The sequence below is a fragment of the Cryptomeria japonica genome, chromosome 2, assembly GCF_030272615.1.
Source record: "Cryptomeria japonica chromosome 2, Sugi_1.0, whole genome shotgun sequence".
Classification (NCBI taxonomy): domain Eukaryota; kingdom Viridiplantae; phylum Streptophyta; class Pinopsida; order Cupressales; family Cupressaceae; genus Cryptomeria; species Cryptomeria japonica.
Window position 1 is genome coordinate 405,340,964 of NC_081406.1, and position 72,089 is coordinate 405,413,052.

Here is a 72,089-nt window from a genome sequence, read left to right on the forward strand (position 1 = left end):
TAAAGATGTGCAACCCTAAAGAAACCCTAAAAGGATAATGTGTAATTATTAAATACCTACAATATTTATTAAATGCCTAAGTTTAGCCTACGCGTAGAGTTTAATAGAGTAATAATTAAATAAATAACTATTAGCTAATACAAGATAACTCTAACACCCCCCCCTTAAGATGAACTTAGGGAGTAGCCAAAAACTAAATGCATGAAGCAAAAAATGCAACTACATGATGAAGGCAAATTTGGGTCCCGGCAACAAGGCCTGATGAGGTACCCAATCACAACCAACTCTCTATGAACCAGAGAAATAAAGAAAACCACGTGGGAAAAAAACTCTACTCCAAAAAGAGATGGAAAAGCAAGAAGAACACCACTGAAGTAGGAAATAGCTGCAAACATTGTCGAAGAGTAACTGCTGATATGAAGAACCTCCACTGAAATAGAACATGACCATGTAGAGAAGATTGTAATTTGCATGAGTGCCCTCAAATGACACTACACGAATCACATGGCAAACAAAGGCAAACAACTGAACTCAAAGATGCAGATGATATGAGAAACCAAAGCCTGAAGAGTTGATCAATCGAACCAAAGCATTAGAACCAACAGGACAAACCTCCCCATAATGCTAAAAAGGGAGAGGGACAGGTACACTGAAAAAGACGACCAACAAGAACTGCATGACAAAGAACCAGGAACATCGAAAGTGCAGAGAAAGTACATAGCGTCGTGGAAGGAACACTCACTTGACACACATCATGAGGTGAATGTCATGGAAGGAACACTCGCTGGACAAAGGCAAACATCAACCCCCTCATGGCACTTTATAAGTAGTGCATGTACAATAAGGCACAAGATGTGCAAGATCCCAAGTAAACAATGCATGATGGCACTTTATCTCAATGCATTTGTATAAATGAAATGCTACGATGATAAGAAGACTGGAAATAGAAAGAAGAATCAAAACCGAGACATCCTACTCAGAGAAGAGATCCCAGGACCTGAAACAACCAAGATATTCACCAGATTGCTGAAAAGTAAAAAAATGAATAAAATATTCCTGGAGCAGAATCTGGAAAGTACATAGGATAAGATTTCCAACGATATAAATTTTTCGAAAAATAGAGTTCGGATGCTATGGCTCCTCGAGTGAAAAAATGAACCTCTGGCTTTGATAGAAAAAAATACTATCAAAAAAGAAAAATCAAAATTTCAAACCTCTAGACAAGCTCTGAAATGAGCTTCTAAGAGAATGATGTGTGTGAAAATGTAATTTTGACGCTACAGGCTCCGGAATAGGGACTTGCTTCTTGAAACCCTGTTGTGCCTCAAAACATTGATTTTCATGTTCTAAAATCAGGGCTTTCAAGGCACAATCTCCGAAATGAGGTTCTAAGAGCACGATGTACATCAAAAACGCATTTTGACGCTACCGACTCTGGAATTGGGACTTGTGTCTTGAAACCTTGTTGTGACTCCAAACACTAATTTTTATGCTCCAAAAATGAGGTTCTAAGAACACCATGTTTCTCACAGTTGTGTTTTGACGCAATCAGCTTGAGAATTGGGACTTGTCTCTTGAAACCTTGTTATGCCTTTAAACATTGATTTTGATGTTTTGAAACTGGAGCTTTCGAACCACACGCTTCGAAACGAGGTTCTAAGAGCATGATGTGCATCAAAATCATGTTTTGACACTATAGGATCCGGAATACATACTTGCGTCTTGAAAGCTTGTTGTGCCTCCAAACACCGATTTTGATGCTTCAAAACCAAAGATTTTGAGGCATAAGCTCCAAAACAAGGTTCTAAGAGCACGATGTGCGTCAAAATCAAATTTTAACTCTACCGGCTCCAGAATCAGGACTTGCATCTTGAAACCTTGTTGTGCCTCCAAACATCATTTTTGATGCTCCAAAACTGGGGTTGTTGAGGCACAATTTCTAAAACAGGGTTCTAAGAGAACAATGTGCATTAAAATTGAATTTTGATGCTACTGGCTCTAGAATCGGGGCTTGCATCTTGAAACCTTGTTGTGCCTCAAAACACTGATTTTGATGTTCGAAAACTGGGGCTTTCGAGGCACAATCTTTGAAATGAGGTTCTAAGAGCATGATGTGCACCAGAAGCAGATTTTGACGCTATTGACTCTAGAATCGGGACTTGCTTTTTGAAACCTTGTTGTGCCTCCAAACATTGATTTTGATGCTCCAAAACTGGGTCTTTCGAGGCACAAGCTCCTAAATGAGCTTCTAAGAGAATGATGTGCGTCAAAATGGAATATTAACGCTACAGGCTCCGGAATACGGACTTGCTTCTTGAAACCTTGTTGTGCCTCAAAACATTTATTTTGATGTTCCAAAATAAGGGCTTTCAAGGCACAAGCTCTGAAATGAGGTTCTAAAAGCACAATGTACATCAAAATTGTGTTTTGATGCTACCGACTCTAGAATTGGGATTTGTGTCTTGAAACATTGTTATGCCTTTAAACACTAAATTTTATGCTCCAAAAATGAGGCTTTTCGGGCAGAATCTCCGAAATTGGGTTCTAAGAACACCATGTTTTTCAAAAATCATGTTTTGACGCTATCAGCTTGATAATAGGGACTTGTGTCTTGAAACCTTGTTGTGCCTTTAAACATTGATTTTGATGTTCTGAAACTGGAGCTTTTCAGCCACACGGCTCCGAAATGAGGTTCTAAGAGCACGATGTGCATCAAAATTACATTTTGACACTACAAGCTCCGGAATAGGGACTTGCATCTTGAAATCTTGTTGTGCGTCCAAACGTTGATTTTGATAATCCAAAACTTTGTCTTTTCAAGGCACAATCTCTGAAATGAGGTTCTAAGAGCATGATGTACATCAAAATTGTGTTTTGACGTTACAGACTTTGGAATAGGGACTCGCATCTTTAAAGCTTGTTGTGCCTCCAACCACCAATTTCGATGCTTCAAAACCGAAGATTTTGAGGCATTTGCTCCAAAACAAGGTTCTAAGAGCACGATGTCCGTCAAAATCAAACTTTGACGCTACCGACTCCAGAATCGGGACTTGCATCTTGAAACCTTCTTGTGCCTTTAAACATTGATTTTGATGTTTTGAAACTAGAGCTTTCGAGCCACATGCTTCGAAACGGGGTTCTAAGAGCACAATGTGCATCAAAATCATGTTTTGACAGTACAGGCTACGGAATAGGGACTTGCGTCTTGAAAGCTTGTTGTGCCTCCAAACACCAATTTCCATGCTTTGAAACCAAAGATTTTGAGGCATAAGCTCCAAAACAAGGTTCTAAGAGCACGATGTGCGTCAGAATCAAGTTCTGATACTACCAACTCCAGAATCAGGACTTGCATCTCAAAACCTTGTTGTGCCCCCAAACATAGATTTTGATGCTCCAAAACTGGGGCTTTTGAGGCACAATTTCTAAAATAGGGTTCTAAGAGCATAATGTGCATCAAAATTAATTTTTGATGCTACTAGCTCTAGAATCGAGGCTTGCATCTTGAAACTTTGTTGTGCCTCAAAACACTGATTTTGATGCTCCGAAATCGGGGCTTTCGAGACACAAGCTTCGAAATGAGCTTCTAAGAGAATTATGTGCATCAAAATAGAATTTTGACGCTACAGGCTCCGGAATAGGGACTTGCTTCTTGAAACCTTGTTGTGCCTCAAAACATTGATTTTGATGTTCCAAACTAAGGGCTTTGAAGGCACAAGCTCTGAAATGAAGTTCTAAGAGCTTGTTCTACATAAAAATTGTGTTGTGACGCTACCGACTCTGGAATTGGGACTTGTGTTTGGTAACCTTGTTGTACCTCCAAACACTAATTTTTATGGTCCAAAAATGAGGCTTTTGAAGCACAACCTCCAAAATGAGGTTCTAAGAACACCATGTTTGTGAAAATCATGTTTTGACGCTATCAACTTGAGAATCAAGACTCGTATCTTGAAACGTTGTTGTGCCTTTAAACATTGTTTTCGATGTTTTGAAACTGGAGCTTTCGAGCCACACGCTCCGAAATGAGGTTCTAAGAGCACGAAGTGCATCAAAATCACATTCTGACACTACAGGCTCCGGAATAGAGATTTGCATCTTGGAAGCTTATTGTGCCTCCAAACACCAAAATCACGGCTTTGAAGGCACAAGCTCCGAAATGAGGTTCTAAGAGCACGATGTACATAAAAATAATGTAATGATGCTACCGACTCTAGAATTCGGATTTGTGTCTTGAAACATTGGTGTGCCTCCAAACACTAATTTTTATACTCCATAACGAGGCTTTTGAGGCACAACCTCTGAAATGAGCTTCTAAGAACATCATGTTTGTCAAAATTGTGTTTTGACGCTATCAACTTGAGAATCAGGACTTGTGACTTGAAACCTTGTTGTGCCTTTAAACATTGATTTTGATGTTTCACAACTGGAGCTTTCGAGCCACACGCTCCGAAATGAGGTTCTAAGAGCACGAAGTGCATCAAAATCACATTCTGACACTACAGCCTTTGGAATAGAGACTTGCGTCTTGGAAGCTTGTTGTGCCTCCAAACACCAATTTGGTTGCTTCGAAACTGAAAATTTTTAGGCATAAGCTCCAAAACAAGGTTCTAAGAGCACGATGTGCGTCAAAATCAAATTCTAACACTACCAGCTCGAGAATGAGGACTCGCATCTTGAAACCTTGTTGTTCCTCCAAACATCGATTTTGATTCTCCAAAACTGGGGCTTTTGAGGCATAAGCTTCAAAACAAGTTTCTAAGAGCAGGATGTCAAAATCAAATTCTAACGCTATCGGCTCCATAATCAAGGCTTGCATCTTGAAACCTTGTTGTTCCTCAAAACACTAATTTTGATTCTCTGAAAGTGGGGCTTTCGAGGCACAAGCTTCGAAATGAGGTTCTAAGAGCATGATGTGCGCCAAAATTAGATTTTGACACTATTCACTCTAGAGTTGGGACTTGCATCTTTAAACCTTCTTGTGCCTGCAAACATTGATTTTGATGCTCCAAAACTAGGTCTTTCAAGGCACAAGCTCTAAAATGAGGTTCTAAGAGCATGATGTACATCAAAATTGTGTTTTGAGATTACCAACTCTGGAATTGGGACTTGTGTTTTGAAACATTGTTGTGCCTCCAAACACTAATTTTTATGCTCCAGAAACGAGGCTTTTGAGGCACAACCTCCGAAATGAGGTTATAAGAACACCATGTTTGTCAAAATCGTGTTTTGATGCTATCAGCTTGAGAATCGGGACTTGTGTCTTGAAACCTTGTTGTGCCTTTAAACATTGATTTTGATGTTTTGAATCTAGACCTTTCGAGCTCCGAAATGAGATTTTAAGAGCACGATGTGCATCAAAATCAGGTTTTGACACTACACGCTCTTGAATAGGGACTTGCATCTCGAAAGTTTGTTGTGCCTCCAAACACCAATTTTGATGATTCAAAACCAAAGATTTTGAGGCATAAGCTCTAAAACAAGTATCTAAAAGCATGATGTGTGTGAAAATCAAATTTTAACTCTATCCGCTCCAGAATCAGGACTTGCATCTTCAAACCTTTTTGTGCCTCCAAACATCGATTTTGATGCTCCAAAACAAGGACTTTTGAGGTACAATTTCTATAACAGGGTTCTAAGAGCACAATGTGAAAGAGAATTGAATTTTGATGCTATTGGCTCTAGAATTGGGGCCTGCATCTTGAAACCTTGTTGTGCCTCAAAACACTGATTTTGATGCTCGAAAGTCGGGGCTTTCGAGGCTTAAGCTTCGAAATGAGGTTCTAACAGCATGATGTGCGCCAAAATCAAATTTTGATGCTATTGACTCTAGAATCGGGACTTGCATCTTGAAACCTTGTTGTTCCTCAAAACATTGATTTTGATGCTCCAAAATTAGGTCTTTCAAGGCACACGCTCTTAAATGAGCTTCTGAGAGAATGATGTGCGTGAAAATGTAATTTTGACACTACAGGCTCTGGAATAGGGACTTGCTTCTTGAAACCTTGTTGTGCCTCAAAACATTGATTTTGATGTTCTAAAATCAGGGCTTTCAAGGCACAATATCCAAAACGAGGTTCTAAGAGCATGATGTACATCAAAAATGCGTTTTGATGCTACCGACTCTGGAATTGGGACTTGTGGCTTGAAACCTTGTTGTGTCTCCAAACACTAATTTTTATGCTCCAAAAATGAGGCTTTTGAGGCACAACCTCCCAAATGAGGTTCTAAGAACACCATGTTTCTCAAAATTGTGTTTTGACGCAATCAGCTTGAGAATCGGGACTTGTCTCTTGAAACCTTGTTGTGCCTTTAAACATTGATTTTGATGTTTTGAAATTGGAGCTTTCGAGCCACATGCTTCGAAACGAGGTTCTAAGAGCATGATGTACATCAAAATCATGTTTTGACACTACAGGCTCCGGAATACGGACTTGCGTCTTGAATGCTTGTTGTGCATCCAAACACAGATTTTGATGCTTCAAAACCAAAGATTTTGAGGCATAAGCTCCAAAACAAGTTTCTAAGAGCACGATGTGCATCAAAATCAAATTTTGACTCTACTGGCTCCAGAATCAGGACTTGCATCTTGAAACCTTGTTGTGCCTCCAAACATCATTTTTGATGCTCCGAAACTGGGGCTGTTGAGGCACAATTTCTAAAACAGGGTTCTAAGAGAACAATGTGCATTAAAATTGAATTTTGATGCTACTGGATCTAGAATCGGGGCTTGCATCTTGAATCCTTGTTGTCCCTCAAAACACTGATTTTGATGCTCAGAAACCGAGGCTTTCGAGGGACAAGCTTTGAAATGAGGTTCTAAGAGCACAATGTGCACCAAAAGCAGATTTTGATGCTATTGAGTCTAGAATCGGGACTTGCTTTTTGAAACCTTGTTGTGCCTCCAAACATTGATTTTGATGATGCTCCAAAACTGGGTCTTTCGAGGCACAAGCTCCTAAATGAGCTTCTAAGAGAATGATGTGCGTCAAAATGGAATATTAACGCTACAGGCTCCGGAATAAGGACTTGCTTCTTGAAACCTTGTTGTCCCTCAAAACATATATTTTGATGTTCCAAAATAAGGGCTTTCAAGGCACAAGCTCCGAAATGAGGTTCTAAAAGCACAATGTACATCAAAATTGCGTTTTGATGCTACCGACTCTAGAATTGGGATTTGTGTCTTGAAACATATGCCTCCAAACACTAAATTTTGGGGCAGAATCTCCGAAATTGGGTTCTAAGAACACCATGTTTTTCAAAAATCATGTTTTGACGCTATCAGCTTGATAATAGGGACTTGTGTCTTGAAACGTTGTTGTGCCTTTAAACATTGATTTTGATGTTCTGAAACTGGAGCTTTTCAGCCACACGGCTCCGAAACGAGGTTCTAAGAACACGATGTGCATCAAAATTACATTTTGACAGTACAAGCTCCGGAATAGGGACTTGCGTCTTGAAAGCTTGTTGTGCTTCGAAACCAAATATTTTGAGGCGTAAGCTCCAAAACAATGTTCTAAGAGCACGATCTGCATCAAAATTGAATTTTGATTCTACCAACTGCAGAATCAGGACTTGCATCTTGAAACCTTGTTGTGCCTCCAAACATCGATTTTGATGCTCCAAAACTGAGGCTTTTGAGGCACAATTTCTATAACAGGTTTCTAAGAGCACAATGTGCATTAAAATTGAATTTTTATGCTACTGGCTCTAGAATCAGGGCCTGTATCTTGAAACCTTGTTGTGCCTCAAAACACTAATTTTTATGCTCCAAAATCGGGGCTTTTGAGGCTTAAGCTTCGAAATGAGGTTATAAGAGCATGATGTGCGCCAAAATCAAATTTTGACGCTATTCACTCTAGAATCGGGACTTGCATATTGAAACCTTGTTGTGCCTCCAAACATTGATTTTGATGCTCCAAAACTGGGTCTTTCGAGGCACAAGCTCGGAAATGAGCTTCTAAGAGAATAATATGCGTCAAAATAGGGACTTGCTTCTTGAAACCTTGTTCTGCCTCCAAACACTAATTTTGACGCTATCAGCTTGAGAATCCGGACTTGTGTCTTGAAACCTTGTTGTGTCTTTAAACATTGATTTTGATGTTTCGAAACTAGAGCTTTTCAGGAACACGCTCTGAAACGAGGTTCTAAGAGCACGATGTGCATCAAAATCACGTTTTGACACTAGAGGCTCCGGAATAGGGACTTGGAAGAGCACGATGTGTGTGAAAATCAAATTTTGATTCTAGCGGCTCTAGAATCAGGACTTGCATCTTGAAACCTTGTTGTGCCTCCAAAGGTCATTTTTAATGCTCCAAAACTGGGGCTGTTGAGGCACAATTTCTAAAACAAGGTTCTAAGAGAACAATGTGCATCAAAATTGAATTTTGATGCTATTGGCTCTAGAATCGGGGCTTGCATCTTGAAAGCTTGTTGTGCCTCAAAACACTGATTTTGGTGCTCGGAAACTGGGGCTTTCGAGGCACAAGCTTTGAAATGAGGTTCTAAGAGCCCGACATGCACCAAAAGCAGAGTTTGACGCTATTGACTCTAGAGTCGGGACTTGCTTTTTGAAACCTTGTTGTGCCTCCAAACATTGATTTTGATGCTCCAAAACTGGGTCTTTCGAGGCACAAGCTCCTAAATGAGCTTCTAAGAGAATGATGTGCGTCAAAATGGAATATTAATGCTACAGGCTCCGGAATACGGACTTGCTTCTTGAAACCTTGTTGTGCCTCAAAACATTTATTTTGATGTTCTAAAATAAGGGCTTTCAAGGCACAAGCTCCGAAATGAGGTTCTAAAAGCACGATGTACATCAAAATTGCGTTTTGATTCTAGTGACTCTGGAAATGGGATTTGTGTCTTGAAACATTGTTGTGCCTCCAAACACTAAATTTTATGCTCCAAAAATGAGGCTTTTGTGGTAGAACCTCCGAAATTGGGTTCTAAGAACACCATGTTTTTCAAAAATCATGTTTTGAGGCTATCAACTTGATAATAGGGACTTGTGTCTTGAAATCTTGTTGTGCCTTTAAACATTGATTTTGATGTTCTGAAACTGGATCTTTTCAGCCACACGGCTCCAAAACGAGGTTCTAAGAGCACGATGTGCATCAAAATTAGATTTTGACACTAGAAGCTCTGGAATAGGGACTTGCGTCTTGAAAGCTTGTTGTGCCTCCAACCACCAATTTCAATGCTTCAAAACCGAAGATTTTGAGGCATAAGCTCCAAAACAATGTTCTAAGAGCATGGTGTCCGTCAAAATCAAATTTTGACGCTACCAACTCCAGAATCAGGACTTGCATCTTGAAACCTTGTTGTGCCTCCAAACATCGATTTTGATGCTCCAAAACTGTGGCTTTTGAGGCACAATTTCTATAACAGGTTTCTAAGAGCACAATGTGCACTAAAATTGAATTTTGATGCTATTGGCTCTAGAATCAGGGCCTGTATCTTGAAACCTTGTTGTGCCTCAAAACACTGATTTTTATGCTCCGAAATTGGGATTTTGAGGCACAAGCTCCGAAATGAGCTTCTAAGAATGATGTGCGTCAAAATATGAAGTTGCTTTTTGAAACCTTATTCACTCTAGAATCAGGACTTGCATATTGAAACCTTGTTGTGCCTCCAAACATTGATTTTGATGCTCCAAAACTGGGTCTTTCGAGGCACAAGCTCCGAAATGAGCTTCTAAGAGAATGATGTGCGTCAAAATATGAACTTGCTTCTTGAAACCTTGTTCTGCCTCCAAACACTAATTTTGACGCTATTAGCTTGAGAATCCGGACTTGTGTCTTGAAACCTTGTTGTGCCTTTAAACATTGATTTTGATGTTTCGAAACTGGAGCTTTTGAGCAACACGTTCTGAAACGAGGTTCTAAGAGCACAATGTGCATCAAAATCAAGTTTTGACACTAGAGGCTCCGGAATAGGGACTCGCATCTTGAAAGCTTGTTATGCTTTCAAACTTCGATTTTGATGCTAAAAAACTAGGGCTTTTGAGGCACAAATTCTAAAACTTCTAAGAGCACAATGTGCATTGATGGTACTGGCTTAAAAATCAATGATGCATCTTGAAACATTGTTGTGCCTCAAAACACTGATTTTGATGCTCCGAAATCGGGGCTTTCAAGTTTCAAGCTTCAAAATGAGTTTCTAAGAGCACTATGTGCCCCAAAATCATATTTTGGCGCTATTGACTCTAGAATCGGGACTTACATCTTGAAACCTTATTGTGCCTCCAAAGATTGATTTTGATGCTCCAAAACTGGGTCTTTGGAGGCACAAGCTCTGAAATAAACTTCTAAGAGAATGATGTGCGTCAAAATGGAATTTTCACACTACATGCTCCAGAAAAGGTACTTGCTTCTTGAAACATTCTTGTGCCTCAAAACATTGATTTTGATGTTGCAAAATCAGGGCTTTCAAGGCACAAGCTCCAAAATGAGGTTCTAAGAGCATTATGTACATAAAAATTGTGTTTTGATGCTACCAACTCTAGAATTGGGATTTGTGTCTTGAAACCTTGTTGTTCCTTCAAACACTAAATTTAATGCTCCAAAAAGGAGGCTTTTGAGGCATAATCTCCGAAATGGGGTTCTAAGAACACCATGTTTGTCAAAATCATTTTTTGACGCTATCAACTTGAGAATCGGGACTTGTGCGTGAAACATTGTTGTGCCTTTAAACATTGATTTCGATGTTTTGAAACTAGAGCTTTTGAGCCACACATTCCAAAATGAGGTTTTAAGAGCACGATGTGCATCAAAATCACGTTTTGACACTACAGGCTCTGGAATAGGAACTTGCGTCTTGAAAGCTTATTGTGCCTCCAAACACCAATTTTGATGTTTCGAAACCGAAGATTTTGAGGCCTTAGCTACAAAACAAGGTTCTAAGAGCACAGTGTGCGTCAAAATCAAATTTTGATGCTACCGGCTCCAGAATCAGGACTTGCATCTTGAAACCTTTTTGTGCCTCCAAACATCGATTTTGATGATCCAAAACTCGTGCTTTTGAGGTACAATTTATAAAAAAGTGTTCTAAGAGTACAATGTACATCAAAATTGAATTTTGATGCTACTGGCTCTGGAATAGGGACTTGCTTATTGAAACCTTGTTATGCCTCCAACCACCAATTTTGATGCTCCGAAATCGGGGCTTTCGAAGGCACAAGCATCCAAAACAAGGTTCTAAGAGCGCGATGTGCATCAAAATCAAATTTTTACTCTACTGGCTCTAGAATCAGGACTTGCATCTTGAAAGTTTGTTTTGCCTCCAAACATTGATTTTGATGCTCCAAATCTGGGGCTTTTGAGGCACAATTTCTAAAACAGGGTTCTAAGAGCGAAATGTGCATCAAAATTGAATTTTGCTGCTATTGGCTCTAGAATCGGGGCTTGCATCTTGAAATCTTGTTGTGCCTCCAAAAATTGATTTTGATACTCCAAAGATAGGTCTTTCGAGGGACAAGCTCCGAAATGAGGTTCTAAGACAACGATGTGCGTCAAAATGAAATTTTGACGCTACAGGCTCTAGAATAGGGACTTGTTTCTTGAAACCTTGTTGTGCCTCAAAACATTGATTTTGATGTTTTGAACCTGGAACTTTCAAACCACACGCTCTGAAACAAGGTTCTAAGAGCACGATGTGCATCAAAATCACGTTTTGACACTACAAGCTCCGAAATAGGGACTTGCATGTTGAAAGCTTGTTGTGCTCCAAATCTGGGGCTTTTGAGGCACAATTTCTAAAATAGGGTTCTAAGAGCGAAATGTGCATCAAAATTGAATTTTGCTGCTATTGGCTCTAGAATCGGGGCTTGCATCTTGAAATCTTGTTGTGCCTCAAAACACTGATTTTGATGCTTCGAAACTGGGGCTTTCGAGGCACAAGCTTCGAAATGAGGTTCTAAGAGCACGATATGCGTCAAAATCAGATTTTGATGCTATTGACTCTAGAATCGAGACTTGCATCTTGAAACTTTATTGTGCCTCCAAAAATTGATTTTGATACTCCAAAGATAGGTCTTTCCAGGGACAACCTCTGAAATGAGCTTCTAAGACAATGATGTGCGTCAAAATGAAATTTTGACGCTACAGGCTCTAGAATAGGGACTTGTTTCCTGAAACCTTGTTGTGCCTCAAAACATTGATTTTGATGTTTTGAAACTGGAACTTTCAAGCCACACGCTCTGAAACAAGGTTCTAAGAGCACAATGTGCATCAAAATCACGTTTTGACAATACAAGCTCCGAAATAGGGACTTGCATGTTGAAAGCTTGTTGTGCCTCCAAACACCAATTTTGATTATTCAAAACTGAAGATTTTGAGGCATAGAGACATTTGAGGCACAACCTCCCAAATGAGGTTCTAAGAACACCATGTTTGTCAAAATTGTGTTTTGACGCAATCAGCTTGAGAATCACGTTTTGACACTAGAGGCTCCGAAATAGGGACTCGCGTCTTGAAAGCTTGTTATGCTTTCAAACTTTGATTTTGATGCTAAAAAACTAGGGCTTTGAGGCACAAATTCTAAAACTTCTAAGAGCACAATGTGCATTGATGGTACTGGCTTAAAAATCAATGATGCATCTTGAAACATTGTTGTGCCTCAAAACACTGATTTTGATGCTCAGAAACCGGGGCTTTCAAGTTTCAAGCTTCAAAATGAGGTTCACTATGTGCCCCAAAATCATATTTTGGCGCTATTGACTCTAGAATCGGGACTTACATCTTGAAACCTTATTGTGCCTCCAAAGATTGATTTTGATGCTCCAAAACTGGGTCTTTGGAGGCACAAGCTCTGAAATAAACTTCTAAGAGAATGATGTGCATCAAAATGGAATTTTCACGCTACATGCTCCGGAATAGTTACTTGGTTCTTGAAACATTCTTGTGCCTCAAAACATTGATTTTGATGTTGCAAAATCAGGGCTTTCAAGGCACAAGCTCCAAAATGAGGTTCTAAGAGCATTATGTGCATCAAAATCATGTTTTGACACTACAGGATCCAGAATACATACTTGCGTCTTGAAAGCTTGTTGTGCCTCCAAACACCGATTTTGATGCTTCAAAACCAAAGATTTTGAGGCATAAGCTCCAAAACAAGGTTCTAAGAGCACGATGTGCGTCAAAATCAAATTTTAACTCTACCGGCTCCAGAATCAGGACTTGCATCTTGAAACCTTTTTGTGCCTCCAAACATCGATTTTGATGATCCAAAACTCATGCTTTTGAGGTACAATTTATAAAAAAGGGTTCTAAGAGTACAATGTACATCAAAATTGAATTTTGATGCTACTGGCTCTGGAATAGGGACTTGCTTCTTGAAACCTTGTTGTGCCTCCAACCACCAATTTTGATGCTCCGAAATCGGGGCTTTCGAAGGCACAAGCGTCCAAAACAAGGTTCTAAGAGCACGATGTGCATCAAAATCAAATTTTTACTCTACCGGCTCTAGAATCAGGACTTGCATCTTGAAAGCTTGTTTTGCCTCCAAACATTGATTTTGATGCTCCAAATCTGGGGCTTTTGAGGCACAATTTCTAAAACAGGGTTCTAAGAGCGAAATGTGCATCAAAATTGAATTTTGATGCTATTGGCTCTAGAATCGGGGCTTGCATCTTGAAATCTTGTTGTGCCTCAAAACACTGATTTTGATGCTCCGAAACTGGGGCTTTCGAGGCACAAGCTTCGAAATGAGGTTCTAAGAGCACGATATGCGCCAAAATCAGATTTTGATGCTATTGACTCTAGAATCGAGACTTGCATCTTGAAACTTTATTGTGCCTCCAAAAATTGATTTTGATACTCCAAAGATAGGTCTTTCGAGGGACAAGCTCCGAAATGAGCTTCTAAGACAATGATGTGCGTCAAAATGAAATTTTGACGCTACAGGCTCTAGAATAGGGACTTGCTTCCTGAAACCTTGTTGTGCCTCAAAACATTGATTTTGATGTTTTGAAACTGGAACTTTCAAGCCACACGCTCTGAAACGAGGTTTTAAGAGCACGATGTGCATAAAAATTATGTTTTGACACTACAGGCTCCAAAATAGGGACTTGCATGTTGAAAGCTTGTTGTGCCTCCAAACACCAATTTTGATGCTTCGAAACCGAGGATTTTGAGGCATAAGTTCCAAAACAAGGTTCTAAGAGCACGATGTTCGTCAAAATCAAATTTGACGCTACCGGCTCCCGAATTAGGACTTGCATGTTGAAACCTTTTTATGCCTCCAAACAACGATTTTGATGCTCCAAAACTGGGGCTTTTGAGGCACAATTTCTAAAAAAGGCTTCTAAGAGCACAATGTACATCCAAATTAAATTTTGATGCTATTGGCTCTAGAATAGAGGCTTGCAACATGAAACCTTGTTGTCCTTCAAAACAATGATTATGATGTTCCAAAATAAGGGCTTTCAAGGCACAAGCTCCGAAATGAGGTTCTAAGAGCACGATGTACATAAAAATTGCGTTTTGATGCTACCGACTCTGGAATTGGGACTTGTGTCTTGAAACCTTGTTGTACCTCCGAACACTAATTTTTATGCTCCACAAATGAGGCTTTTCAAGCACGACCTCCGAAATGAGGTTCTAAGAATACCATGTTTGTCAAAATCATGTTTTGATGCTATTAGCTTGAGAATCGGGACTTGTGTCTTGAAACCTTGTTGTGCAATCAGGGCTTTCAAGGCACAACCTCCGAAATGAGGTTCTAAGAGCACGATATACATCAAAATTTTGTTTTAGCCCTACCGACTCTGAAATTGGAACTTGTGTCTACAAATCTTGTTGTGCCTCCAAACACTAATTTTTATGCTTAAGAGTCGGCACTTGTGTCTTGAAACCTTGTTGTGCCTTTAAACATTGATCTTGATGTTTCGAAACTGGAGCTTTCGAGCCACACGCTCTGAAATGAGGTTCTATGAGTACGCTCTCTCTGCATCAAAATCACATTTTGACACTACAGGCTCCGGAATAGGGACTTGCATCTTGAAAGCTTGTTGTGCCTCGAAATGTGCACCAAAATCAGATTTTGACGCTATTGACTCTAGAATTTGGACTCGCATCTTGAAACCATGTTGTGCCTCCAAACATTAATTTTTATGTTTTGAAACTGGAGCTTTCGAGCCACATGCTCCAAAACGAGGTTCTAAGAGCACGATGTGCATCAAAATCACGTTTTGACACTATAGGCTCCTTGCATCCTGAAAGCTTGTTGTGCCTCCAAACACCAATTTTGATGCTTCGAAACCAAAGATTTTGAGGCATAAGCTCCAAAACAAGGTTCTAAGAGCACAATGGGCGTCAAAATCAAATTTTGACGCTACCGGCTCCAAAATCAGGACTTGCATCTTGAAACCTTGTTGTGCCTCCAAACATCGAATTTGATGCTTCAAAACTGGGGCTTTTCAGGCACAATTTCTAAAACAAGATTCTAAGAGCACAATGTGCATCAAAATACAATTTTGATACTACTGGCTCTAGAATCGGGCCTTGCATCTTGGAACCTTGTTGTGCCTCAAAACACTGATTTTGTTGCTCCAAAACCGAGGTTTCCGAGGCACAAGCATCAAAATGATGTTCTAAGACCACGATGTGCGCCAAAATCATATTTTGACGCTATTGACTTGAGAATCGGGACTTGTATCTTGAAACCTTGTTGTGCCTCGAAACACTAATTTTTATGCTCCAAATACGAGGCTTTTGAGGCACAACCTCCAAAATGAGGTTCTAAGAACACCATTTTTGTAAAAATCATTTTTTCACGCTATCAGCTTGAAAATCGGGACTCGTGTCTTGAAACCTTGTTGTGCCTTTAAACATTGATTTTGATGTTTTGAATCTAGAGCTGTCGAGCCACACGCTTCGAAACAAGGTTCTAAGTGCATGATGTGCATCAAAATCACATTTTGACACTACAGGCTCCAGAATAGGGACTTGCTTCTTGAAAGCTTGTTGTGCCTCCACACACCAATTTTGATGCTTCGAAACCGAAGATTTTGAGGCATAAGCTCCAAAAAAAATTGATGCTACCGGCTCTAGAATTAGGACTTGCATCTTGAAACCTTGTTGTGTATCCTAACGTCGATTTTGATACTCCAAAACTGGGGCTTTTGAGGCAGAATATCTAAAACAGGGTTCTAAGAGCACAATGTGCATCAAATTTGAATTTTGATGCTACTAGCTCCTGAATCGGGGCTTGAAACTAAAAACCTTGTTGTGCCTCAAAAAACTAATTTTGATTGACTCTAGAATCGAGACTTGCGTCTTGAAACCTTGTTGTGCCTCCAAATATTGATTTTGATGCTCTGAAATGAGCTTCTAAGAGAATGATGTGCGTCAAAAGGCTCCGCATTGGGGACTTGCTTCTTGAAATGTTTTTGTGTCCCAAAACATTAATTTTGATGTTCCAAAATCTAGGCTTTCAAGGCACAAGCACTGAAACGAGGTTCTAGGAGCACAATGTACATTAAAATTGCATTTTGATGCTACCGACTCTGGAATTTGGACTTGTGTCTTGAAACCTTGTTGTGCCTCTAAACACTAATTTTTATGTTCCAAAAATGAGGCTTTTGAGGCACGACCTCCGAAATGAGGTTCTAAGAACACCATGTTTGTCAAAATCATCTTTCGACGCTATCAGCTTAAGAATCCGGACTTGTGTCTTGAAACCTTGTTGTGCCTTTAAACATTGATTTTGATGTTTTGAAATTGGACCTTTTGAGCTACACGCTCCTAAACGAGGTTCTAAGAGCACGATGTGCATCAAAATAATGTATTGACACTACAGGCTCCGGAATAGGGACCTTCGTCTTGAAAGCTTGTTATGCCTCCAAACACCAATTTTGATGCTTTGAAACCGAAGATTCTAAGGCATAAGCTCCAGAACAAGGCTCTAAGAGCACGATGTGTGTCAAAATCAAATTTTGACGCTAGGACTTTTATCTTGAAACATTGTTGTGCCTCCAAATATCGATTTTGATGCTCCAAAACTGGGGCCTTTGAGGTACAATTTCTAAAATAGGGTTCTAAGAGCACAATGTGCATCAAAATTGAATTTTGATGCTACTGGCTCTAGAAATGGGGCTTGCATCTTGAAATCTTGTTGTGCCTCAAAACACTAATTTTGATGCTTTGAAACCGGGGCTTTCAAGGCACAAGCTTCAAAATGAGGTTCTAAGAGCACGATGTGCACCAAAATCATATTTTGACGCTATTGACTCTAGAATCAGGACTTGTATCTTGAAACCTTGTTGTGCCTCCAAACATTGATTTTGATGCTCCAAAACTGGGTCTTTCAAGGCACAAGCTTTAAAATGAGGTTCTAAGAGCACGATGTACATGAAAATTGGGTTTTGACGCTACCGACTCTGGAATTGGGACTTGTGTCTTGAAACCTTTTTGACCCTCCAAACACTAATTTTTATGCTCCAAAAATGAGGCTTTTGACGCACGACCTCCGTAATGAGGTTCTAAGAACACCATGTTTGTCAAAATCGTGTTTTGACGCTATCAGCTTGAGAATCCGAACTTCTTTCTTGAAACCTTGTTGTGCCTTTAAACATTGATTTTGATGTTTTGAAACTGGAGCTTTCGAGCCACGAGCTCTAAAACAAGGTTCTAATAGCGCGATGTGCATCAAAATCAAATTTTGATGCTACCGGCTCCAGAATCAGGACTTGCATCTTGAAACCTTGTTGTGCCTCCAAACATTTATTTTGATCCTCCAAAATTGGGGCTTTTGAGGCACAATTTCTAAAAAAAGGTTCTAAGAGCAGAATGTACATCAAAATTGAATTTTGATGCTACTGGCTCTTGAAGTGGGGCTTGCATCTTGAAACCTTGTTATGCCTCAAAACATTGATTTTGATGCTCCCAAATCAGGGCTTTCGAAGCACAAGCTTCGAAATGATGTTCTAAGAGCACGATGTGCGCCAAAATTAGATTTTGACGCTATTGACTCTAGAATCATGACTTGCATCTTGAAACCTTGTTGTGCCTCCAAACATTGATTTTGATGCTCCAAAACTAGGTCTTTCGAGGCACAAGCTCCGAAATGAGCTTCTAAGAGAATGATGTGCGTCAAAATGGAATTGTGATGCTACAGGCTCTGGAATAGGGACTTACTTGTTGAAACCTTGTTGCGCCTCAAAACATTGATTTTGATGTTCGAAAATCAGGGCTTTCAAGGCAGAAGCTCCGAAATGAGGTTGTATATAAAAATCACGATTTGACACTACAGGCTCCGAAATAGGGACTTGCGTCTTGAAAGCTTGTTGTGCCTCCAAACACCAATTTCGATGCTCCAAAACATTGATTTTTATTTTCCAAAATCAGGGCTTTGAAGGCACAAGCTCCGAAATGAGGTTCAAAGAACACGATGTACATCAAAATTGCATTTTAATGCTACCGATTCTGGAATTGGGAGTTGTGTCTTGAAACCTTGTTGTGCCTCCAAACACTATTTTTTATGCTCGAAAAATGAGGTTTTTGAGGAAGGACCTCCGAAATGAGGTTCTAAGAACACCATGTTTGTCAAAATCATGTTCTCACCCTATCAACTTCAGAATCGTGACTTGTGTCTTGAAACCTTTTTGTGCCTTTAAACATTGATTTTGATGTTTTGAAACTGGAGGTTTTGAGCCACACACTCTGAAATGAGGTTCTAAGAGCACAATGTGCATAAAAATCACGTTTTGACATTATAGGCTCCGGAACAGGGACTTTCATCTTGAAAGCTTGTTGTACCTTCAAACATGAATTTCGATGCTTTGAAACCAAAGATTTTGAGGCATAAACTCCAAAACAAGGCTCTAAGAGTACGATGTGTGTCAAAATCAAATTTTGACTCTACCAACTCTAAAATTGGGACTTGCATCTTGAAACCTTGTTGTGCTTCGAAATGAGGTTCTAAGAGCATGATGTGCGCCAAAATACTAATTTTTATGCTACAAAAATGAGCCTTTTGAGGCACGACCTCCGAAATGAGGTTCTAAGAACACCATGTTTGTCAAAATCGTGTTTTGATGCTATAAACTTGAGAATCGGGACTTGTGTCTTGAAACCTTGTTGTGCCTTTAAACATTGATTTTTTATGTTTCGAAACTGGAGCTTTCGAGCCACATGCTCCAAAACGAGGTTCTAAGAGCACGATGTGCATCAAAATCACGTTTTGACACTATAGGCTCCAAAACACCAATTTTGATGCTTCGAAACTGAAGATTTTGAGGCATAAGCTCCAAAACAAGGTTCTAAGAGCATGATCGGCGTCAAAATGAAATTTTGATGCTACCCACTCCAGAATCAGGACTTGAATCTTGAAACCTTGTTGTGCCTCCAAACATCGATTTTGATGCTCCAAAACTGGGGATTTTGAGGTACAATTTCTAAAACAGGGTTCTAAGAGCACAATGTGCATCAAAATTGAATTTTGATGTTACTTTGTCTAAAATCATGGCTTGCATCTTGAAACCTTGTTGTGCCTCAAAACACTGATTTTGATGCTCTGAAAACTTGAGGCACAAGCTTCAAAATAAGCTTCTAAGAGCACGATGTGCGCGAAAATCAGATTTTGATGCTATTGACTCTAGAATCGGGACTTGCATCTTGAAACCTTGTTGTGCCTCCAAACATTTATTTTGATTCTCAAAAACTTTGAGGCACAAGCTTTGAAATGAGCTTCTAAGAGAATGATGTGCGTCAAAATGGAATTTTGATGCTACTGGCTCTGAAATAGGGACTTGCTTCTTGAAACCTTTTTGTGTCTCAAAACATTGATTTTGATGTTCCCAAATCAGGGCTTTCGAGGCACAAGCTCCGAAATGAGGTTCTAAAAGCACGATGTACATCAAAATTGTGTTTAGACGTGACTAACTCTGGAATTGGGACTTGTGTCTTGAAGCCTTGTTGTGCCTGCAAACACTAATATTTATGCTCCAAAAAGGAGGCTTTTGAGGCACAACCTCCAAAATGAGGTTCTAAGAACACCATGTTTGTCAAAATCATGTTTCATCGCCATCAGCTTGAGAATCAAGACTTTTGTCTTGAAACCTTGTTGTGCCTTTAAACATTGATTTTGATGTTTTGAAACTGGAGCTTTTGAGCCACACGCTCTAAAACGAGGTTCTAAGAGCACGATGTACATCAAAATCACGTTTTGACACGACGCAGAATAGGGACTTGCGTCTTGAAAGCTTGTTGTGCCTCGAAACACCAATTTTGATGCTTCAAAACCGAAGATTTTGAGGCATAAGCTCCAAAACAAGGTTCGAAGAGAACGATGTGCGTCAAAATCAAAATTTGACGCTACCGGCTCAAGAATTAGGACTTGCATCTTGAAACCTTATTGTGCCTCAAAAAACTGATTTTGATGCTCCGAAACCGGTGCCTGCAAATCGAGATGCAGAACCCAACCTTAGAGATACCTGTTTTTGGATTGATATTGAGATAGAGATCCAGATCTCGTTGGAGATTCCATAGTTGCCTATAGATATAGGGCCTGCTTGTTGAAGTACCAGAAGCATCTGTGCCCACTCTTCTAAGGGCGGTAGGGGGTGGATCCAATTCCAGAAGCAGATCGAGGAGCAGAACCAAGTCAATTGTGGGGCTTTCAAGGCAAAAGCTTCGCAATGACGTTCTAAGAGCACGATGTGCGCCAAAATCAGATTATGACACTATTGACTATAGAATCGGGACTTGCACAAGCTCCAAAATGAGCTTCTAAGAGAATGATATGCGTCAAAATGGAATTTTGACGCTATAGGTTCCGGAATAGGGACTTGCTTCTTGAAACCTTGTTGTGCCTCAAAACATTGATTTGGATGTTCCAAAATCAGGGCTTTCAAGACACAAGCTCCAAAATGAGGTTCAAAGAGCACGATGTACATCAAAATTGCATTTTGACATTACGACTCTGGAATTGGGACTTGTATCTTGAAACCTTGTTGTGCCTCCAAACACAAATTTTTATGCTCCAAAAAATTAGGCTTTTGAGGCACAACCTCCAAAATGGGGTTCTGAGAACATCATGTTTGTCAAAATCGTGTTTTGACGCTATCAACTTGATAATCGAGATTTGAATATTAAAACCTTGTTGTGCCTTTAAACATTCATTTTGATATTTTAAAACTGGAGCTTTCGAGCCACACGGTCTGAAACAAGGTTCTAAGAGCACGATGTACATCAAAATCACGTTTTGACACTACGGGCTTTGGAATAGGGACTTGCGTCTTGAAAGCTTGTTGTGCCTCCAAACACCAATTTTGATGATTCAAAACCGAAGATTTTGAGGCATAGAGGCTTTTGAGGCACAACCTCCCAAATGAGGTTCTAAGAACACCATGTTTGTCAAAATTGTGTTTGGACGCAATCAGCTTGAGAAATGGGACTTGTCTTTTGAAACCTTGTTGTGCCTTTAAACATTGATTTTGATGTTTTGAAACTAGAGCTTTTGAGACACTACAGGCTCTGGAATAGGGCAAGTCTTGAAAGGTTGTTGTGCCTCCAAACACCAATTTCAATGCTTCGAAACCGAATATTTTGAGGCATAAGCTCCAAAACAAGGTTCTATGAGCACGATGTGCGTCAAAATTGAATTTTGACGCTACCGGCTCTAGAATCAGGACTTGCATCTTGAAACCTTATTGTGCCTCAAAACACTGATTTTGATGCTCCGAAAACGGGGCTTTCGAGCCACAAACTTCGAAATGAGGTTCTAAGAGCATGATGTGCGACAAAATCATATTTTGATGGTATTGACTTTAGAATTGGGACTTGCATCTTGAAACCTTGTTGTGTATCCAAACATTGATTTTGATGCTCCAAAACTGGGTCTTTCGAGGCACAAGCTTCGAAATGAGCTTCTAAGAGAATGATGTGCGTCAAAATGGAATTTTGATGCTACAGCCTCCAGAATAGAGACTTGCTTCTTGAAACTTGTTGTCCCTCAAAACAATGATTTTGATGTTCCAAAATAAGGGCTTTCAAGGCACAAGCTCCGAAATGAGGTTCTAAGAGCACGATGTACATCAAAATTATGTTTTGACGCAATCGACTCTGGAATTGGGACTTGTGTCTTGAAACCTTGTTGTAACTCCAAACACTAATTTTTATGCTCCAAAAATGAGGCTTTTCAAGCACGACCTCCGAAATGAGGTTCTAAGAATACCATGTTTGTCAAAATCGTGTTTTGACGCTATCAGCTTGAGAATTGAGACTTGTGTCTTGAAACTTTGTTGTGCCTTTAAACATTGATTTTGATGTTTTGAAACTGGAGCTTTCGAGCCACATGCTCCAAAACGAGGTTCTAAGAGCACGATGCATCAAAATCACGTTTTGACAATATTGGCTCCAGAATAGGGACTTTTATCTTCAAAGCTTGTTGTGCCTCCAAACACTGATTTTGAAATTTTGTTGTGCTTCCAAACATTGATTTTGATCCTCCAAATCTTGGGCTTTTGAGGCACAATTTCTAAAACAGGGTTCGAAGAGCACAATGTGCATCAAAATTGAATTTTGATGCTATTGACTCTAGAATTGGGAATTGCATCTTGAAACCTTGTTGTGCCTCCAACCATTGATTTTGATTCTCCAAAACTGGGTCTTTCGAGGCACAAGCTCCGAAATAAGGTTCTAAGAGAATAATGTGCGTCAAAATGGAATTTTGACGCTACAGGCTCCGGAATAGGGACTTGATTCTTCAAACCTTGTTGTGCCTCAAAACATTGATTTTGATGTTCCAAAATCAGGGCTTTCAAGGCACAAGCTCCAAAATGAGTTTCTAAGAGCACGATGTACATCAAAATTGCGTTTTGACGCTACTCACTCTGGAATTGGGACTTGTGTCTTGAAAGATTGTTGTGCCTCCAAACACTAATTTTTATGTTCCAAAAATGAGGCTTTTGAGGCACAACCTCTAAAATAAAGTTCTAAGAACACCATGTTTTTCAAAATCGTGTGTTGACACTATCAGCTTGAGAATCGGGACTTGTGTCTTGAAACCTTGATTTTGACACTCTAAAATTGGATCTTTCGAGGCACAAGCCCGAAATAAGCTTCTAAGAGAATGATGTGTGTCAAAATAGAATTTTGATGCTACAAGCTTTGGAATAGGGACCTGCTTCTTGAAACCTTGTTGTGCGTCAAAACATTGATTTTGATGTTCCAAAAATAGAGCTTTGAAGGCACAAGCTTCGAAACGAGGTTCTAAGAGCATGATGTACATCAAAATTGTGTTTTGATGCTACCTACTTGAGGCACAATTTTGAAAACAGGGTTCTAAGAGCACAATGTGCATCAAAATTGAATTTTGATGCTGCTGGCTCTAGAATCGGGGCTCCCATCTTGAAACCTTGTTGTACCTTTAAACATTGATTTTGATGTTTTGATACTGGAGCTTTCAAGCCACACGGTCCAAAACAAGGTTCTAAGAGCACGATGTACATCAAAACTGTGTTTTGATACTACCGACTTGAGGCACAATTTAAAAAATAGGGTTCTAAGAGCATGATGTGCATCAAAATCACGTTTTGACACTACAGCCTCCGGAATAGGGTCTTGCATCTTGAAAGCTTGTTGTGCCTCCAAACACCAATTTTGATGATTCGAAACCCAAGATTTTGAGGCATAAGTTCCAAAAGAAGGTTCTAAGAGCGCGATGTGCGTCAAAGTCAAATTTTGACACTACCGCCTCCAGAATCAGGACTTGCATCTTGAAAACTTGTTGTGCCTCCAAACATCAATTTCGATGCTCCAAAAATGGGGCTTTTGAGGCACAATTTCTAAAACAGGGCTCTAAGAGAACAATGTGCATCAAAATTCTACTAGCTCTAGAATCAGGGCTTGCATCTTGAAACCTTGTTGTGCCACAAAACATTGGTTTTGATGATCCGAAACTGGGACTTTCGAGGCACAAGCTTCAAAATGAGGTTCTAAGAGGACGATGTGCGCCAAAATTATATTTTGATGCTATTGACTCTAGAATCGGCACTTGTATAAATGGAATTGTGATGCTATAGGCTCCGGAATAGGGACTTGATTCTTGAAAATTTGTTGTGCCTCAAAACATTGATTTTTATGTTCCAAAATTAGGGCTTTGAAGGCACAAGCTCCGAAATGAGGTTATAAGAGCACGATGTACATCAAAATTGCATTTTAACGCTACCGACTCTGAAATTGGGAGTTGTGTCTTGAAACCTTGTTGTGCCTCCAAACACTATTTTTTATGCTCCAAAAATGAGGCTTTTGAGGAAGGACCTCCGAAATGAGGTTCTAAGAACACCATGTTTGTCAAAATCGTGACTTGTGTCTTGAAACCTTTTTATGCCTTTAAACATTGATTTTGATGTTTTGAAACTGGAAGTTTCGAGCCACACACTCCGAAATGAGGTTCTAAGAGCACAATGTGCATCAAAATCACGTTTTGACATTATAGGCTCCTTGAGGCACAATTTCTAAAACAGGGTTCTAAGAGCACAATGTGCATCAAAATTGAATTTTGATGCTACTGGCTCTAGAATCGAGGCTTGCATCTTAAAACCTTGTTGTGCCTCAAAACAGGAAGTTTGATGCTCCTAAACCGGGGCTTTCGAGGCACAAGCTTCGAAATGAGGTTCTAAGAGCACGATGTACGCCAAAATCAGATTTTGACGCTATTAAAACCTTGTTGTGCCTCCAAACATTGATTTTGATGCTCCAAAACTCAGTCTTTCGAGGTAAAAGCTTCGAAATGAGCTTCTAAGAGAATGATGTGCGTCAAAATTGAATTTTGATGCTACAGGCTCCTTGAAACCTTGTTGTGCCTCAAAACCTTGATTTTGATCTTCCAAAATGAGGGCTTTCAAGGCACAAGCTCTGAAATGAGGTTCTAAGAGCACGATGTACATACAAATTGCGTTTTGACATTACCAACTCTGGAATTAAGAATTGTGTCTTGAAACCTTGTTGTGCCTCCAAACACTAATTTTTATGCTCCAAAAACGAGGCTTTTGAGGCATGACCTCCGTAATGAGGTTCTAAGAACATCATGTTTGTCAAAATTGTGTTTTGACACCATCGGCTTGAGAATCAGGACTTGTGTTGTGAAACCTTGTTGTTCCTTTAAACATTGATTTTGATGTTTTCAAACAGGAGCTTTCGAGCCACATGCTCTGAAACGAGGTTCTAAGAGCACAATGAGCTTCAAAATCAAATTTTGACGCTACCAGCTCTAGAATCAAGAATTGCATCTTGAAACCTTGTTGTGCCTCCAAACATTGATTTTGATGCTCCAAAACTAGGGCTTTTGAGGCACAATTTCTAAAACAGAGTTCTAAGAGCACAATGTGCATCAAAATTGAATTTTGCTGCTACTGGCTCTAGAATAGGGGCTTTCATCTTGAAACCTTGTTGTGCCTCAATACACTGATTTTGATGCTTCGATATGAGATTCTAAGAGCACGATGTGTGCCAAAATCAGATTTTGATGCTATTGACTATAGAATCGGGACTTGCATCTTGAAACCTTGTTGTGCCTCCAAACATTTATTCTGATGCTCGAAAACTGGGTCTTTCGAGGCACAAGCTCTCAAATGAGCTTCTAAGAGAATGATGTGCGTCAAAATGGAATTTTGTCGCTACAAGCTCCGGAATAGGGACTTGCTTCTTAAAACCTTGTTGTGCCTCAAAATATTGATTTTGATGTTCCAAAATCAGAGCTTTCAAGGCACAATCTCCGAAACGAGGTTCTAAGAGCATGATGTACATCAAAAATGCGTTTTGACGCTACCGACTCTGGAATTGGGACTTGTGTCTTGAAACCTTGTTGCGCCTCCAAACACTAATTTTAATGCTCCAAAAATGACGCTTTTGAGGCACGACCTCCCAAAGGAGATTCTAAGAACACTATGTTTTTTAAAATTGTGTTTTGACGCAATCAGCTTGAGAATCGGGACTTGTCTCTTGAAACCTTGTTGTGCCTTTAAACATTGATTTTGATGTTTTCAAATTGGAGCTTTCGAGCCACATGCTCTGAAACGAGGTTCTAAGAGCACGATGTGCATCAAAATCATGTTTTGACACTACAGGCTTGTTGTGCCTCCCACACACCAATTTCAATGCTTTGAAACCGAAGATTTTGAGGCATAAGCTCCAAAACAAGGTTCTAAGAGCATGATGTGCGTCAAAATCAAATTTTCACGCTCCTGGCTTCAGAATCAGGATTTGCATCTTGAAACCTTGTTGTGCCTCCAAACATTGATTTTGATGCTCCAAAACAGGGGCTTTTGAAGCACAATTTCTAAAACAGAGTTCTAAGAGCACAATGTGCATCAAAATTGAATTTTGATGCTACTGGCTCTAGAATCGGGGCTTGCATCTTGAAACCTTATTGTGCCTTTAAACATACATTTTGATGTTTTGAAATTGGAGCTTTCGAGCCACACGCTCCAAAGTGAGGTTCTAAGAGCACGGTGTGCATCAAAAACACATTTTGACACTATAGGCTCTGGAATAGGGACTTGCTTCTTGGAAGCTTGCTGTGCCTTGACACACCAATTTTGAGGCATAAGCTCTAAAAAAAGGTTCCAAGAGCACGATGTTTATGAAATTTTCACGCTACCAGCTCCACAAGCAGCAAATACATCTTGAAACCTTGTTGTGCCTCCAAACATCGATTTTGATGCTCCAAAACTGGGGCTTTTGGGGCACAATTTCTAAAATAGGGTTCTAAGAGCACAATGTGCATCAAAATTGACTTTTGATGCTACTAGCTCAAGAATTGGTGCTTGTATCTTGAAACCTTGTTGTGCCTCAAAACACTGATTTTGTTGCTCCGAAACTAGGGCTTTCGAGGCCACAAGCTTCGAAATGAGGTTCTAAGAGCACGATGTGTGCCAAAATCAGATTTTCACGCTATTGACTCTTTCGAGGCACAAGCTCCGAAATGAGCTTTTAAGAGAATGATGTGTGTCAAAATCAAATTTTGACACTACAGGCTTCAGAATAGGGACTTGCTTTTTGAAACATTGTTGTGCCTCAAAACATTGATTTTGATATTCCAAAGTCAGGGCTTTCAAGGCACAAGCTCCGAAAGTAGGTTCTAAGAGCACGATGTACCTCAAATTTGCGTTTTGACACTACCGACTCTGGAATTGGGACTTGTGTCTTCAAACCTTGTTGTACCTCCAAACACTAATTTTTATGCTCCAAAAACGAGGCTTTTGAGTCGCAACCTACGAAATGGGGTTCTAATAACACCATGTTTGTCAAAATCATGTTTTGACGCTATTAGTTTGAGAATAGGGATTTGTGTCTTGAAACATTGTTGTGCCTTTAAACATTAATTTTGATGTTTTGAAACTGGAGCTTTCGAGCCACATGCTCTGAAATGATATTCTAATAGAATGATGTGCATCAAAATCATGTTTTGATAGTACAGGCTCCGTAATAGGGACTTGCGTCTTGAAAGCTTGTTGTGCCTCCAAACACCAATTTTGATGCTTCGAAACAAGGTTCTAAGAGCACGATGTGCGTCAAAATTAAATTTTGACACTACTGGCTCCAGAATCAGGACTTGCATCTTGAAAGCTTGTTGTGCCTCCAAACATCGATTTTGATGCTCCAAAACTGGGGCTGTTGAGGCACAATTTCTAAAGCAGGGTTCCAAGAGCACAATGTGCATCAAAATTGAATTTTGATGCTAATGGCTCTAGAATCAGGGCTTGCATCTTGGAACCTTGTTGTGCCTCAAAACGCTGATTTTGATGCTTCGAAATAAGGTTCTAAGAGCACAATGTGCCCCAAAATCAGATTTTGACGCTATTGACTCTAGAATCAACACTTGCATCTTGAAACCTTGTTGTGCCTCCAAACATTGAATTTGATGCTCCAAAACTGGGTCTTTCGAGGCACAAGCTCCAAAATGAGCTTCTAAGAGATGATGTGCGTCAAAATAGAATTTTGATGCTACAAGCTCTGGAATAGGGACTTGCTTCTTAAAACCTTATTGTGCCCCAAAACATTGATTTTGATGTTCCAAAATCAGGGCTTTCAAGGCACAAGCTCCGAAAAGAGGTTCTAGGAGCACAATGTACATCAAAATTGCGTTTTGACACTACCAACATTGGAATCCGGACTTGTGTCTTGAAACCTTGTTGTGCCTTTAAACATTGATTTTGATGTTATGAAACTGGAGCTTTTGAGCCACACACTCCGAAATGAGGTTGTAAGAGCACAATATGCATCAAAATCATGTTTTGACACTACAGGCTCAAAAATAGTGACTTGCGTCTTGAAAGCTTGTTGTGCCTCCTAACACCAATTTTGATGCTTCGAAACCGAAAATTTTTGGGCATAAGCTCCGAAACAAGGTTCTAGGAGCACGATGTGCGTCAAAATCAAATTTTGACACTACCGTCTCTAGATCAGGACTTGCATCTTGAAACCTTGTTGTGCCTCCAAACATCGATTTTGATTCTCCAAATCTGGGGCTTTTGAGGCACAATTTCTAAAATAGGGTTCTAAGAGCACAATGTGCATCAAAATTTAATTTTGATGGTACTAGCTCTAGAATCAGGGTTTGCATCTTGAAACCTTGTTGTGCATGAAAAAATTGATTTTTTACGTTCCAAAATCAGGGTTTTCAAGGCACAAGCTCCAAAATGAGGCTGGAAGAGCATGATGTACATCAAAATTACGTTTTGAGGTTACCAACTCTAGAATAAGGACTTGTGTCTTGAAACCTTTTTGTACCTCCAAACACTAATTTTTATGCTCCAAAAACAAGGCTTTTGAGGCACGACCTCCAAAATGAGGTTCTAAGAACACCATGTTTTTCAAAATCGTGTTTTGACGCTATCAGCTTGAGAATCGGGACTTGTGTCTTGAAACCTTGTTGTGCCTTTAAACATTGATTTTTATGTTTCGAAACTAGAGCTTCGAGCCAGACGCTTCGAAACGTGGTTCTAAGAGCACGATGTGCATCAAAATCATGTTTTGACACTACAGGCTAGGGAATAGGGACTTGCGTCTTGAAAGCTTGTTGTGCCTCCAAACACCATTTTCCATGCTTTGAAACCGAAGATTTTGAGGCATAAGCTCCAAAACAAGGTTCTAAGAGTACGATGTGCATCAGAATCAAATTCTGATACTACCGGCTCCAGAATCAGGACTTGCATCTCGAAACCTTGTTGTGCCTCCAAACATCGATTTTGATGCTCCAAAACTGGGGCTTTTTAGGCACAATTTCTAAAATAGGGTTCTAAGAGCACAATGTGCATCAAAATTAATTTTTGATGCTACTGGCTCTAGAATCGGGGCTTGCATCTTGAAACTTTGTTGTGCCTCAAAACACTGATTTTGATGCTCCGAAATCTGGGCTTTGAAGGGACAAGCTCTGAAATGAAGTTCTAAGAGGGACTTGCTTTATGGTCCAAAAATGAGGCTTTTGAAGCACAACCTCCAAAATGAGGTTCTAAGAACACCATGTTTGTGAAAATCGTGTTTTGACGCTATCAGCTTGAGAATCAAGACTCGTGTCTTGAAACGTTGTTATGCCTTTAAACATTGATTTTGATGTTTCGAAACTGGAGCTTTCGAGCCACATGCTCCGAAACAAGGTTCTAAGAGCACAAAGTGCATCAAAATCACGTTTTGACACTACAGGCTCTGGAATAGAGACTTGCATCTTGGAAGCTTGTTCTACCTCCAAACACCAATTTGGATGCCTTCGAAACAGAAATTTTTGACTCAAACTCCAAAACAAAGTTCTAAGAGCACGATGTGCGTCAAAATCAAATTCTGACGCTATCAGCTCCAAAATCAGGATTTGCATCTTGAAATCTTGTTTTGCCTCCAAACATCGATTTTGATGCTCCAAAACAGGGACTTTTGATGCTACTGGCTCTAGAATCGGGGCTTGCATCTTGAAACCTTGGGAGTCAAAACACTAATTTTGATGCTCCAAAACTGGGGTTTTCGAGGCACAAGCTATGAAATGAGGTTCTAAGAGCACGATGAGTGCCAAAATAAAATTTTGACACTATTGACTCTAGCAATGGGACTTGCATCTTGAGACCTTGTTGTGCCTCCAAACATTGATTTTGATGCTTCAAAACTGGGGCTTTCGAGGCACAAGCTTCGAAATGAGGTTTTAATAGTACAATGTGCACCAAAATCAGATTTTGACGCTATTGACTCTTGAATCGGGACTTGCATCCTGAAACCTTGTTGTGCCTCCAAACATTGATTTTGATGCTCCAAAATTGGGTATTTCAAAGCACAAGCTCTGAAATGAAGTTCTAAGAGAACGATGTACATCAAAATTGCATTTTGACGCTACCAACTCTGGAATTGAGAATTGTGTGTTGAAACCTTCTTGTGCCTCCAAACACTAATTTTTATTCTCCAAAAATGAGGGTTTAAACATTGATTTTGATGTTTTGAAACTGGAGCTTTCGAGCCACATGCTCCGAAACGAGGATCTAAGAGCACGATGTGCATCAAAATCACGTTTTGACACTACAGGCTCCAAAATGGGGACTTACATCTTGAAAGCTTGTTGTGCCTCCAAACACAAATTTTGACGCTTCGAAACCAAAGATTTTGTGGCATAAGCTCCAAAACAAGGTTCTAAGAGCACGACGTGCGTTACAATCAAATTTTGATGCTACCTGCTCCAAAATCCGGACTTGCATCTTGAAACCTTGTTGTGTCTCCAAACATCAATTTCGATGCTCCAAAACTGGGGATTTTGAGTTCACAATTTCTAAAACAAGGTTCTAAGAGCACAATGTGCATAAAAATTGAATTTTGATGCTACTGGCTCTAGAATCGGGGCTTGCATCTTGAAACTTTATTGTGCCTCAAAACATTGATTTTGATGCTCTGAAACTGGGGCTTTTGAGGCACAAGCTTTGAAATGAGGTTCTAAGAGCACGATGTGCGCCAAAATCAGATTTTGATGCTATTGACTCTAGAATTGGGACTTGCATCTTAAAACCTTGTCGTGCTTCCAAACACTGATTTTGATGCTCCAAAACTGGGTCTTTCGAGGCACAAGCTCCGAAATGAGGTTCTAAGAGCACGATGTGCGTCAAAATGCGAAATACGGACTTGCTTCTTGAAAAGTTGTTGTGCCCCAAAACATTGATTTTGATGTTCCAAAATCAGCGCTTTTAAGGCACAAGCTCCGAAATGAGGTTCTAAGAGCACGATGTACATCAAAATTGCGTTTTGATGGTACCGATTCTAGAATTGGGACTTGTGTCTACAAACCATGTTGTGCCTCCAAACACTAATTTTTATGCTCCAAAAATGAGGCTTTTGAGGCACATCCTCCGGAATGAGGTTCTAAAAGAATGATGTGCGTCAAAATGAAATTTTGAGGCTACAAGCTACGGAATAGGGACTTGCTTCTTGAAAACATTTGTGCCTCCAAACATTGAATTTGATGTTCCAAAATCAGGGCTTTCACGTCACAAGCTCCGAAATGAGGTTCTAAGAGCACAATGTACATCAAAATTACGTTTTAATGCTACCCACTCTAGAATTGGGACTTGTGTCTTGAAACCTTGTTGTGCCTCCAAACACTAATTTTTATGCTCCAAAAATGAAGCTTTTGAGGCACAACCTCCGAAATGAGGTTCTAAGAACACCATGTTTGTAAAAATTGTGTTTTGACGCTATTATATTGACAATCAGGACTTGTGTCTTGAAACATTGTTGTGCCTTTAAGCATTGATTTTGATGTTTGGAAACTGGAGCTTTCGAGCCACACGCTCCAAAATGGGATTCTAAGAGCACGATGTGCATCAAAATCACATTTTGACACTACAGGCCTCGGAATAGGAACTTGCATCTTGAAAGCTTGTTGTGCCTCCAAACACCAATTTTGATGATTTGAAACTGAAGATTTTGAGGCATAAGCTCGAAAACAAGGTTCTAAGAGCACGATGTGCATCAAAATCAAATTTTGACACTACCAGCTCCAGAATCAAGACTTGCATCTTGAAACCTTATTGTGCCTCCAAACATCGATTTTGATGCTCCAAACCTAGGGCTTTTGAGGCACAATTTCTAAAACAGGATTCTAAGAGAACAATGTGCATCAAAATTGAATTTTGATGCTACTGGTTCTAGAATCGGGGCTTGCATCTTTAATTAAACCTTGTTGTGCCTCAAAACACTGATTTTGATGTTCTGAAACCGGGGCTTTCAAGGCACAAGCTTCGAAATTAGGTTCTAAGAGCACGATGTGTGCCAAATTCAGATTTTGATGCTATTGACTCTAGAATTGGGACTTGCATCTTCAAACATTGTTGTGCCTCCAAACATTGATTTTGATGCTCCAAAACTGTGTCTTTTGAGGCACAAGCTCCGAAATGAGATTCTAAGAGCACGATGTACATCAAAATTTTGTTTTGACGCGACTGATTTTGGAATTGGGACTTGTGTCTAGAAACCTTGTTGTGCCTCCACACACTAATTTTAATGCTCCCTAAATGAGGCTTTTGAGGCACAACCTCCGAAATGAGTTTCTAAGAACAACATGTTTGTAAAAATCATTTTTTGACGCTATCACCTTGAGAATCGGGACTCGTGTTTTGAAACCTTGTTCTACCTTTAAACATTGATTTTGATGTTTTGAAACTGGAGCTTTGAAGCCACACGCTCCGAAATGAGGTTCTAAAAGCACGATGTGCATCAAAATCATGTTGTGTCTAGAAATCTTGTTGTGTCTCCAGACACCAATTTTGATGCTTCGAAACCAAATATTTTGAGGCATAAGCTCCAAAACAAGGTTCTAAGAGCACGCTGTGCGTCAAAATCAAATTTTGACGCTACTTGCATCTTGAAACCTTGTTGTGCCTCCAAATGTCAATTTTGATGCTCCAAAATTGGGGCTTTTGAGGCACAATTTTTAAAACAGACCCTACGAGCACAATGTTGAATTTTGATGCTACTAGCTCTAGAAGGGACTTGTGTCTTGAAACCTTGTTGTGCCTTTAAACATTGATTTTGATGTTTTGAAACTGCAACTTTTGAGCCACACGCTCCTTGAGGCACAATTTCTAAGACAGGGTTCTAAGAGTACAATGTGCATCAAAATTGAATTTTGATGCTACTGGTTCTAGAATCGGGGCTTGCATCTTGAAACCTTGTTGTGCCTCAAAACGCAAATTTTGATGCTCTGAAACCGGGGCTTTTGAGGCACAAGTTTCGAAATGAGGTTCTAAGAGCACGATGTACACCTAAATCAGATTTTGACGCTATTGACTCTAGAATCGGGACTTGCATCTTGAAACCTTGTTGTGCCTCCAAACATTGATTTTGATGCTCCAAAACTTTGTCTTTCGAGGCAAAAGCTCTGAAATGAGCTTCTAAAATAATGATGTGTGTCAAAATTGAATTTTGATGCTACAGGCTCCTTGAAACCTTGTTGTGCCTCAAAACCTTGATTTTGATGTTCCAAAATCACGGATTTCAAGGCACAAGCTCCGAAATGAGGTTCTAAAAGCATGATGTACATCAAAATTGGGATTTAATGTTACCGACTATAGAATTAAGAATTGTGTCTTGAAACCTTGTTGTGCCTCCAAACACTAAGAGCACGATGTGCGCCAAAATCAGATTTTGATGCTATTGACTCTAGAATCGAGACTTGCAGCGTGAAACCTTGTTGTGCCTCCAAACATTGATTTTAATGCTCCAAAACTGTGTCTTTCGAGGCACAAGTTCCAAAATGAGCTTCTAAGAGAATGATGTTCCAAAATCAAGGCTTTCAAGGCACAAGCTTCGAAATGAGGTTCAAAGAGCACGATGTATATCAAAATTGTGTTTTATTGCAATCGACTCTGCAATTGGGACTTGTGTCTTGAAACATTGTTGTGCCTCCAAACACTAATTTTTATGCTCAAGAAACGAGGCTTTTAAGGCACAACCTCCGAAATGAGGTTTTAAGAACACCATGTTTTTCAAAATCATCTTTTGATGCTATTAGCTTGAGAATAGAAACTTGTGTTTTGAAACCTTGTTGTGCCTTTAAACATTGATTTTGATGTTTTGAAACTAGAGCTTTCAAACCACACGCTCTGAAATGAGGTTCTAAGAGCACGATGTGCATGAAAATCACGTTTTGACACTAAAGGCTCCAAAATAGGGACTTGCATCTTGAAAGCTTGTTGTGCCTCCAAAAACCAATTTTGATGCTTCGAAACCGAAGATTTTGAGGCATAAGCTCTGAAACAAGTTCTAAGAGCATGATGTGCGTCAAAATCAAATTTTGAGACTACCGGCTCTACAATCAGGACTTGCATCTAGAATCAGGACTTGCATCTTGAAACCTTGTTGTGCCTCCAAACATCGATTTTGATGCTCCAAAACTGGGGCTTTTGAGGCACAATTTCTAAAACAGGAATTCTAGAGCACAATGTGCATCAAAATTGAATTTTGATGCTACTAGCTCTAGAATAGGGGCTTGCATCTTGGAACCTTGTTGTGCCTCAAAACACTGATTTTGGTGCACCAAAACCGGGGCTTCCGAGGCACAAGCTTCAAAATGAGGTTCTAAGACCACGATGTGCGCCAAAATCATATTTTGACGCTATTGATTCTAGAATCGGGACTTGTATCTTGAAACCTTGTTGTGCCTTCAAACACTAATTTTTATGCTCCAAAAATGAGGCTTTTGAGGCACAACCTCCAAAATGAGGTTCTAAGAACACCATGTTTGTAAAAATCATTTTTTGATGCTATTAGCTTGGGAATTGGGACTCGTGTCTTGAAACCTTGTTTTGCCTTTAAACATTGATTTTGATGTTTTGAAACTAGTGCTTTCAAGCCACACGCTTCGAAATGAGGTTCTAAGAGTAGGATATGTGCATCAAAATCACATTTTGACACTACAGGCTTCAAAATAGGGACTTTCTTCTTGAAAGCTTGCTTTGAAACTAAAGATTTTGAGGCATAAGCTCGAAAAATCAAAATCAAAATTTGACGCTACCGGCTCTAGAATCTTGTTGTGTCTCCAAACGTCGATTTTGATACTCCAAAACTAGGGCTTTTGAGGCAGAATATCTAAAATAGGGTTCTAAGAGCACAATGTACATCAAACTTGAATTTTGATGCTACTGGCTCCTGAATTGAGGCCTGAAACTTAAACCCTTGATGTGCCTCAAAAAACTAATTTTGATGCTCCGAAACTGGGGCTTTTGAGGCACAAACTTCTAAATGAAATTCTAAGAGCACGATGTGCGCCAAAATCAGATTTTGACACTATTGACTCTAGAATCGAGACTTGCGTCTTGAAACCTTGTTGTGCCTCCAAACATTGATTTTGATGCTCCGAAATGAGCTTCTAAGAGAATGGTGTGCGTCAAAATAGAATTTTGATGCTACAGGCTCCACAATAGGGACTTGCTTCTTGAAACATTGTTGTGCCCCAAAACATTAATTTTGATGTTCCAAAATCAGGGCTTTCAAGGCACAAGCTCTGAAACGAGGTTCTAGGAGCACAATGTACATCAAAATTGCGTTTTGACACTACCGACTCTGGAATTTGTACTTATGTCTTGAAACCTTGTTGTGCCTCCAAACACTAATTTTTATGTTCCAAAATGAGGCTTTTGACGTATGACCTCCGTAATGAGGTTCTAAGAACACCATGTTTGTCAAAATCGTGTTTTGAAGCTATCAGCTTGAGAATCCGAACTTGTGTCTCGAAACCTTGTTGTGCCTTTAAACATTGATTTTAATGTATTGAAACTAGAGCTTCCGAGCCACGCACTCTGAAACGAGGTTCTAAGAGCATGATGTGCATCAAAATCATGTTTTGACACTACAGGCTCCTAAATAGGGACTTGCATCTTGAAAGCTTGTTGTGCCTCAAAACACCAATTTTGATGCTTAGAATCCAAAATGAGCTTCAAAATAAGCTTCTAAGAGCACGATGTGCACCAAAATCAGATTTTGATGCTATTGACTCTAGAATCGGGACTTGCATCTTGAAACCTTGTTGTGCCTCCAAACATTTATTTTGATGCTCCAAAACAGGGTCTTTCGAGGCACAAGCTCTGAAATGAGCTTCTAAGAGAATGATGTGCGTCAAACTGGAATTTTGATGCTACAGGCTTTGAAATAGGGACTTGCTTCTTGAAAGCTTTTTGTGCCTCAAAACATTGATTTTGATGTTCCCAAATTAGAGCTTTCAAGGCACAATCTCCGAAATGAGGTTCTAAGAGCACGATGTACATCAATATTGTGTTTTGACGTTACCGACTCTGGAATCAAGACTTGCATCTTGAAACCTTGTTGTGCCTCCAAACATTTATTTTGATACTCCAAAACTGGGTCTTTCGAGGCACAAGCTCTGAAATGAGCTTCTAAAAGAATGATGTGCGTCAAAATGGAATTTTGATGCTACAGGCTTTGAAATAGGGATTGCATAATGGCTCTAGTATCGGGGATTGCATCTTGAAACCTTGTTGTCCCTTAAACCACTGATTTTGATGCTCTGAAACCAAGGCTTTCGAGCCACAAGCTTTGAAATGAGGTTCTAAGAACACGATGTTCGCCAAAATTAGATTTTGACAGTATTGACTCTAGAATCGGGACTTGCAGCTTGAAACCTTGTTGTGCCTCCAAACATTGATTTTGATGCTCCAAAACTGGGTCTTTCAAGGCACAAGCTCCGAAATGAGCTTCTAAGAGAATGATGTGCGTCAAAATGGAATTTTGATCCTACATGCTCTTGAATAGGGACTTGCTTCTTGAAACCTTGTTGTGCCTCAAAACATTGATTTTGATGTTCCAAAATTAGGGTTTTTAAGGCACAAGCTTCGAAATGAGGTTTGAAGAGCATGATGTACATCAAAATTGTGTTTTGATGCTATCAACTTTGGAATTGGGACTTGTGTCTTAAAACCTTGTTGAGCCTCCAAACACTAATTTTTATGCTCAAGAAACGAGGCTTTTAAGGCACAACCTCTGAAATGAGGTTCTAAAAACACAATGTTTGTCAAAATCATGTTTTGATGCTATCAGCTTGAGAATAGGGACTTGTGTTTTGAAACCTTGTTGTGCCTTTAAACATTGATATTGATGTTTTGAAACTGGAGCTTTCGAGCCACACGCTCCGAAACGAGGTTCTTAGAGCACGATGTGCATGAAAATCATGTTTTGACACTACAAGCTCTGGAATAGGGACTTGCATCTTGAAAGCTTGTTGTGCCTCCAAACGCCAATTTCGATGCTTCTAAACTGAAGATTTTGAGGCATAAACTCCAAAACAAGGTTCTAAGAGTACAATGTGCGTCAAAATCAAATATTGACTCTACCGGCTCAAGAATCAAGACTTGCATCATGAAACCTTGTTGTGCCTCCAAACATCGACTTTGATGCTCCAAAACTGGGGCTTTTGAGGCACAATTTCTAAAACAGGGTTCTAAGAGCACAATGTGCATCAAAATTGAATTTTGATGCTATTGGCTCTAGAATCGGGGCTTGCATCTTGAAATCTTGTTGTGCCTCCAGACATTGATTTTGATGCTCCAAAACTGTTTCTTTCATGGCACAAGCTTCGAAATAAGCTTGTAGGAGAATGATGTGCATCAAAATGCAATTTAGATGCTACAGGCTCTGGAATTTTGATGCTACACGCTATTGATTTTGATGTTCCAAAATCAGTGCTTTCAAGGCACAAGCTCTGAAACGAGGTTCTAAGAGTACGATGTACATCAAAATTGCATTTTGACGCTACCGACTCTGGAATTGGTACTTGTGTCTTGAAACCTTGTTGTGCCTCTAAACACTTATTTTTATGCTCCAAAAACAAGGCTTTTGAGGCACAACCTTTGAAATGAGGTTCTAAGAAGACCATGTTTGTCAAAATTGTGTTTTGACCCAATCGGCTTTTGAGGCACAATTTCTAAAATAGGGTTCTAAGAGCACAATGTGCATCAAAATTGAATTTCGATGCTAGTGGCTCTAGAATTGGGGCTTGCATCTTGAAACCTTGTTGTGCCTCAAAACATTGATTTTGATGCTCCAAAACCGAGGCTTTAAAGGGACAAGCTTCAAAATGAGGTTCTAAGAGCACAATATGCACCAAAATCAGTTTTTGACGCTATTGACTCTAGAATCGGGACTTGCATCTTGAAACCGTTTTGTGCTTCCAAACATTGATTTTGATGCTCCAAAACTGGGTCTTTCGAGGCACAAGCTCCGAGATGAGCTTCTAAGAAAAACATGTGCGTCAAAATGGAATTTTGATGCTACAGGCTCCGGAATAGGGACTTGATTCTTGAAATCTTGTTGTGCCTCATGTTAGAGTTATCTTGTATTAGCTAATAATTATTTATTTAATTATTAGTCTATTAAACTCTACGTTTAAGCATTTAATAATTATTCTTATCCCTTTAGGGTTTCTATTATCCTTTTATAAGGATTGTATTGTACTTGTTCATTAAATTGACTCCCTTTCTGAATGATAATTTTCTTCTTCAAATCATTTATGCTTTTTTGCTTTATGTGTCTCCATTCTTCTCTTGTGACAGGTATTTGCATGCTAGTGTTCTTGGGATATCTGAAGTTGTATTTACTCAACTTCTTCATGGTATGAGAGCCTACATCTGTTGCCGCTTGTTCTTGATTTTTTTAGAAGATTTTTTGGAGGAGGGTTTCAAGTTTTTTTTTTGAGTTTTTTCTTGGATCTGGAGTAGTTGTTTTGTTTCTGATAATTTTGGACTCAAACAGACCTCGCCGTTGAGCTCAGAATGCCCCAAAACCCCCATTTCCATAGAAAATTTGTCAAATTTTGACAAATTTCGGTCCTGAGATTTTTTCTTTAGTTTTGTCTTTTTTTGGCACGAATTTCGAGAAATTCATAAAAAAATCATTAAAAAACAAAATTTAGAGCAGTTTGGGCAAAAAAAAAGGCTTCACCGTTGGCTTTCGAAGGGTGTTTCCAGTCATTTTGATATATAATTCGACCTATTTCAGTGACAAGTGCATCTAAGCTATGATTTTTTCATTTGCACACTTTACGAGGCACAAAAATCCGTATGGCTGTACGTGCAAATGTGTCATAAAATTTTCGTCAATTTTTTTTTTAAAAAAAATAAATTAATTTTTGTTAACCCTTTTGATGCCCTAAAAGAGGGGTTTTTTCATTTGGCCATAACTTGGTCATACGGAGGCGCTTTTTCAAAAACCTTATATCATCGGAAAGCTCTTTCCGAGCTCTATCCAGATCTAGAGGTTTGAAATTTTGATTTTGCTTTTTTGATAGTATTTTTTTCTATCAAAGCCAGAGGTTCATTTTTTCACTCGAGGAGCCATAGCATCCGAACTCTATTTTTCGAAAAATTTATATCGTTGAAAAATCTTATCCTGTGTACTTTCCAGATTCTGCTCCAGGAATATTTTATTCATTTTTTTACTTTTCAACAATCTGGTGAATATCTTGTTGTTTCAGGTCCTTGGATCTCTTCTCTGAGTAGGATGTCTCGGTTTTGATTCTTCTTTCTATTTCGAGTCTTCTTATCATCGTAGCATTTCATTTATGCAAACGCATTGAGATAAAGTGCCATCATGCATTATTTACTTGGGATCTTGCACATCTTGTGCCTTATTGTACATGCACTACTTATAAAGTGCCATGAGGGGGTTGATGTTTGCCTTTTGTTTGCCATATACCTTTGTCCGGTGAGTGTTCCTTCCATGACATTCGCCTCATGATGTGTGTCAAGTGAATATTCCTTCCACGACGCTATGTACTTTCTCTGCACCTTCGATGTTCCTGGTTCTTTGTCATGCAGTTCCTGTTGGTCGCATTTTTCAGTGTACCTGTCCCTCTCCCTTTTCAGCATTATGGGGAGGTTTGTCCTGTTGGTTCTAATGCTTTGGTTTGATTGATCAACTCTTCAGGATTTGATGCTTCAAATTGGGGCTTTCAAGGCACAAGCACTAATTTTTATGCTCCAAAAATGCGCCTTTTGAGGCACAACCTCTGAAACGAGGTTCTAAGAACACCATGTTTGTGAAAATCGTGTTTTGACGCTATTAGCTTGAGAATTGGGACTCATGTCTTGAAACCTTATTGTGCCTTTAAACATAGCTTTTGATGTTTGGAAATTGGAGTTTCCGAGCCACACGCTCCGAAACGAGGTTCTAAGAGCACGATCTGCATCAAAATCATGTTTTGACACTACAGCCTCTGGAATAGGGACTTGCGTCTTGAAAGCTTGTTGTGCCTCGAGACACCAATTTTGATGCTTCGAAACCAAAGATTTTGAGGCAAAAGCTCCAAAACGAGGTTCTAAGAGCACGATGTGCATCAAAATCAAATTTTGACTCTACCGGCTCTAGAATCGGGGCTTGCATATTTAAACCTTGTTGTGCCCCAAAACACTGATTTTGATGCTTCAAAATTGGGGTTTTTCAGGCACAAGCTTCGAAATCAGGTTCTAAGAGAACGATGTTCGCCAAAATCAGATTTTGACGCTATTGAATCTAGAATCGGGACTTGCATCTTGAAACCTTGTTGTGCCTCAAAACATTGATTTTGATGCTCCAAAACTGGGTCTTTTGAGGCACAAGCTCCAAAACGAGCTTCTAAAACAACGATATGCGTCAAAATGGAATTTTGATGCTATAGGCTCTAGAATACGGACTCGCTTCTTGAAACCTTGTTGTGCCTCAAAAAATTGATTATGATGTTTCTGAATTAGGGCTTTCAAGGCACAAGCTCCGAAATGAGGTTCTAAGAGCACGATGTACATCAAAATTGGGTTTTGACGCTACCGACTCTCGAATTGGGACTTGTGTCTTGAAACCTTTTTGTCCCTCCAAACACTAATTTTTATGCTCCAAAAACAAGGCTTTTGAGGCACGACCTCCGTAATGAGGTTCTAAGAACAACATGTTTGTCAAAATCATGTTTTGACGATATCAGCTTGAGAATCCAGACTTGTGTCTTGAAACCTTGTTGTGCCTTTAATCATTGATTTTGATGTTTTGAAAATTGAGCTTTCGAGCCACACGCTCTGAAACGAGGTTCTAAGAGCACGATGTGCATCAAAATCACAGGACTTGAGTCTTGAAAGCTTGTTGTGCCTCCAAACACTAATTTTGATGCTCTAGAATCGGGGCTTGAATATTGAAACTTTATTGTGCCTCAAACCACTGATTTTGATGCTCCGAAACCAGGGCTTTTGAAGCACAAGCTTTGAAATGAGGTTCTAAGAGCACGATGTGCGCCAAAATCAGATTTTGACGCTATTGACTCTACAATCGTGACTTGCATCTTGAAACCTTGTTGTGCCTCCAAACATTGATTTTGATGCTCCAAAACTGGGTCTTTCGAGGCACAAGCTCCGAAATGAGCTTCTAAGAGAATGATGTGCGTAAAAATGGAATTGTGACGCTACAGGCTCCAGAATAGGGACTTACTTCTTGAAACCTTGTTGTGCCTCAAAACATTGATTTGATGTTCGAAAATCAGGACTTTTAAGGAACAAGCTCCGAAATGAGGTTCTAAGAGCTCGATGTACATCAAAATTGCATTTTGACGCTACCGACTCTAGAATTGGGACTTGTGTCTTGAAACCTTGTTGTGCCTCCAAACACTAATTTGTATGCTCCAAAAACGAGGCTTTTAAGGCAAAACCTCCGAAATGAGGTTCTAAGAACACCATGTTTGTCAAAATCGTGTTTTGATGCTATCAGCTTGAGAATCCAAACTTGTGTCTTGAAACCTTGTTGTGCCTTTAAAAATTGGTTTTGATGTTTTGAAACTTGAGCTCTCGAGCCACACGCTCCGAAACGAGGTTCTAAGAGCACGATGTGCATCAAAATCACGTTTTGACACTTGCATCTTGAAAGCTTGTTGTGCCTCCAAACACCAATTTTGATGCTTAGAAACCGAAGATTTTGAGGCATAACTCCAAAACAAGGTTCTAAGAGCATGATGTGCGTCAAAATCAAATTTTGAAGCTACCTACTCCAGAATCAGGACTTGCATCTTGAAACCTTGTTGTGCCTCCAAACATCAATTTTGAAACTCCAAAACTGGGGCTTTTGAGGCACAATTTATAAAACAAGGTTCTAAGAGCACAATGTGCATGAAAATTAAATTTTGATGCTACTAGCTCTAGAATCAGGGCTTGCATCTTGAAACCTTGTTGTGCCTCAAAACACTAATTTTGATGCTCCGAAACTAGGGCTTTCGAAGCACAAGCTTCAAAATGAGGTTCTAAGAGCACGATGTGCGCCAAAATCAGATTTTGACGTTATTCACTTTAGAATCGTGACTTGCATCTTGAAACCTTGTTGTGCCTCCAAACATTGATTTTGATACTCCAAAACTTGGTCTTTCGAGGCACAAGCTCCGAAATGAGCTTCTAAGAGAATGATGTGCATAAAAATGGAATTGTGACGCTATAGGCTCCAAAATAGTGACTTATTGAAACCTTGTTGTGCCTCAAAACATTGATTTTGATGTTTGAAAATCAGGGCTTTCAAGGCAGAAACTCCGAAATGAGGTTCTAAGAGCTCGATGTACATCAAAATTGCGTTTTGACGCTACCGACTTTGGAATTGGGACTTGTGTCTGGAAATCTTGTTGTGCCTCCAAACACTAATTTTTATGGTCCAAAAACTAGGTTTTTAAGACACAACATCTGAAATGAGGTTGTAAGAACACCATGTTTGTCAAAATCATGTTTTGACGCTATCAGCTTGAGAATCGGGACTTGTGTCTTGAAACATTGTTGTGCCTTTAAACATTGATTTTGATGTTTCTAAACTGGAGCTTTCAAGCCACACACTCCAAACTGAGGTTCTAAGAGCACGATGTGCATCAAAATCACGTTTTGACAATACAGGCTCCGGAATAGGGACTTGCGTATTGAAAGCTTGTTGTACCTCCAAACACGAATTTTGATGCTTCGAAACCGAAGATTTTGAGGCATAAGCTCCAAAACAAGGTTCTAAGAGTACAATGTGCGTCAAAATCAAATAATGACACTATCAGCTGACGAATCAAGACTTGCATCTTGAAACCTTGTTGTGCCTCCAAACATTGATTTTGATGCTCCAAAACTGGGGCTTTTGAGGCACAATTTCTAAAACAGGGTTCTAACAGCACAATGTGCATCAAAATTGAATTTTGATGTTACAGGCTCTAGAATCGGGGCTTGCATCTTGAAATCTTGTTGTGCCTCAAAACATTGATTTTGAAGCTCTGAAACTGAGGCTTTCGAGGAACAAGCTTCGAAATGAGGTTCGCATGATGTGCGCCAAAATCAAATTTTGATGCTATTGACTCTAGAATCGAGACTTGCATCTTGAAACCTTGTTGTGCCTCCAGACATTGATTTTGATACTCCAAAACTGGGTCTTTTGTGGCACAAGCTCCGAAATAAGCTTGTAAGAGAATGATGTGCGTCAAAATGGAATTTTGACGCTACAGGCTATTGATTTTGATGTTCCAAAATCAGTGCTTTCAAGGCACAAGCTCCGAAATGAGGTTCTAAGAGTACGTTGTACATCAAAATTGCGTTTTGACACTACTGACTCTAGAATTGGGACTTGTGTCTTGAAACCTTGTTGTGCCTCTAAACGCTAATTTTTATTCTCCAAAAATGAGGCTTTTGAGGCACAACCTCTGAAATGTTGTTTTAAGAACACCATGTTTCTCAAAATCATGTTTTGACCCAATCAGCTTGACAATCTGGACTTGCATCTTGAAACCTTGTTGTGCCTCCAAACATCGATTTTGATGCTTCAAAACTGGGGCTTTTGACGCACAATTTCTAAAACAGGGTTCTAAGAGCACAATGTGCATCAAAATTGAATTTTGATGCTACTGGTTCTAAAATTGGGGCTTGCATCTTGAAACCTTGTTGTGCCTCAAAACACTGATTTTGATGCTCTGAAATCGGGGCTTTCGAGGCACAAGCACTAATTTTTATGCTCCAAAAATGCGCCTTTTGAGGCACAACCTCCAAAATGAAGTTCTAAGAACACCATGTTTGTGAAAATCGTGTTTTGACGCTATCAGCTTGAGAATTGGGACTCGTGTCTTGAAACCTTGTTGTGCCTTTAAACATAGCTTTTGATGTTTGGAAACTGGTGTTTTTGAGCCACACACTCCGAAACGAGGTTCTAAGAGCACGATGTGCATCAAAATCATGTTTTGACACTACAGGCTCCGGAATAGGGACTTGCGTCTTGAAAGTTTGTTGTCCCTCCAGACACCAATTTTGATGCTTCGAAACCAAAGATTTTGAGGCATAAGCTCCAAAAAAGGGTTCTAAGAGCATAATGTGCGTCAAAATCAAATTTTGACTCCACCGTCTCTAGAATCAGGACTTGCATCTTGAAACCTTGTTGTGCCTCCAAACATCGAATTTGATGCTCCAAAACTGGGGCTGTTGAGGAACAATTTATAAAACAAGGTTCTAAGAGAACAATGTGCATGAAAATTGAATTTTGATGCTACTGGCTCTAGAATCTGGGCTTGCATCTTGAAACCTTGTTTTGCCTCAAAAAACTGATTTTGATGCTCTGAAATCGGGGCTTTCGAGGCACAAGCTTCGAAATGAGATTCTAAGAGAACGATGTTCGCCAAAATTAGATTTTGACGCTATTGAATCTAGAAACAGGACTTGCATCTTGAAACCTTGTTGTGCCTCCAAACATTGATTTTGATGCTCCAAAACTAGGTCTTTCGAGGCATAAGCTTCGAAATGAGCTTCTAAGAGAATGATGTGTGTCAAAATAGAATTTTGACACTAATGGCTCCGGAATACAGACTTGCATCTTGAAACCTTGTTGTGCCTCAAAACATTGATTTTGATGTTCCAAAATCCTGGCTTGCAAGGCACAAGCTCCGAAATGAGGTTCTAAGAGCACGATGTACATCAAAATTGAGTTTTGATGCTACCGACTCTAGAATTGGCACTTGTGTATGTAAAACATTTTGTGCCTCCAAACACTAAATTATATGCTCCAAAAATGAGGCTTTTGATGCACAACCTCCGAAATGAGGTTCTAAGAACATCATGTTTGTCAAAATCGTGTTTTGACGCTATCAGCTTGAGAACCGGGACTTGTATATTGAAACTTTGTTATGCGTCCAAACACTAATTTTTATGCTCTAAAAATGATGATTTTGAGGCACGACCTCCAAAATTAGGTTTTAAGAACACCATGTTTGTCAAAATCATGTTTTGACGCTATCAGCTTGAGAATCGGGACTCGTGTCTTGAAATCTTGTTGTGCCTATAAACATAGCTTTTGATGTTTGGAAACTGGAGCTTTCAAGCCACACGCTCTGAAAGCAAGTTCTAAGAGCACGATGTGCATCAAAATCATGTTTTGACACTACATGCTCCAGAATAGGGACTTGCGTCTTGAAAGCTTGTTGTGCTTCCAGACACCAATTTTGATGCTTCGAAACCAAAGATTTTGAGGCATAAGCTCCAAAACAAGGATCTAAGAGCACGATGTGCATCAAAATCAAATTTTGACTCTACCGGCTCTAGAATTAGGACTTGCAAATTTTGACGCAACCGCCTACAGAATCAGGACTTTAAACTTGAAGCCTTGTTTTTCCTCCAAACATCGATTTTGATGCTCCAAAACTGGGGCTGTTGAGGCACAATTTCTAAAACAGGGTTCTAAGAGAACAATGTGCATCAAAATTGAATTTTGATGCTACTGGCTCTAGAATCGGGGCTTGCATCTTGAAACCTTGTTATGACTCAAAACACTGATTTTGATGGTCCGAATTGGGGCTTTCAAGGCACAAGCACTAAGTTTTATGCTCCAAAAACACATCTTTTGAGGCACAACCTCCGAAACGAAGTTCTAAGACCACCATGTTTTTCAAAATCATGTTTTGACACTACAGACTCCAGAATAGGGACTTGCGTCTTGGAAGCTTGTTGTGCCTCGAGACACCAATTTTCATGCTTCGAAACCAAAGATTTAGAGGCATAAGCTCCAAAACAAGGTTCTAAGAGCATGATGTGCGTCAAAATCAAATTTTGACTCTACCAGCTCCAGAATCGGGGCTTGCATCTTGAAACCTTGTTTTGCCTCAAAACACTGATTTTGATGCTCTGAAATCGGGGCTTTTGAGGCACAAGCTTTGAAATGAGGTTCTAAGAGCATGATGTTCGCCAAAATTAGATTTTGACGCTATTGACTCTAGAATCGGGACTTGCATCTTGAAACCTTGTTGCACCTCCAAGCATTGATTTTGATGCTCCAAAATGAGCTTCTAAGAGAATGATGTGCGTCAAAATAGAATTTTAACGCCGAAATACGGACTTGCTTCTTGAAACCTTGTTGTGCCTCAAAAAATTGATTTTGATATTCCCAAATCAGGTCTTTCAAGGCACAAGCTCTGAAATGAGGTTCTAAGAGCACAATGTACATCAAAATTGGGTTTTGACGCTACTGACTCTGGAATTGGGACTTGTGTCTTGAAACCTTTTTGTCCCTCCAAACACTAATTTTTATGCTGCAAAAATGAGGCTTTTGAGGAACGACCTCCGTAATAAGGTTCTAAGAACACCATGTTTGTCAAAATCGTGTTTTGACGCTATCAGCTTGAGAATCCAGACTTGTGTCTTGAAACCTTGTTGTGCCTTTAAAAATTGGTTTTGATGTTTTGAAACTTGAGCTTTCGAGCCACGCGCTCCGAAATGAGGTTCTAAGAGCACAATGTGCATCAAAATCACGTTTTGACACTACAGGCTCTGAAATAGGGACTTGCATCTTGAAAGCTTGTTGTGCCTCCAAACACCAATTTTGATGCTTAGAAACCGAAGATTTTGAGGCATAATTCCAAAACAAGGTTCTAAGAGCAGGATGTGCGTCAAAATCAAATTTTGATGCTACCTGCTCCAGAATCAAGACTTGCATCTTGAAACCTTGTTGTGCCTCCAAACATCAATTTTGAAACTCCAAAATTGGGGCTTTTGAGGCACAATTTCTAAAACAGGGTTCTAAGAGCACAATGTACATGAAAATTGAATTTTGATGCTACTAGCTCAGAATCGGGGCTTGCATCTTGAAACCAAGGCTTTCGAAGCACAAGCTTCGAAATGAGGTTCTAAGAGCACGATGTGCTCCAAAATCAGATTTTGACGCCCATCTTGAAACCTTGTTGTCCCTCCAAACGTTGATTTTGATGCTCCAAAACTGGGTCTTTCGAGGCACAAGCTCCGAAATGAGCTTCTAAGAGAATGATGTGCGTAAAAATCGAATTGTAATGCTACAAGCTCCAGAATAGGGACTTACTTCTTGAAACCTTTTTGTGCCTCAAAACATTGATTTTGATGTTCGAAAATCATGGCTTTCAAAGCACAAGCTTCGAAATGAGGTTCTAAGAGCTCGATGCACATCAAAATTGCGTTTTGACGCTACAGACTCTGGAATTGGGACTTGTGTCTTGAAACCTTGTTGTGCCTCTAAACACTAATTTTTATGCTCCAAAAATGAGGCTTTTAAGGCAAAACCTCCGAAATGAGGTTGTAAGAATACCATGTTTGTCAAAATCATGTTTTGATGCTTTCAGCTTGAGGATCGGGACTTGTGTCTTCAAACCTTGTTGTGCCTTTGAACTTTGATTTTGATGTTTCTAAACTGGAGCTTTCAAGCTACATGCTTTGAAACAAGGTTCTAAGAGCATGATGTGCATCAAAATCACATTTTGACACTATAGGGTCCGGAATAGGGACTTGCGTCTTGAAAGTTTGTTGTGCCTCCAAACACCAATTTTGATGCTTCGAAACTGAAGATTTTGAGGCATAAGCTCCTAAACAAGGTTCTAGGAGCACGATGTCCGTGAAAATCAAATTTTGACGCTACCGGCTCCAGAAATCAAGACTTGCATCTGGAAACCTTGTTGTGCCTCCAAACATCAATTTTGATGCTCCAGAATTGGGGCTTTTGAGGCACAATTTCTAAAACAGGGTTTTAAGAGCACAATGTGCATCAAAATTGAATTTTGATGCTAGTGGCTCTAGAATCGGGGCTTGCATCTTGAAACCTTGTTGTGCCTCAAAACACTGATTTTTATGCTCCAAAACTGGGGCTTTCGAGACACAAGCTTCAAAATGATTCCCTTTCTGAATGATAATTTTCTTCTTTAGAGCATTTATGCTTTTTTGCTTTATGTGTCTCCATTCTTCTCTTGTGACAGGTATTTGCATGCAAATGTTCTTGGGATTTCTAAAGTTGTATTTCCTCAACTTCTTCATGGTATCAGAGCCTACATCTGCTGCCACTTGTTCCTAATTTTTCAGAAGATTTTTTGGAGGAGGGTTTCAAGTTTTTTTTCAAAGTTTTTTATTGGATCTGGAGTAGTTGTTTTGTTTGTGATAATTTTGGGCTCAAATAGACCTCGTCGTTGAGCTCAGAATGCCCCAGAATCCCCATTTCTATATAAAATTTGTCAAATTTTGATAAATTTCAGTTCTGAAATTTTGAGAAAGTTATTTTAAAAAATCATTTAAAAAATGAAAAAATTTAGAGCAGATTGGGCAAAAAAAAGACTTCACCGTTGGCTTTCGAAGGGCATTTCCAATCATTTTGATATATAATTCGACCTATTTCAATGACAAGTGCATCCGAGCCATGATTTTTTCATTTGCACGCTTTACGAGGCACAAAAATCCGTATCGCTGTACCTGCAAATGTGTCATAAAATTTTCATCAAAAAAATTTTAAAAAATAAAAAATTAATCTTTGTTAACCCTTTTTATGCCCTAAAAGAGGGGTTTTTTTTATTTTGGCCATAACTTGGTCATACAGAGGCACTTTTTCAAAAACCTTATATCATCGAAAAGCTCTTTCCGAGCTCTATCCAGATCTAGAGGTTTGAACTTTTGATTTTTCTTTTTTGATAGTTTTTTTTTATGTCAAAGCCATAGGTTCATTTTTGCACTCGAGGAGCCATAAAATTAGCATTCGAACTCTATTTTTAAAAAAAATTATATCGTTGGAAAGCTTGTCCTGTGTACTTTCCAGCCATATGAGTTTTCTTTCTAGATTCTGCACTAGGAATATTTTATCCATTTTTTTGCTTTTCAGCAATCTGGTGGATATCTTGGTTGTTTCAGGTCCTGGAATTTCTTCTCTGAGTAGGATGTTTCGGTTTTAATTCTTCTTTCTATTTCTAGTCTTCTTATGATGTGTGTCAAGTGAGTGTTCCTTCCACGACACTATGTACTTTCTCAGCACCTTCGATGTTCGTGGTTCTTCGTCATGCAGTTCCTGTTGGTCGTCTTTTTCAGTGTACCTGTCCCTCTCCCTTTTCAGCATTATGGGGAGGTTTGTCCTGCTGGTTCTAATGCTTCAGTAGTTTGATTGATCAACTCTTCAAGCTTTGGTTTCTCATACCATCTGTATCATTGAGTTCATTTGTTTGCCTTTGTTTACCATCTGATTTGAGTAGTGTCATTTGAGGGCACTCATGCAGATTACAGTCTTCTCTATCTGGTCATGTTCTATTTCAGTGGAGGTTCTTTAGATCAGAAGTTACTCTTCGATAGTGTTTGCAGCTATTTCTTGCTTCAGTGGTGTTCTTCTTGCTTTTCCATCTCTTTTTGCAGTAGAGTTTTTTTCCCACGTGGTTTTCTTTATTTCTCCGGTTCATAGAGAGTTGGTTGTGATTGGGTACCTCATCAGACCTTGTTGCCGGGACCCAAATTTGCCTTCATCATGTAGTTGCATTTTTTGATTCAAGCATTTAGTTTTTAGCTACTCCCTAAGTTCATCTTAAGGGGGGGTTGTTAGAGTTATCTTGTATTAGCTAATAATTATTTATTTAATTATTAGTCTATTAAACTCTACGCTTAAGCTAAACTTAGGCATTTAATAAATATTGTAGGTATTTAATAATTATTCTAATGATTAAATACACATTATCCCTTTAGGGTTTCTTCAGGGTTGCACACCTTTAGGGTTGCTATTATCCTTTTATAAGGATTGTTTTGTACTTTTTCATAAATTGATTCCCTCTCTGAATGATAATCTTCTTCTTCAGAGATTTTATGTTTTTTTGCTTTATGTGCCTTCATTCTTCTCTTGTGATAGGTATTTGCATGCAGGTGTTCTTTGGATCTCTGAAGTTATATTTCTTCAACTTCTTCATGGTACCAGAGCCTACATCTGCTGCCGCTTGTTCCTGATTTTTTTGAGGAGGGTTTCAAGTTTTTTTTTCAGAGTTTTTTATTGGATCTGGAGTAGCTAATTTGTTTTTAAGAATTTTGGGCTCAAACAGACCCCACCGTTGAGCTCAGAATGCCCGAAAACCCCCATTTCCATATAAAATTTGTTGGGTTCTGAAATTTTTTCTTTGGTTTTGCCTTTTTTTGGCATGAATTTTGAGAAATTCATAAAAAAAGTCAGGGCTTTCAAAGCACAAGCTCCGAAATGAGGTTTTAAGAGCACGATGTACATCAAAATTGTGTTTTGACGCTACTGACTCTGGAATTGGCATTTGTGTCTTGAAACCTTCTTGTGCCTCCAAACACTAATTTTTATGCTCCAAAAACGAGGCTTTTGAGACAACCTTTGAAATGAGGTTCTAAGAACACCATGTTTGTCAAAATCGTGTTTTGACACTATCAGCTTGAGAATTCGGACTTGTTTCTTGAAACCTTGTTGTGCCTTTAAACATTGATTTTGATGTTTCAAAACTGGAGCTTTCAAGCCACACGCTTTGAAATGACATTCTAAGGATCATCAAAATCACGTTTTGACACTACAGGCTCCGGAATAGGGACTTGTGTCTTGAAAGCTTGTTGTGCCTCCAAACACCAATTTTGAGGCATAAACTCCAAAACAAGGTTCGAAGAGCACCATGTGCGTCAAAATCAAATTTTGACGCAACCGCCTCCAAAATGAGGGCTTGCATCTTGAAACCTTGTTGTGCCTCAAAAAACTAATTTCGATGCTCCGAAACCGGGGCTTTCAAGTTTCAAGCTTCAAAATGAGGTTCTAAGAGCACGATGTGCGCCAAAATCATATTGTGACGATATTGACTGTAGAATCAGGACTTGCATCTTGAAACCTTATCGTGTCTCCAAACATTGATTTTGATGCTCCAAAACTGGGTCTTTTGAGGCACAAGCTTCGAAATGAACTTCTAAGAGAATGATGTGCGTCAAAATAGAATTTTTACACTACAGGCTCCCGAATAGGGACATGCTTCTTGAAACATTTTTGTGCCTCAAAACATTGTTTTTGATGTTCAAAAATCAGGGCTTTCAACACACAAGCTCCGAAATGAGGTTCTAAAAGCACGATGTACATCAAAATTGTGTTTTGACGCTACCGACTCTAGAATCGGGACTTGTGTCTTGAAAACTTGTTGTGTCTTTAAACATTGATTTTGATGTTTTGAAACTGGAGCTTTCGAGCCACATGCTCTAAAACAAGGTTCTAAGAGCACGATGTGCATCAAAATCACGTTTTGACACTACAAGCCCCGGAATAGAGACTTGCGTCTTTAAAGCTTGTTGTGCCTCCAAACACCAATTTTGATACTTTGAAACCGAAGATTTTGAGGCATAAGCTCCAAAACAAGGTTCTAAGACCACAATGTGCGTCAAATCAAATTTTGACGCAACCGCTTCCAGAATCAGGACTTGCAACTTGAAACCTTGTTTTTCCTCCAAAAATCAATTTTGATGCTCCAAAACTCTGGCTATTGAGGCAAAATTTCTAAAACAGGGTTCTAAGAGAACAATGTGCATCAAAATTGAATTTTGAAGCTACTGGCTCTAGAATCAGGGCTTGCATCTTGAAACCTTGTTATGCCTCAAAACACTGATTTTGATGAAAATCGTGTTTTGACGCTATTAGCTTGAGAATCGGGATTCGTGTCTTGAAACCTTGTTGTGCCTTGAGACACCAATTTTGATGCTTCGAAACCAAAGATTTTAAGGCATAAGCTCCAAAACAAGGTTCTAAGAGCATGATGTGCATCAAAATCAAATTTTGACTCTATTGGCTCCAGAATCGGGGCTTGCATGTTTAAACCTTGTTGTGCTTCAAAACACTGATTTTGATGCTCCGAAATCGGGGCTTTTGAGGCACAAGCTTCAAAATGAGGTTCTAAGAGCACGATGTTCGCCAAAATCACATTTTGCCGCTATTGACTCTAGAATTGGGACTTGCATCTTGAAACCTTGTTGTGCATTTTGATGCTCTAAAACTGGTTCTTTTGAGGCTACAGGCTCCGGAATACGGACTTGCTTTTTGAAACCTTGTTGTACCTCAAAAAATTGATTATGATGTTCCCAAATCAGGCCTCTAAACACTAATTTTTATGCTCCAAAAATGAGGCTTTTGAGGCACAACCTCCGAAATGAGGTTCTAAGAACACCATGTTTGTCAAAATCGTCTTTCGACGATATCAAGTTGAGAATCGGAATTTGTGTTTTGAAACCTTATTGTGCCTTTAAACATTGATTTTGATGTTTTGAAACTGGACCTTTCGAGCTACACGCTCCGAAACGAGGTTCTAGGCACGATGTGCATCAGAATAACGTTTTGACACTATAAGCTCTAGAATATGGACCTTTGTCTTGAAAGCTTGTTGTGCCTCCAAACACCAATTTTTATGCTTCGAAATCAAAGATTTTGAGGCATAAGCTCCAGAACAAGGTTCTAAGAGCACGATGTGCATCAAAATCAAATTTTGACGCTACCGGCTCCAGAATCAGGACTTGTATCTTGAAACATTGTTGTGCCTCCAAATATCGATTTTGATGCTCCAAAACTGGGGCTTTTGAGACACAATTTTTAAAACAAGGTTCTAAGAGCACAATGTGCATCAAAATTGATTTTGTTGTTCCAAAATTAGGGCTTTGAAGGCACAAGCTCTGAAATGAGGTTCTAAGAGCACGATGTACATCAAAATTGGGTTTTGACGCTACCGATTCTGGAATTGGGACTTGTGCCTTGAAACCTTTTTGTCCCTCCAAACACTAATTTTTATGCTCCAAAAATGAGGCTTTTGATGCACGACCTTCGTAATGAGGTTCGAAGAACAACACGTTTGTCAAAATCGTTTTTTGACACTATCAGCTTGAGAATCTGGACTTGTGTCTTGAAAACTTGTTGTGCCTTTAAACATTGATTTTAATGTTTTGAAACTTGAGCTTTCGAGCCACGCACTCCGAAACGAGGTTCTAAGAGCACGATGTGCATCAAAATCACGTTTTGACACTACAAGCTCCAAAATAGGGACTTGCGTCTTGAAAGCTTGTTGTGCCTCCAAACACCAATTTTGATGCTTAGAAACCAAAGATTTTGAGGCATAAGCTCCAAAACAAGGTTCTAAGAGCACGATGTGCGTCTAAATCAAATTTTGACGCTACCTGCTCCAGAATCAGGACTTGCATCTTGAAACCTTGTTGTACGTCCAAACATTGATTTTGATGCTCCAAAACTGGGTCTTTCAAGGCACAAGCTCCGAAATGAGCTTCTAAGAGAATGATGTGCATAAAAAATGGACTTGTGACGCTACACGGTCGAGAATAGGGACTTACTTCTTGAAACCTTGTTGTGTCTCAAAACATTGATTTTGATGTTCGAAAATCAGGGCTTTCAAGTCACAAGCTCCGAAATGAGGTTCTAAGAGCACGATGTACATCAAAATTTGGTTTTGATGCTACCGACACTGGAATTGGCACTTATGTCTTGAAACCTTGTTGTGCCTCCAAACACTAATTTTTATGCTCCAAAAATGAGGCTTTTAAGACACAACCTCTAAAATGAGGTTGTAAGAACACCATGTTTGTCAAAATCATGTTTTGACGCTATCAGCTTGTGAATCGGGAATTGTGTCTTGAAACCTTGTTGTGCCTTTAAACATTGATTTTGATGTTTTGAAACTGGAGCTTTCAAGCCACATGCTTCGAAACGAGGTTCTAAGAGCACGATGTGCATCAAAATCACGTTTTGACAATACAGGCTCCGGAATAGGGACTTGCGTCTTGAAAACTTGTTGTGCCTCTAAACACCAATTTTGATGCTTCAAAACCAAAGATTTTGAGGCATAAGCTCCAAAACAAGGTTCTAGGAGCACGATGTCCGTCAAAATCAAATTTTGACGCTACGGGATCCAGAATCAGGACTTGCATCTTGAAACTTTGTTGTGCCTCCAAACATCGATTTTGATGCTCCAAAACTGGGGCTTTTGATGCACAATTTTTAAAATAGGGTGGTTCTATGAGCACAATGTGCATCAAAATTGAATTTTGATGCTACTGGCTCTAGAATCGCGGCTTGCATCTTCAAAGCTTGTTGTGCCTCAAAAAACTGGGTCTTTCGAGGCACAAGCTCTGAAATGAGCTTCTAAGAGAATGATGTGCGGCAAAATGGAATTTTGACGCTACAGGCTCTCGAATAGGGACTTGCTTCTTGAAACCTTGTTGTGCCTAAAAACATTGACTTTGATGTTCCAAAATCATGGCTTTCAAGGCACAAGATTTGAAATGAGGTTCGAAGAGCATGATGTACATCAAAATTGTGTTTTGACGCTATCGACTGTGGAATTGGGACTTGTGTCTTGAAACCTTGTTGTGCCTCCAAACACTAATTTTTATGCTCCAAAAATGAGGCTTTTAAGATACAACCTCCAAAATGAGGTTCTAAGAACACCATGTTTGTCAAAATTGTGTTTTGTTGCTATCAGCTTGAGAATAGGGACTTGTATCTTGAAAACTTGTTGTGCCTTTAAACATTGATTTTGATGTTTTGAAACTGGAGCTTTCGAGCCACATGCTCCGAAACGAGGTTCTAAGAGCACGATGTGCATGAAAATCACGTTTTGACACTACAGGAACCGGAATAAGGACTTGCATCTTGAAAGCTTGTTGTGCCTCCAAACACGAATTTCAATGCTTCGAAACCAAAGATTTTGAGGCATAAGCTCCAAAACAAGGGTCTAAGAGTACAATGTGCGTCAAAATCAAATAATGACACTACCGACTCAAGAATCAAGACTTGCATCTTGAAACCTTGTTGTGCCTCCAAACATCAATTTTTATGCTCCAAAACTGGGGCTTTTGAGGCACAATTTCTAAAACAGGGTTCTAAGAGCACAATGTGCATCAAAATTGAATTTTGATGCTACTGGCTCTAGAATCGGGGCTTGCATTTTGAAATCTTGTTGTGCCTCTAGACATTGATTTTGATGCTCCGAAATGAGCTTGTAAAAGAATGATGTGCATCAAAATTGAATTTTGACGCTACAGGCTCCGGAATAGGGACTTGCTTCTTGAAACCTTGTTATGCCTCAAAACATTGATTTTGATGTTCCAAAATCAGGGCTTTCAAGGCACAAGCTCTGAAACGAGGTTCTAAGAGTACGCTGTACATCAAAATTGTGTTTTGACACTACCGACTCTGGAATTGTGACTTGTGTCTTGAAACCTTGTTGTGCCTCTAAACACTAATTTTTATGCTCCAAAAATGAGGCTTTTGAGGCACAACCTCCGAAATGAGGTTCTAAGAACACCATGTTTGTCAAAATCATGTTTTGACCCAATCAACTTGAGAATCCGGACTTGCATCTTGAAACCTTGTTGTGCCTCGAAACATTGATTTTGATGCTCCAAAACTAGGGCTTTTGAGGCACAATTTCTAAAACAAGGTTCTAAGAGCACAATTGGCATCAAAATTGAATTTTGATGCTATTGGCTCTAGAATTGGGGCTTGCATCTTTAAGCCTTGTGGCTCAAAACACTGATTTTGGTGCTCCGAAATAGGTGCTTTCGAGGGACATTCACTAATTTTTTTGCTCCAAAAATGCGCCTTTTGAGGCACAACCTCCGAAATGAAGTTCTAAGAATACCATGTTTGTGAAAATCATGTTTTGATGCTATGAGCTTGAGAATCGAGACTCGTGTCTTGAAACTTTGTTGTGCCTTTAAACATAGCTTTTGATGTTTGGAAATTAGAGCTTTCGAGCCACATGCTCCGAAACGAGGTTCTAAGAGCACGATTTGCATCAAAATCATGTTTTGATACTACATTTTCCGGAATAGCGACTTGCATCTTGAAAGCTTGTTGTGCCTCTAGACACCAATTTTGATGCTTCGAAACCAAAGATTTTGAGGCATAAGCTCCAAAATACGTTTCTAAGAGCACGATGTGCGTCAAAATCAAATTTTGACTCCACTGGCTCGAGAATGAGGACTTGCATCTTGAAACCTTGTTCTGCCTCCAAACATCGATTTTGATGCTCCAAAACTGGGGCTATTGAGGCACAATTTCTAAAACAGGGTTCTAAGAGAACAATGTGCATCAAAATTGAATTTTGATGCTACTGGCTCTGGAATCAGGGCTTGCATCTTGAAACCTTGTTGTGCGTCAAAACACTGATTTTGATGCTCTGAAATCGGGGCTTTCGAGGCACAAGCTTCGAAATGAGGTTCTAAGAGCACGATGTACATCAAAATTGAGTTTTGACGCTACCGACTCTGGAATTGGGAGTTTTGTATTGTCAAAATAGGGACCTGCGACTTGAAAGCTTGTTGTGCCTCCAAACACCAATTTTGAGGCACAAGCTCCAAAACAAGGTTCTAAGAGCACGATGTGCGTGAAAATCAAATTTTAACTCTACCAGCTCCAGAATCAGGACTTGCATCTTCAAAGCTTGTTGTGCCTCAAAACATCGATTTTGGTGCTCCAAAATTGGGGCTTTTGAGGCACAATTTCTAAAACAGTGTTCTAAGAGCACAATGTGCATCAAAATTGGTGGTTCTTGAATCGGGGCTTGCATCTTGAAACGTTGTTGTGCCTCAAAACACTTAGTTTGATGCTCCGAAACTGGGGCTTTCGTGGCACAAGCTTCGAAATGAGGTTCTAAGAGCATGATGTGTGCCAAAATCTGATTTTGACGCTATTGACTCTAGAATCGGTATTTGCATCTTGAAACCTTGTTGTGCCTCCAAACATTGATTTTCACTCTCCAAAATTGGGTCTTTCGAGGCACAAGCTCCGAAATGAGCTTCTAAGAGAATGATGTGCGTCAAAATGGAATTTTGATGCTATAAGCTCTCGAATAGGGACTTGCTTCTTGAAACCTTATTGTGCCCCAAAACATTGATATTGATGTTCCAAAATCAGGGCTTTCAAGGCACAAGCTCTGAAATGAGGTTCTAAGAGCATGATGTACAACAAAATTATGTTTTGACGCTACTGACTCTGGAATTGGGACTTGTGTCTTGAAACTTTGTTGTGCGTTCAAACACTAATTTTTGTGCTCTAAAAACAAGGATTTTGAGGCACGACCTCCAAAATTAGGTTGTAAGAACACCATGTTTGTCAAAATCATGTTTTGACGCTATCAGCTTGAGAATCAGGACTTGTGTCTTGAAACCTTGTTGTGCCTTTAAACATTGATTTTGATGTTTTGAAACTGGAGCTTTCGAGCCACACGCTCCGAAACGAAATGATGATTTGCGAGTACGATAAGTTTCATAATCATGCTTTCATGCCTCCAAAGACACATTTTGATGCTTCAAAATGTTGACTTGGGAGTATGATAAATTTCATCATCATGCTTACATGCTAGTAGCTTCAGAATCAAAACATGCATTTTCAAGCCTGTTTTTCCTCCAAAAACCCATTTTTATGCTTCAAAATGTTGATTGGGTAGTACGATAAGTTTCATAGTCACACTTTCATGCTCGTGGCTTCAGAATCATAACTTGCATTTTCAAGCTTGTTGTGCCTCCAAACACCTGTTTTGACACTTCAAAACTTTCGTTTAGGAAGCACAAGCTTCAAAATGATGATTTGGGAGTACGATAAGTTTCATAATTGTGCTATCATGCTCATGGCTTCAGAATTAGAACTTGCATTTTCAAATTTGTTGTATCTTGAAACACACATTTTGATGCTTTTACAACTTGCGTTTAGGAAGCACAAGCTTCAAAATGATGATTTGGGAGTACGATAGGTTTCACAATCGCACTTTCATGCTCGGCTTCAAAATCCAATCGTACATTTCCAAATTTGTTGTTCCATGAAATACCCATTTTGATGCTTCAAAACTTGTATTTAGGAAGCACAAATTTCAAAATGATGATTTGGGAGTACGATAACTTTCATAATCGTGCTTTCATGCTCGTGGCTTTGGAATAGAAACTTGCATTTTCAAGCTTGTTGTCCCTCCAAACACACATGTTGATGCTTCAAAACATACATGTAGTAAGTATAATCTTGAAAATGATGATTTGGGAGTACGATAAGTTTCTTAATCATGCTCATGGTTTTTGAATCAAAACTTGCATTTTCAAGCTTGTTGTGCCTCCCAACACCCATTTTGATGCTTTGAAACATGTGTTTAGTTAGCACAATCTTCAAAATGATGACTTGGGAGTATGATAAGTTTCAAAATGATGATTTGGGAGTACAATAAGTTTCATAACTAAGCTTTCATGCTCGTGGCATCAGAATTAGAACTAGCATTTTCAAGCTTGTTGTGCATCCAAACACACATTTTGATGTTTTGAAACTTATCTTTACGAAGCACAAGCTTCAAAATGATGATTTGGGAGTGGTACAAGTTTCATAATCACACTTTCATGCTCATGGCTTCGGAATCAAAAGTTTCTTTTTCAATTTTTGTGCCTCCAAACACCCTTTTTGATGCTTCAAATCATGCTTTTAGGAAGCATAAGTTTAAAAATGATGATTTGGGAGTATGATAAGTTTCATAATCGCACTTTCATGGTCATGGCTTCATAATCAAAACTTGCATTTTCAACTTCTTGTGCCTCAAGTCCTTATTTCAAAGTCAATAGCATAAAAATTGGTGTTTGGAGGCACAACAAGCTTTCAAGATCCAAGTCCCAATTCAAGAGTCGATTCCAGAGCTTGTGCATCAAAAGCCTCAATTTTGGAACATTAAAATCGGTGTTTGGAGGCACAACAAGCTTTCAAGATGCAAGTGCTGATTCTGGAGCCGATAGCGTCAAAATGTGATTTTGACACACATCGTTTCAAGATGCAAGTGCTCTTAGATTCTCATTTTGGAGCTTGTGCCTGAAAATCTGCGGTTTCAGAGCATCAAAATTGATCTTTGGAGGCACAACAAGGTTTCAAGACACAAGTCCTGATTCTGGAGCCGATAGCGTCAAAATTTGATTTTGATGCACATCATCCTCTTAGAACCTTGTTTTGGAGCTTATGCCTCAAAATCTTTGGTTTCGAAGCATCAAAATTGGTGTTTGGAGGCACAACAATCTTTCAAGAAGCAAGTCCCTATTCCGGAACCTGTAGTGTCATAACGTGATTTTGATGCACATCATGCTCTTAGAACCTCGTTTTGGAGCGTGTGCCTTGAAAGCTCCAGTTTCAAAACATCAAAATCAATGTTTAAAGGCACAACAAGGTTTCAAGACACAAGTGCAGATTCCACAGTCGGTAGTGTTAAAACATGATTTTGACACACATTGTGCTCTTAGAACACCTTGTAAGCCCTGATTTTCGAGCATCAAAATCAATGTTTGGAGCCACAAGAAGGTTTCAAAGCACATCGTGCTCTTAGAACATTGTTTTGGAGCCTTGAAAGCCCCGTTTTAGAGAATGAAATTCAGTGTTTGGAGGTACAACAAGGTTTCAAGGCGTAAGTCCTGATTTCAGAGCCAATAGCATCAAAATCCAATTTTGACGCCCATTGTGCTCTTAGAACCTCCTTTAAGAGTTTGTTTTGTGCATTGAAAGCACCAGTTTGAGAGCATAAAAACTGGTGTTTGGAGGCACAACAAGCTTCTGAGATGCAAGTTCCAATTCAAGAGTCGGTACAATCAAAATTTGATTCAGACGAATATCATTCTCTAAGAACCTTGTTTCGGCGCTTGTGCATCAAAATCGATGTTTGGAGGCAAAATAAGCTTGCAAGATGCAAATGTTGATTCCAGAGGCAATAGCGTCAAAATGCAATTTTTAAAAACATCGTGCTCTTAGAACCTCGTTTCGGAGCTTATGCCTCAAAATCTTCGGTTTCGAAGCATCAAAATTGGTGTTTGGAGGCACAACAAGCTTTCAAGACGCAAGTCCCTATTTCGGAGCCTGTAGTGTCAAAACATGATTTTGATGTGGCTTTGGAATCAAAACTTGCATTTTCAAGCTTTTTGTGCATCCAAACACACATTTTGATGCTTCAAAACTTATGTTTAGGAAGCACCAGCTTCAAAATGATCATTTGGGAGTATGATAAGTTTCATAACCGTGCTTTCATGCTCGTTGCTCTCAAATCAGAACTTGCATTTTAGAGCTTGTTGTGCCTCCACATACCCATTTTGATGCTTCAAAACTTGCGTTTAGGAAGAACAAGCTTCAAAATGATTATTTGGGAGTACGATAAGTTTTATAATCATGCTTTCATGCTCGTGGCTTCGGAATCGGAACTTGCATTTTTAAGCTTGTTGTATCTCAAAACACACATTTTGATGGTTTTACAACTTGCGTTTGGGAAGCACAAGCTTCGCATGAAAGTGCGATTACGAAACTCATCCTACTCCCAAATCATCATTTTGAAGCTTGTGTTTCCTAGAAATAAGTTTTGAAAGATCAAAATGTGTGTTTGGAAGCACAACAAGCCTAAAAATGCAAGTTGAATTCCGAAGCCATGAGCGTGAAAGCTCAGTTATGAAACTTATCGGAATCCGAAATCATCATTTTGAAGCTTGCGCTTCCTAAACACAAGTTTTTAATCATTAACATGTGTGTTTGGAGGTACAACAAGCTTGAAAGTCAAAGTTCTAATTTCAAAGCCACGCATGGAAACACGGTTATGAAACTTGTCGTAATCCCAAATCATCTTTTTGAAGCTTTTGGTTACTAAATGCAAGGTTTGAAGAATCAAAATGTGTGTTTAGAGGTACAACAAGCTTGAAAATGCAAGTTCCGATTCCAAAACCACGAGCATGATGCAAATCTCGATTCTGGAGCCGGTAGCATCAAAATTCAATTTTGACGCACATCATTTCTCTTAGAAGCTCATTTTGGGGCTTGTGACCTGAAAGCCCCAGTTTTGGAGCATCAAAATCAGTGTTTCGAGGCACAAGAAGGTTTCAAGTCGCAAATCCTAATTCTAGAGCCGGTAGCGTCAAAATCCAATATTGGCGCACATCATGTTCTTAGAACTTCATTTCGAAGGCTGTTCATCAAAATTGGTGTTTTGAGGCACAACAAGGTTTCAAGACGCAAGTCCCGGTTTTAGAGCCCGTGACTTTGATGCACATTGTGGTCTTAGAACCCTTTTTTGGAGCTTGTGCCTTGAAAGCCCCGATTTGAAAGTATCAAAATCGATGTTTGGCGGCATAACAAGGTTTCAAGATGCAAGTCCCAATTTCGAAGCTGGTAGTGTCAAAAAATGATTTTGGTGCACATCATTCTTTTAGAACATTGTTTTTTAAATTGTGTCTCGAAAGCCTCGGTTTTGAAGCATTAAAATCGGTGTTTGGAGGCACAACAAGGTTTCTAGATGCAAGTCCAGATTTTGGAGCCAGTAGCGTCAAAATTTTATTTTTATACACATCATTTTCTTATAACCTCATTTTGAAGCTTATGCCTCGAAAGCCCCGATTTCAGAGCGTCAAAATCGTTGTTTGGAGGCACAACATAGTTTCAAGATGCTAGTCGAGATTCCAGAGTCAGTAGCGTTAAAACATGATTTTGACACACATTGTACTCTTAGAACCTCATCTAGGAGCGTTACCTCGAAAGCCCTGATTTTAGAGCATCACAATTAATGTTTGGAGGCACATCAAGGTTTCCAGACACAAGTCTTGATTCCTGAGCCTACTTAGCATACACAATTTTAACGTACATCGTGCTCTTAGAACCTTGTGCCTTGAAAGCCCCTGTTTTAGAGAATGAAATCAGTGTTTGGAGGTACAAGAAGGTTTCAAGGCACAAGTCCTGATTTCGGAGCCAATAGCATCAAAATTCAATTTTGATTCACATTGTGCTCTTAGAACCCCCTTTAAGAGCTTGTGCATTGAAAGCACCAGTTTTCGAGCATAAAAATTGGTGTTTGGAGGCACAACAAGCTTTGAAGATGCAAGTCCCAATTCAAGAGTTGGTACTATCAAAATTTGATTCAGACGAATATCATTCTCTTAGAACCTCGTTTCGGAGCTTGTGCATCAAAAGCCTCGATTTTGGAGCATCAAAATCGATGTTTGGAGGCACAACAAGCTTCAAGATGCAAGTGCTGATTCCGGAGCCGATAGTGTCAAAATATGATTTTGACACACATCATGCTCTTAGAACCTAGTTTCGGAGCTTGTGCCTGAAAATCTACGATTTCGGAGCATCAAAATTGATGTTTGGAGGCACAACAAGGTTACAAGACACAAGTCCTGATTTTGGACCCGATAGCATCAAAATTTGATTTTGACGCACATCGTGCTCTTAGAACCTTGTTTTGAAACTTATGCCTCAAAATCTTCAGTTTTGAAGCATCAAAATTGGTGTTTGGAGGCACAACAAGCTTTCAAGACGCAAGTCCCTATTCCGGAGCCTGAAGTGTCAAAACGTCATTTTGATGCACATCGTGCTGTTAGAACCTCATTTCAAAGCGTGTGGCTCGAAAGCTTCAGTTTCAACACATCAAAATCAATGTTTAAAGGCACAACAAGGTTTCAAGACACAAGTCCCGATTCTCAAGCTGATAGTGTCAAAACACGATTTTGTCAAACATGGTGTTCTTAGAACCTTGTTTCGGAGCTTGCACCTCGAAAGCCCCGATTTCGGAGCATCAAAATTGGTGTTTGGAGGCACAACAAGGTTTCAAAATGCAAGACCCGATTCTAGAGCCGGTAGTGTCAAAATTAGATTTTGAAGAACATTGAGCTCTTAGAACCTTGTTTAGGAGTAAGTGCCTCAAAAGCGCCAGTTAAATAGCATCAAAATTGGTGTTTGGAGGCATAAGGTTGCAAGATGCAAGTTGTGATTTTGGAGCCGGTAGCGTCAAAATGTGCACTCTTAGAACCTCGTTTGTGGAGCTTGTGCCTTGAAAGCTCTCAAAATCAGTGTTTGGATATTTCAAGAAGCAAGTCCCTATTCCAAAGCCTATAGTGTCAAAATTTGATTTTGACCCACATCATTCTCTTAGAAGCTCATTTCAAAGCTTGTGCCTCGAAAGACCAAGTTTTAGAGCATCAAAACCAATGTTTGGAGGCACAACAAGGTTTCAAGATGCAAGTCCCGATTCTACGGTCAATAGCGTCAAAATCTGATTTTGGTGCACATCGTGCTCTTAGAACCTCATTTTGAAGCCTGTGCCTCGAAAGCCCCGATTTCAAAGCATCAAAATCAGTGTTTTAAGGTACAACAAGGTTTCAAGATGCAAGCCCCGATTTTAGAGCCAGTAGCATCAAAATTCAATTTTGATGCACATTGTGCTCTTAGAACCTTGTTTTAGAAATTGTACCTCAAAAGCTAGTTTTGGAGCATCAAAATTGATGTTTCAGAGCATGAAAATTGATGTTTGGAGGCACAAGTCCTTATTCTGGAGTCGATAGCGTCAAAATTTGATTTTGACGCATGTTGTGGTTTTAGAACCTTGTTTTTAAGCTTATGCCTCAAAATCAAATCTTTGGTTTTGAAGCATCAAATTTTCTGTTTGGAGGCACAACAAGCTTTCAAGACGCAAGTCCCTATTCCGGAGCCTGTAGTGTCAAAACATGATTTTGATGCAAATCGTGCTCTTAGAACCTCGTTTAAGACCGTATGGCTTGAAAGCTCTAGTTTCAAAACATCAAAATCAATGTTTAAAGGCACAACAAGTTTCAAGACATAAGTCCCAATTCTCAAGCTCATAGAATCAAAACACGATTTTGGTAACACATGGTGTTCATAAAACCTCATTTCGGAGGTTGTGCCTGAAAAGCTTCATTTTTGGAGCATAAAAATTAGTGTTTGAAGGCACAACAAGGTTTCAAGACACCAGTCCCGATTCTAGATTTGGTAGCGTCAAAACGCAATTTTGATGTACATCGTGCTCTTAGAACCTCATTTCAGAGCTTGGTGGCATAACAAGGTTTCAAGATGCAAGTCCCGATTTCGAAGCTGGTAGTGTCAAAACACTATTTTGGTGCACATCGTGCTTTTAGAACATCGTTTTTGAAATTGTGTCTCGAAAGCCTCGGTTTCGAAGAATCAAAATCGGTGTTTGGAGGCACAACAAGGTTTCAAGATACAAGTCCCGATTTTGGAGCCGGTAGCGTCAAAATTTTATTTTTATGCACATCATTCTCTTATAACCTCATTTTGGAGCTCATGCCTCGAAAGCCCCGATTTAAGAGCATCAAAATCATTGTTTGGAGGCACAACACAATTTCTGGACGCAAATCCAGATTCCAGAGTAGGTAGCGTTAAAACATGATTTTAACACACATTGTGCTCAGAGAACCTCATCTAGGAGCTTCTACCTCGAAAGCCCTGATTTCAGAGCATCAAAATCAATGTCTGGAGGCACAAGAGGGTTTCAAGACACAAGTCTCGATTCCTCAACCAGTAGCATCAAAACTTGATTTTAACACACATCGTGCTCTTAGAACCTCATTTTGGAGCTTGTGGCTTAAGAGCCCCTGTTTTAGAGAATGAAAATTAGTGTTTAGAGGGACAACAAGGTTTCAAGGTGCAAGTCTGGATTTCGGAGCCGAGAGCATCATAATTGAATTTTGATGCACATGGTGCTCTTAAAACCTCCTTTAAGAGCTTGTGCATGTTCTGGTTCCAAAGCCACTAGCATGTAAGCGCGATGATGAAACTTATCATACTCCCAAATCATCATTTTGAAGCTTGTGCTCCCTAAATGCAAGTTTTGAATCATCAAAGTGTGTGTCTGGAGGTACAACAAGCTTGAAAATTCAAGTTTTGATTCTAAAGGCATGAGAATGAAATCATGATTATGAAACTTATCGTACTCGCAAATCATCGTTTTGAAGTCTTTCTTCCTAAACTTATATTTTGAAGTATCAAAATGGGTATGTGGAGGCACAACAAGCTTGAACATGCAAGTTCTAAATTCGGAACCACAAGCATGAAAGCGCAATTATGAAACTTATCATACTCTCAAATGATCATTTTGAATCATCAAAATGTGAGTTTGGACACACAAAAAGATTGAAAATGCAAGTTTTTATTCCAAATTTAAGAGCATGAAAGCGCAATTATGAAACTTATCCTACTCCCAAATCATTGTTTTGAAGTATCAAAAACGGTGTTTCGAGGCACAAAAAGATTGAAAATGTAACTTTTGATTCCGAAGCCATGACCATGAAAGTGCGATTATGAAACTTATCCTACTCCCAAATCATCATTTAGAAGCTTGTGTTTCCTAAACATAAGTTTTCAAACATCAAAATGTGTGTTTGGAATCACAACAAGCTTGAAAATGCAAGTTCTAATTCCGAAGCCATGAGCGTGAAATCTGAGTTATGAAACTTATCGTAATCCCAAATCATCATTTTGAGGTTTGTGCATCCTAAACGCAATTTTTTAAGCATTAACATGTGTGTTTGGAGGTACAACAAACTTGAAAATGCAATTTCTAATTTTAAAGCCACGAGCATGGAAACACGGTTATGAAACTCATCGTACTCCCAATTCATCATTTTGAAGCTTGTGCTTCCTAAATGTAAGTTTTGAAGCATCAAAATGGGTGTTTAGAGGCACGAAAAGCTTGAAAATGCATGTTCTGATTACGAAGCCACAAACATGTAAGCTTGATTATGAAACTAATCGTACTTCCAAATCATTATTTTGAAGCTTGTGCTTCCTAAACTCAAGTTTTGAAGTATCAAAATGAGTGTTTGGAGGTACAACAAGATTGAAAATCCAAGTTTTGAATTCAAATCCACAAGTATTAAAGCACGATTATGAAAATGCAACAAAATTTTGTTTGGAGGTACAACAAGGTTGAAAATGCAAGTTTTGATTACGAAGCCACGAGCATGAAAGTGCCATTATGAAACTTATCGCACTCCCAAATCATCATTTTAAAGCTTATGCTTCCTAAACGCAAATTTTGGAGCATCAAAATGCTTGTTTGGAGGCGCAACAAGCTTGAAAGTGCAAGTTCTGATTCTGGAGCCACAAGCATAAAAGCATTATTATGAAACTTATCATACTTCTAAATCATCAATTTGAAGCTTGTGGTTCCTAAACACAAGTTTTGAATTATGAAAATGGGTCTTTGGATGCACAACAAACTTGAAAATGCAAGTTCTGATTCAAAAGCCACGAGTATGAAAGCGCGATTATGAAACTTATTGTACTCCCAAATCATGATTTTGAAGTTTGTGCTTTCCTAAACGCAAGTTTTGAAGCATCAAAATGTGTGTTTGGAGGTACAACAAGCTTGAAAATGCAAGTTTCGACTCAAAAGCCATGAGCATGAAAGCATGATTAAGAAAATTATCGTACTCCCAAATCATCATTTTCAAGGTTGTGCTTTGTAGATGTATGTTTTGAAGCATCAACATGGGTATTTAGAGGGACAACAAGCTAAAAAATTCAAGTTTTTTATTTTGAAGCCACGAGAATGAAAGCGCGAATATGAAAGTTATCGTACTCCCAAATCATCATTTTGAAGTTTGTGCTTCCTAAATGCATGTTTTTAAGCATCAAAAAGGGTGTTCGAAGGCACAACAAGATTGAAAATGCAAATTTTGATTCTGACGACATGACCATGAAAGCGTGATTATGAAACATATCATACTCCCAAATCATCGTTTTTAAATTTATGGTTCCTAAAAGCATGTTTTGAAGCATCAAAAAGGATGTTTGGAGGCACAAGAAGCTTGAAAATGCAAGTTCTGATTCCGAAGCCACGAGTTTTCAAGTATCAAAATGGGTGTTTGGAGGCACAACAACCTTTAAATGTAAGTTCTAATTGAGGGGCCACGAGCATGATAGCGAGATTATGAAACTTATTATACTCCCAAATCATGATTTTGAAGTTTCTGCTTTCCTAAATTTAAGTTTTGAAGCATCAAAGTGTGTGTTTCGAGGTAAAACAATTTTGAAAATGCAAGTTTTGATTTAGATGCCATGACCATGAAATCATGATTAAGAAACTTATCGTACTCCCAAATCATCATTTTGAAGGTTGTGATTCCTAAATGTATGTTTTGAAGCATCGACATGGGTGTTTGGAGGGACAACAAGCTTGAAAATGCAAGTTTATATTCCGAAGCCACGAGCATGAAAGTGCGATTATGAAAGTTATCGTTCTACCAAATCATCATTTTGAAGTTTGTGCTTCCTAAACACATGTTTTTGAAGCAGTTTTATCGTACTCCAAAATCATCATATTGAAGCTTGTGCTTCCTAAATACACATTTTGAAGCATAAAAATGGGTGTTTGGAGGCACAACAAGCTTGAAAATGCATGTTTTGATTCCAAAGGCAGCATGTAAGCGAGATGATGAAACTTATGATACTCTCAAATCATCATTTGGAAGCTTGTGCTTCCTAAATGTAAGTTTTGAAGCATCAAAATGTGTGTTTGGAGGTACAACAAGCTGGAAAATGCAAGTTCTCATTCTAAATCCATGAGCATGATTATGAAACTTATCGTACTCGCAAATCATCATTTTGAAGTTTTTCTTCCTAAACTTATGTTTTGAAGCATCAAAATGTGTATGTGGAGGCACAACAAGCTTGAAAATGCAAGTTATGATTTTGGAACCACAATTATGAAAGCATGATTATGGAACTTATCGTAGTCTCAAGTCATCATTTTCAAGCTTGTGCTAACTAAACACGAGTTTTGAAGCTTCAAAATTGTCTTTGCAGGTACAACAAGCTTGAAAATGCAAGTTTTGATTCCGAAGCCACGAGCATGAAAGTGTGTTTATGAAACTTATCGTAATCCCAAATCATCATTTTGAAGCTTATGCTTCCTAAACGCAAATTTTCAAGCATCAAAATGGTTGTTTGGAGGCACAACAAGCTTGAAAATGAAAGTTTTGATTCCGAAGCCACAAGCATGAAAGCATGATTATGAAACTTATCATACATCCAAATCATCATTTTGAAGCTTGTGGTTCTTAAATGCAAGTTTTGAAGTATGAAAATGGGTCTTTGGAGGCACAACAAACTTGAAAATGCAAGTTCTGATTTTAGAAGCCACGAGTATGAAACCACGATTATGAAACTTATCATACTCCCAAATCATGATTTTGAAGTTTGTGCTTTCGAAACTAAATGCAAGTTTTAGAGCATCAAAATGTGTCTTTGGAGGTACAACAAGCTTGAAAATGCAGGTTTTGACTTAGAAGCCATCAGCATGAAAGCATGATTAACAAACTTATCATACTCCGAAATCATCATTTTCAAGGTTGTGCTTCCTAAATGTTTGTATGAAAGCATCAACATGGGTGTTTGGAGGGACAACAAGCTAGAAAATGCAAGTTTTTGTTCTGAAGCCACAAGCATTAAAGCGCAATTATGAAAGTTATCATACTCCCAAATCATCATTTTGAAGTTTGTGCTTCCTAAACACATTTTTTGAAGCATCAAAAAGGGTATTAAAGGGTATTTAAGGGCACAAGATGATTGAAAATGCAAGTTTTGATTTTGAAGCCATGACCATGAAAGCGATATTATGAAACTTATCATACACCCAAATCATCATTTTTAAACTTATGCTTCCTAAAAGCATGTTTTGAAACATCAAAAAGGGTGTTTGGAGGCACAAGAAGCTTGAAAATGCAAGCTTTGATTCCGAAGCCACAAGCAAGAAAGCATACATCATTTTAAAGCTTGTGGTTCCTAAATTCAAGTTTTGAATTATGAAAATGGGTCTTTGGAGGCACAACAAACTTGAAAATGCAAGTTCCTATTCAAAAGCCACGAGTATGAAAGCGCGATTATGAAACTTATCGTACTCTCAAATCATGATTTTGAAGTTTGTGCTTTCCTAAATGCAAGTTTTGATTCAGAAGCCATTAGCATGAAAGCATAATTAAGAAACTTATGGTACTTCCAAATCATCATTTTCAAGGTTATGCTTCTTAAATATATGTGTTGAAGCATCAACATGGGTGTTTGGAGGGACAACAAGCTTGAAAATGCAAGTTTTTATTCCAAAGCCACAAGCATGAAAACACGATTATGAAAGTTATCGTACTCTGAAATCATCATTTTGAAGTTTGTCCTTCCTAAACACATGTTTTGAAGAATCAAAAAGTGTGTTTGGAGGCACAACAAGATTGAAAATGCTTCCTACACGCAAGTTGTGAATTATGAAAATATGTGTTTGGAGGTATAATAAGCCTGAAAATGCAAGTTATGATTTCGAAGCCATGAGCATGAAACTACGGTTATTAAACTTATCGTACTTGCAAATAATCATTTTGAAGCTTGTGCTTCCTAAACGCAAGTTGTAAAAGCATCAAAATATGTGTTTGGAGATACAACAAGATTGAAAATGCAAGTTCTGATTCCGAAGCCACGAGCATGAAAGCACTATTATGAAACTTATCGTACTCCTAAATCATCATTTTGAAGCTTGTGCTTCTTAAACGAAAGTTTTGAAGTGTCAAAATGGGTATTTGGAGGCACAACAAGCTTGAAAATGCAAGTTATAATTCCGAAGCCAAAGCGTGATTATGAAAACTATCGTACTAACAAATCAACATTTTGAAGCTTGTGCTTCCTAAATGCACGTTTTGAAGCATAAAAATAGGTGTTTGGAGGCACAACATTTTGAAACTTATTGTACTCCCAAATCATCATTTTGAAGCTTGTGCTTCCTACACGCAAGTTGTAAAAGTATCAAAATGCGTGTTTGGAGATTCAACAAACTTGAAAATGGAAGTTTTGATTCTGAAGCCACGAGCATGAAAGCACGATTATGAAACTTATCCCACTCCCAAATCATCATTTTGAAGCTTCTGCTTCCTAAATGAAAGTTTTGAAGTGTCAAAATGGGTGTTTGGAGGCACAAAAAGCTTGAAAATGCAAGTTATGATTCTGAAGCCATGAGCATGAAAGCGTGATTATGAAACTTATCATACTACGAAATCAATAATTTGAAGCTTGTACTTCCTAAATGCATGTTTTGAAGCATAGAAATGGGTGTTTGGAGGCACAACAAGCTTGAAAATGCATGTTCTGATTCGAAAGCCACTAGCATGTAAGTGCGATGATGAAACTGCAAGTTTTGATTACGAAGCCATGAGCATGAAAACATGATTATGAAACTTATCGTACTCGCAAATCATCATTTTGAAATTTCTCTTCCTAAACTTATGTTTTGAAGCATCAAAATGGGTATGTAGAGGCACAACAAGCTTGAAAATGCAAGTTCTGATTTTGGAGCCACGAGCATGAAAACGCGATTATGAAACTTATCATACTCCCAAATGATCATTTTGAAGTTGGTGCTTCTTAAACACAAGTTTTGAAGCATCAAAATGTGTGTTGGACGCACAAAAAGATTGAAATGCAATTTTTGATTTCGAAACCGCATGAAAACATAGTTATAAAATTTATCGTACTCCCAAATCATCATTTTTAAGCTTGCCCTTCCTAAACGCATGTTTTGAAGCACCAAAATGGGTGTTTGGAGGGACAAGAAGCTTGAAAATGCAAGTTTTTGTTCTGAAGCCACGAGCATGAAAGCGCGATTATGAAACTTATTCTACACCCAAATCACCATTTTGAAGCTTGTGCTTCCTAAACGCAAGTTGTAAAAGCATCATAATGCGTGTTTGGAGATAGAAGAAGCTTGAAAATGGAAGTTCTGATTCTGAAGCCACAAGCATGAAAGCACGATTATGAAACTTATCGTATTCTCAAATCATCATTCTGAAGCTTGTGTTTCCTAAACGCAAGTTTTGAATTATGAAAATGGGTCTTTGGAGGCACAACAAACTTGAAAATGCAAGTTCTAATTCAGAAGCCATAAAAGCGCGATTATGAAAGTTATCGTATTCCCAAATCATGATTTTGAAGTTTGTGCTTTCCTAAACACAAGTTTTGAAGCATCAAAATGTGTGTTTGGAGGTACAACAAGATTGAAAATGCAAGTTTTGATTCAGAAGCCATAAGCATGAAAGCATGATTAAGAAACTTATCGTACTTCCAAATCATCATTTCAAGGTTGTGCTTCCTAAATGTATGTTTTGAAGCATCAAAATGGGTGTTTGGAGGGACAACAAGCTTGAAAATGCAAGTTTTTATTCCGAAGCCACGAGCATGAAAGCATGATTATGAAAGTTATCATACTCACAAATCATTATTTTGAAGTTTGTGCTTCCTAAACACATGTTTTGAAGCATCAAAAAGGGTGTTTGGAGGCACAACAAGATTGAAAGCACGGTTACGAAACTTATGATACTCCCAGATCATCATTTTAAAATTTATGCTTCCTAAAAACATGTTTTGAAGCATCAAAAAGGGTGTTTGGAGACACAAGAAGCTTGAAAATGCAAGTTTCAATTCCGAAGCCACGAGCATGAAAGCGTTGTTGTGAAACTTATCCTACTCCCAAATCATCATTTCGAAACACTTGCTTCCTAAACACAAGTTTTCAAGTATCAAAATGGGTGTTTGGAGGCACAACAAGATTGAAATGTAAGTTCTAATTGAGGGGCCACGAGCATGATAGCTTGATTATGAAACTTATCGCACTCCCAAATCATGAATTCGAAGCTTGTGCTTCCTAAACACAAGTTTTGAAGTATGAAAATGTGTGTTTGGAGGTACAATAAGCTTGGAAATTCAAGTTATGATTTCAAATCCATGAGCATGAAAGTGCAGTTATTAAACTTATCGTACTTGCAAATCATCATTTTGAAGCTTGTGCTTCCTAAACGCAAGTTTTGAAGCACCAAAATGGGTGTTTCATGGAACAACAAGTTTGGAAATGCATATTTGGATTTTGAAGCCACGAGCATGAAAGTACGATTGTGAAACTTATCGTACTCCCAAATCATCATCTTGAAGCTTGTGCTTTCTAAACGCAAGTTGTAAAAGTATCAAAATGTGTGTTTGGAGATACAACAAGGTTGAAAATGCAAGTTTTGATTCCAAAGCCATGAGCAT